Source organism: Nicotiana tomentosiformis, chromosome 3 (genome assembly GCF_000390325.3).
Source record: "Nicotiana tomentosiformis chromosome 3, ASM39032v3, whole genome shotgun sequence".
NCBI lineage: Eukaryota > Viridiplantae > Streptophyta > Magnoliopsida > Solanales > Solanaceae > Nicotiana > Nicotiana tomentosiformis.
Window position 1 is genome coordinate 41,682,288 of NC_090814.1, and position 72,089 is coordinate 41,754,376.

Below are 72,089 nucleotides of genomic sequence, written 5' to 3' on the forward strand. Positions count from 1 at the left end.
AAATACCGGGGGGATTGCTTCAGAGGCTTGAGGTTCCGGAGTGGAAATGGGAGCGTATCACTATGGATTTTGTAGTTGGGCTCCCACGGACTTCGAGGAAGTTTGTTACTCTTTGGGTGATTGTGGATCACTTGACCAAGTCCGCGCATTTCATTCTAGTTGAGGCTACTTATTCTTTGGAACGGTTGGCTGAGATCTACATCCGCGAGATTGTTCGCTTTCATTGTGTGCTGGTGTCCATCATTTCAGATCGGGGCACACGGTTTACATCGTCATTTTGGAGAGCAGTGCAGCGAGAGTTTGGCACACGGGTTGAGTTGAGAATAGCATTTCACCCTCAAATGGACGGACAGTCCAAGTGCACTATTCAGATATTAGAGGATATGCTACGCACTTGTGTCATAGATTTCAGGGGTTCTTGGGATCTGTTTCTGCCGCTCGCAGAGTTTGCCTACAACAACAACTACCAATCGAGCATTCAGATTTCAGATGGCTCTATATAAGGCTTTGTATGGGAGATAGTGTCGGTCTCTGGTAGGGTGGTTTGAGCCGGGGGAGGCTAGGCTATTGGGTACTGACTTGGTTCAGGATGCTTTTGACAAGGTTAAATTGATTTAGGACCGGCTTCACACGGCACAATCTAGACAGAAGAGTTATGCTGATCGGAAAGGTTCGCGATGTTTCTTTCATGGTGGGGGAGAAGGTATTACTCAAGGTTTCACCCGTGAAGGGTGTTATGATGTTCGTGAAGAAGGGAAAGTTGAGCCCTCGGTACATTGGTCTGTTTGAGGTGATTCATAGGATTGGAGAGGTGGCTTACAAGCTTGCCTTGCCGCCTAGTGTGTCGAGTGTTCATCCAATGTTTCATGTTTCTATGCTCTGGAAGTATGTCGGCGATCCGTCTCTTGTTTTAGACTTCAGCATGGTTAAGTTGGATGGTTATTTGACTTATTGTCACGATCCAAAATCCAACTAGTCATAATGGAACCTAACTTCACCCGCTAGGTAAGCCAAATAACAATAATCCAATTCAATTAATATTTAACTGACTCTAATATACTCCCCAAGGACCGGTAGTATAAATCATGAGCTTCTAAGTTTAGAATTTACAAAGCTGGTGTGAAATAAAAATACGTCATCAATTTGAAATATACATGAACAGATTTAAAAAAACTTCTAAAGTTACATAGAACAAGAGGCAGTTGTGAATGGATCGCATGTACATCTTGAATGCTAGCACCCGCCATGTACAGCAGCATCAACATCCAAAATTTGCACGCAAGGTGCAGAAGTATAGTATGAGTACAACCGACCCCATGTACTCAATAAGTAACAAGACTAACCTTTGGGCTGAAAGTAGTGACGAACTCAACAGGTGCAGTCCAATATAGAAATAACAGTACAGAATTGTAGGCATGCTTTCAAGTTCAACAAGTAAATTCAATACAAGTAAAATAGATCAACTCAGAATGATATGAGGAATGTGACATCTCTATAACTACATGCCAATGTGATGCACTACAATGGAGTCTCGTGAACTCAAACTCTCAAAGTACTCAATCATTGAGTATTGTATATGGCCAATCCAGCCCAAGGAAGATCCATCCCTCAGTATGAAGAATAACTGACAGTTGGCCACTCAGTATTGTATAGGGCCAATCCAGCCCAGGGAAAATCCATCCCTCAATATAAATAATTAGGCAAGATCCATGCCCAGGTGTAAATACTTAGGGAAGATCCATCCCTAATGTAAATGCTTAGGCAAGATCCATGCCCAAATGTGAATGCTTAGGAAAGATCCATCCCAAATGTGAATGCTTAGGCAAGATCCATGCCCAAATGTAAGTGCTTAGGGAAGATCCATCCCAAATGTGAATGCTTAGGAAAGATCCATGCCCAAATGTAAATGCTTAGGGAAGATCCATCCCATATATAAATGTTTAGGCAAGATCCATGCCCAAATGTGAATGCTTAGGCAAGATCCATGCCCAAATGTAAATGGTTAGGGAAGATCCATCCCAAATGTAAATGCTTAGGCAAGATCCATGCACAAAGGTAAATGCTTAGGGAAGATCCATCCCAAATGTAAATGCTTAGCAAGATCCATTCCCAAATGTAAATGCTTAGGCAAGATCCAATCCCAAATGTAAATGCAACTGCGCTCACTGTGGGGAGGGGGGGCAGACTCCGGAGGGGCTCCTTCAGCCCAAGCAATATAATAAGCCAGATCCAGGAATAAATAAATAAAAGAAACATACTGCAACGTGCAGCCCGATTCCATAAATATCACTCACAACCTGTCCCTCAGCCCCACGAGTCAATAATCTCTCTAGTCTCTCGGGTTCACAATTTCATAAAAAGCGGCCCGACATGATGATATGAGGTATCAATGAATGGCAACAGAGACTGAGATATGATATGCAAATGATATATGTGACCGAGTACAAAATTATAATTTAAACAAATAATTCAACAGCAATACTACCTCTGTGGGTCCCAAATATATCGGCACGTAGCCTAAACATGATCTTTAACACGAGTCTCAGCTCAATTTCTCAAACACATGGAGGATATGTGGAACATGACATGATTATTTGATTAGAAAACTCCACGGAATCAATTAAGCCACAATTTTTATGGTGCACACCCACATGCCTGTCACCTAGTATGTACGTCACCTTCATACAATTCACATAACACGTAATTCAGGGATTTATACCCTCAGAACCAAGTTTAGAAGCGTTACGTACCTCGAATAAGTCGAATCCAATACCGAGCAAGCTAAACAATGCTCCAGGAATTCTATTCTGCGCGTATCAACCTCCGAACGCCTTCCTATCTCCTCATTTCCTAGCCAAACGATCCGAAACTAGTCAAACAACATGCAAATTAATCAAAATATACTCCAATGCTTACAATTTAACAATTTATAAAAAAAATACAACTCCGCTCGAAAAGTCAATCAAAAGTCAACTATGGGGCCCACGTCTCGGAATTCGACAAAAATTATAAAATTTGAACCCTCATTCAACCACGAGTCCAACCATACCAAAATTACTCAAATTCGACCACAACTCGACCTTCAAATCCTCAATTAAAATCTATGAAATTTCTACCATTTTCAACCCAAAACATTAATTTGTTGATAAAAACAACAATAGATTCGTGTAATTTAACCAAAACTGAGTTAGAATCACTGACCCCAATCCATATGGTGAAAATCGCCTCAAAAATCACTTCAATCTGAGCTTCATAGATCCAAATGTGTTAAAAATGGCCGAAACCCCCGTTTTAGAATCTGTCCAGGCAAGTCGCATTTGACACCTGAGACAAATCGCATTTGATACCTGTGATTTGCCTCTGCCCTAGAAAAATAGCAATTTTTTCCGACACGGAAATGGGAATAACTCTCTCATACGATGTCTGAATTTGACGATTCTTTTTTATATGGCCCCGTAATTTCAATACGGATCTAATGTTTCAATCAAAACTGAATTTGGAGCTCATTTACTTAATGTGGTACCACTTATTCTTGAAGAAACGATGTCGAAATATTCTAGAAATATCCAAATTAAGTTTCGGGCATACGCCCAAGTCCAAAATCACCATCTGGACCTAACGGAATCATCAAAACTCAAATCCGAGGTTGAATACTAAAAAGTCAAATTTGGTCAACTCTTTCAACTTAAGGAGTCCAACATGGAATTCATTCTTCCGAACATATTCCGAAACACCTGAAAACAAAATCGACGATTCATACACGTCATAATACATCATATGAAGCAATTCAAGATTTCAAATAGTTGAAAGGGGAGTAAATGCTCAAAACGATCGGTCGAGTTGTTACACTTATGATGTGGAGCCGGTGGCCATTTTGGATCGGCAGGTTCAAAAGTTGAGGTCAAAGAACATAGCTTCAATGAAGGTGCAGTGGAGAGGTCAGTCAGTCGAGAAAGCTACTTGGGAGACTGAGCGGGAGATGCAGAGCAGATATCCACGCCTATTTGAGACTCCACGTATGTTTCTAGACCCATTCGAGGACGAACGTTTGTTTAAGAGGGGGAGGATGTAATGACCCGGCCGGTCGTTTTGAGTGTTGTATCATGTTCTCCCATTTACTGCTTATTCTATGCTAAATTGTTGTTAGGTGACTTGCCGGGATAATTGGTTCGGTTTCGGGGATGTTTCGGAATGAGTTGAGACACTTAGTCTCAAGGCTGGAAGCTTAAGTTGAAAAGGTTGATTGAATGTTGGCTTATGTATAAATGGCTCCGAAATCGAGTTTTGATGGTTCCGATAGCTCCATTGGGTGATTTTGGACTTCGGAGTGTGTCCGGATAGTGATTTGGAGGTCTGTAGTTGATTTAGGCTTGAAATGGCGAAAGTTGGAAAATTAGAAGTTTTGGAAATTGAGAAGTTTGAGCGAGAGTTGACTTTGTAGTTACCAGGCTAGGATTATGGTTCTGGGAGTTGGAAAAGGTTCGTTGTCTCATTTATGACTTGTGTGCAAAATTTGAGGTTAATCGGACGTGATTTGATAGGTTTCGCCTCGATTGTAGAAGTTGGAATTTCTTAGTTTTTGTTAGGCTTGAATTGAGGTGTGATTCATATTTTTGATGTTGGTTGATGTGATTTGAGGCCTCGACTAAGTTCGTATCATTTTTTAGGACTTGTTGGTATGTTTGGTTGAGGTCCTGGGGGCCTCGGGTAGAGTTCGGATGGTTAACGGATCGAAGTTTGGAATTAAGGATTGTTGAAGTGCACCAGGTCTGGTGCGATCGCACCTGTGAAAAATTTGGTCGAAGGTGCGTGACAGCAGAAGCGAGGAGACATTGCAGGAGCGGATTTGGGTGAGCTGGGGAGTTGCACAGGTACGAAGGGAATTTCCGCACCTGCGAGTTCGCAGATGTGGAGGGAGCTCGCAGAAGAGAAAAGGGGCCTGGTGAGGCAGGTCCGCAAAAGCGGAAGAATTCTCGCAAAAGCGAGGCCGCAGGAGCGGATTAGTGGCCGCAGGTGCGCAAGGCCGGTTTCCAGTGTAACTCCGCAGATGCGGAGCTTTGACCACAAAAGCGAAACCGCATGTGCGGTTAAATGACCCGGAGAAGCGAAAAGGCTGGGCAGTGTTTTAAAACTCGAGGGTTTCGTGATTTTAATCATTTTGCGTATTTCAAGCTCGGACTAAGGCAATATTTTAGAGGATTTTCGAGGGGTTTCTTGAGGTAAGTCACTCTTGATCATTTTTATTCAATAATATTGTTTCCCCATTGAATTTTCCACCAAGATTGTGTGTTTTTGAGGTGGAATTTTGGGAGTTCTAGGCTAGGGATTGGAGAGTTAAATTTGGGGATTTGAGTGACGATTTGGTGTCGGAATTTGGTAAATTTGGTATTGTTGGACTCGTGGTTGAATGGGCTTTCGAATTTTGTAATTTTTATTGGATTCCAAGATGTGGGCCCGAGGGAGTTGACTTTTTGACTTTTGATTAAGAATTTAGCATTTTCATATGGAATTGATTCCAATAGCTTGAGTTGATTGTATCGAATTGTTTGTGGCTAGATTCGAGGCGTTCGGAGGCCGATTCGCGAGGCAGGGGCTTGCTAGCGGAGTGATTCGATTTGCTTGAGGTAAGTATCATATTTAAACTCAGTTGAGGCACTAGTTGCCAGAATTATTGTGATAGCTATGTGATTTTGGGTGCGCACATGCGTGGGGATGAGCCCATGTGCGGGCACCGGGATTATATATTCATGTTTGAGTTGTGCTCGGGCTCTTATAAGCCTAGAAATGACTGTTAAGCTTTAAGCTTCGATATCCCACATGTTGTAATAGTTTATGTGATCTAATTGAGTGATGATGAGACTACTTAGAGGTTTAACACCTAAACGAGCTTAATAAATGCTTTTCATTGATGAAATTGTCGATTTAAGCTACGATAGCACACTTTGCACATGCCTACACTTTAGCATGTCATTTACACAAGTCCAGGGACATGAGAATCTTATTTCATTCATCTTATACTTGTATACTTGCTTTATTGCTTCTATATGATATTTTTGGGCAGGGGCCTGCGGCTATACCGGGCGGATTATGTTATTGGCACGTGAGTTATCCCTGCAGCACGTGAGTTGTCCGTGCGGATCCATGTATTGATATTATTGGCACATGAGTTATTCGTGTAGCACGTGAGTTGTCCGAGCAGATCTATATATTGATAATATTGACGAGTGTGTTGTCCGTGTCGCATGTGAGTTGTACGTGCAGGTTCTATTGTTAGCACGTGAGTGGTCCGTGCAGCACGTGAGTTGTTCGTGCAGTGTGTGGAACTTGTATTTTCTTAATCACTTATCTGATTTACTTGTTTCTTTCCTCTACATGCCATAATACTGTTTGAGCAGGATATTTGAGAAATAGTGCACATGCACACACGGATATTCTTCTCACAAAGTTTTATGAGTTAGTTTTAAATATTGTACTGTGCTGGCCTAAAAAGGTAGAATCACACCGGAATAACTAGTATCCTCAATAATTTAAGCTTCTCTTAGCTTGCCTTGTTTATTTGCGATACTTATTGAGTTGGTTGTACTCACATTACACCCTGCACCTCGTGTGCAGATCCAGGCATTTATGGGCACGGTGGTTGTTGATCGTGGAGTTTTACCTGTCGGAGATTATCGAGGTAGCTGCTTTGGCGTCCACAGACCTTGACTCTCCTCCGCTATCTCTCAATTTTGATTATTCTGTTCTACTTTCTTTGACAATGTATTAGACTGTGTTACTGTATAGATGCTCATGTACTTAGTGACACCCAGGTTTTGGAAAAAATATTTTGTAATGAGTTGAGGTGTTTCCATTCAGTTTTTTGAGATTCTCACTTATTTAAACCTGTTTTAGTATATTTTTAAATTGAAAGTGTTGGTATGTGTGAGTTGTGGGCTTGCCTAGTATCATGATAGGCGTCATCATGACAGGTTGAGCTTTGGGCCGTGATATTTAATCGGCTATAAAGTAAATAAAAATTTCACATGGTGATAATTGAAGGTGCCAAACACGTAGAACTAGAGTTGCAAGTATATGCATAAACTTATACCCATCATACTTGCAAACATAACCAATACTCGATTAATTTTCAGTATGAAATGATATATTTTTAAAAAGTTGAATAGTTCCCACCGGCCATCCTATAAGATACCGATAAGCATATAAAGAAGGCATTAAAAAATTAGTCATCATCGATTCAAGGTGACATGCTAAAAGATTTCTAAAAAGGCAAAGATTCACATTTTAATGTTATATGCACCGTGGAAAACTTTTTGGAGAAAACTTCCGTGCCTTTGTGTTAGATTGTATTCTATAAAAATTGAGATTTTTTTTGGAAAATTTGTTTAACCTGAAGAAAGAAAGATCATTTTCGATTTACAAAACAAAATGTTTTCTAAAATCTTGAGTTGACCAACTTCGATTTTGAAACACATATTTGTGATGTTGCTTTAATTTTAGATAATAGAGTAATTTTCTTAATGTACTTTTGTTTTAGTTTTCTTAGTGTAATTTTATTTTAGTTAAGTTGGAGTAATAATTAATCTTTTTTTTTTAATTATCACCATCTATGATATTTTTTATCATAACTTTATGAGGACGATTTAAGTTTCTTCAGTAAGGTACTATTAAATAATAAATTTGATATTAGAAGTATTGCAAGTTAAAATCTTTTTATTTTTCTTGGTATTGAAATATTATACTATGTATTAATCAAAGTTTAAATTAGTTCTAAATCAAACTAGGTTATATTAAGCACTAATATGTTATAACTCAATTTGACTTCAAGAGAATTATTGCAAAATATAATAAATATTTTTTATTTTGTAAAAAAGATGAAGAGAGTATATTTATTTTGATCAAGCAAATAGTTGTATTCGGATTACAAAAGTCGAACGCTCTAAATCAGCAAGTAACTTTGATTACCTTTGATCAACTATCCCACGGTTCACTTTGATCTTTTATAGATGCTTTAATCCTCAACTGCTCCAACCAACTTTTTTTTAATAAATTATTCCAAGCAAATTTAGAGGAAAAAAGAAAACTTTACAATCTTTGCTATGGCAATGCCCGGGCACACCCTCACGAGTCAGAGGCGGATCCAGAATTTAAATTTTATGGGTTCAACTTTTAAAGTTATGGGTTCATATCTATTATTTTTATAATTTTAATAAATTTTTACATATAAATTTTTACTCACCGTCAAAAGTTATGGGTTCAATTGAACCCGGTAGTAATATACTACATCCGCCCCTGTCACGAGTAGTAGTAGAAACATGAAACATGCAATAATATGACGAAATTTCATTACAAAATTAACTACAGAAATAATAAATCTAATATAATTATTATTGAGTATTATTTCCATAGATTAACAGAAATAGAAAAGGCTCAATACGACAGGAGTCAATTTTTAATATATTGTACTGTTCGAAATTGTAACTCTTGACCACCAGTTGTACCTCTAATAATTGTTAGTGAGTTTAGCGCACCTGGAAGATGAAGAAGCTTCCTATGATTCCCATCAACACATATAAGTAATTTTTCCGTTGGCAAGTGGACCAGAATTTGCAAACAAGATAATAATACAAGAAATTCACATTTCATTTGTTTAAGTGTAAACTGGGAATCAGCAGAGACTTGGACTTGTTTCAGCAGATTTCTCCTCAAGAAGTGGAATTGTGTTTGATCTATCAGCAATACTAACTTGATGCTCATTTTCTTCATTATATCTATCAACACTATGAAGAAAGATACCTGCATAACATACATTCAATATTTAATCGCCCTGCTTAATCCAAAACTTTTATTGAACCACATTAAACGGATGCATTCTGGAGGATAAAATTTTGAAATCATAATAAGAAAACGCAGCATCTTTACCTATAAACCATATTCCAGCGGCTAGAAACAGTACTGATGTCAGGATTAGAGCAGTAGCCCTCCAATTGTTAATGTGATCCTGTAAAAAGATAATGTTAATCAGCAGTTTTATATGTCAAATATTCGGCAGTACCATAGAGTCAACTATATGATTGCCACAATTTAGCAGTGCAAGAACTGCGTACCCATAACAGGTCATTCTCAAAAATAGTTTAGTATACAAATTTACACTGAAAGAGCAAAGAAATTATGGTGAAGTTTAACCGATTATAGGAGTAGTAAATTACTTGACATCTTTTCCAGGTTGCTAATCCACACCGATATGTACAGGTCAGTTGGTTTTTAACAAGTAATACTGTTAGTACATAAAAATTAAATCCAATAATTTAATGCCTCGACAAGTGGTTCATTTGGCCATATGGACATCTTTGATAGACTACATACCACAACTGCACCATTACAAAGCAACTTGATGATTTTGGATACCAAATCCAAAGGCTTGTCATGTCTTAGAACTCATTTTTCTAATAACAAGACATTCATAAGAACATTCTTATCATTTCTAAAGAAGCGCTAGAAAGAGTTCTATTTTTCGGAAAATATTTGAATTTCTCATCATTGTCCCTTGATTTCCACAACTAAACTTTTCAAAATTCCCCTCAAGAATACCCCCCCCCCCCCACCCCACTTTTCTATCCAAGGATACCTAATTGCATAACTAAAGAAACGTGCCCTGATTAAACTAATTGCATGTGAAATCAAGCAAATATCTAAACAGGATTTTTCTGTGTGAGCACATATCCCCTATGGTGACACGAGGAAGCTTGTTCGAACACTTGGTCATCACAGGGGATATGTGTTGACACAGAAAATCCTGTTTATAGACTAAGAGGTTTAAATGTATAATTTGGTAAATGATGATGCCTCATGCCACATTTATCTGTTGGTAGCATAACAAAACTCTAAATCAGTACGGCCGTACTGTACGGCTTAAAACATCAGGTTACAGCTTCCATTGACCACTGTCATAGACTTAATTAGAGAAAAAAAGAATTGCATCAGCAACATACGGCCTTAAATATTTACTGCAAAACAAATAACACAAACCTGGAGAACCCCCACCAGAGGAGAGGAAGGCACATCACCAAATATGTGAATCGAAACAGTGGACATAGCCATAGACAATGGTCTCAAACTTGGTTTGACACAATGCAGACAGACATAATTTACAGGGCCCTGCATTCGTGGTGTATATTGTTAAAGAAGAAAAGAAACTGGCTGATACAGTCATCAAATGATAGATAAATACAACTAAAAAGTATGTTAAATTAAATTGGGGTACGGGAGGTAACTATATAAAAGCCAGTTACTGATTTAGGAAACACCCAAGAGAAAGGAAAAAGCCTGAGTGATACCACCAATCATTGGAAACCAATTCTAATAGTTCTGAATCATTATTTTTGCCTTAAAAAATTAGACTTCTGATCTCATATGCAACATCTACTGACACGAGACAGGAACCAAAGAAAAAGGGGAAGGTATCTTCTTCCAATAAAGCATGCTGCTGAGAAATAACATGATCAAAAAAGCGCTATGATATATAAGTAGGCAATACGAAATGATTCAAAAAAAAAATTACCTGCGTCGCAAATACAAGCAGTTCTCCAATTGCAAAAAGAGCAATGAAGGCATACAAGCTCTTAAAACAAAAGGCAGCAAAGCAAAATATCGCTCCAAAAAATGTTGCCACTGAAAGAAGCTGCAATACGTACACTAACATCATCAGTGGCTGGGATTGGAAGGATATCAAGTACATACACCACAGGAAAATAGGTGAGATTAACATGATAACTGAACTTTATCAATCAGAGAATGTGCTAAACTGAAACAAGAAGAGCTGTATAGCCAGAAGAATCAATCCTTTCCTGGATACTTTTCATCCTAGTGAGAACTGTACACCAATTTTCATTACAGGGTTTGTACAAACACCATAAATTTGAGGTTTATGACTGAACAAGCATTGGATAATAAGGTTTATTGCTACTTTTCTCTTGATTGAGCATATGCTTGTCTTGGCACAAAATTCTAAACCTGGACGACATTATTGCCAAATGAATAAACGGTCTAAGAAGGTATTTGTGGCCTACACTACTGCTGTTATCAGCACCATCAGCATGTCAGAAAAGCTAAACCTGGTACAGCGAGAAGGAACAAAATCAAGCAACAGAATATTCAAAAGGGGGAAGAAATTCTACAGGATGCACTATAGTGTAAAAAATAGACATCCATAAGGCCCCCATCTCAGTAAAAAGCCATCTAATGGGTAAAACAAAAGAAACTGAGAGAACTATAGGAGTGTTTGTAGCAATTCTGATGTCATGATGCCTTGACATTACTTGCAGGACTGGACACAAGAGTGCAGCAATGGAATCTTTTCATCATTTCATTCTCTTCCACAAGATGAGTAATAGACCACACACACGTCAGGGAGGGCTAAGGTCCTATTTCAAAACCTATTTCAAAATGATGTATTACCTTTTACTATGCCTTAGACACCATTTTCAGGAAAGACGAAGATACAAGAAGAATGTAACTGTATGCAAAGAATACCATAAGTACCACGATACAAGACAAGGTTGATCGATTGAGTAATTTCAAATATAACGAGAGGGATCAACTTCCCAAACATTTTCGATAACTGGAGACAATTTGTCCTTTGCTCTAGCTGTTCTTTGCTCCCCCTTTCCAGAAAAATGAGAGAAGAGGTCAAGGCTTTTGGTGCCACCCAGTTTTCCTTTTTGGGCCTTTTACTGATATATATATATATATATATATATATGAGTCTTGCCAACATACTCATGAAGGTAGTATGTTAGCATTGTACCCATTTTCTAATTCTCTTAAGTACCCTTACTAATGCATAACAAAATTTCTAATAAGAGGGACTTTTTCGTCTTTCCAGCAAAAAATCCAAACACCAATACTCCCTCTTCCTCAAAAACAATCACGCCACCCCGTTCTTCCTCTTCATTGGAAAATCCTGTTTCCCCTTTTCTTTTTTACGGCAATGTTCCTGTCTATTTATTTCTCTGGCGAACTTCTCCAATCCATTCTTTCTCCAATAAAGGCAGTCCTTCAGTTTTCTCCTTTTCTTCCATGTTTGTTAATCAAAGGTAAAATTGAGAGGGAAATCAGGGAATTTCAGAAAGAACCAAAAAAAAAAAGGAAAGTGGTGGTTGGCTTTTGAATAGTTTTGGTTGCACTAATTGTTGGCTTTCCGGCATTGTTTCGGGAATTCTTCAAAACAAGTGCTACAATACTTGTGATAATGTGATGACTAAGGAGATTCTCTGATGCATATAAAAACGCATATTCAGCACTGCTTTTCGGATAAGAGTAGATCTTGCTGAACATTCACCCCATTTCGTTCTTATGCCTACATGGTTCTGGGTGTGTGCAGAAAAGAAGGGGAGGGGATCGGACGGAGAGAGAATTAGTGTTGGGTTTAGTTCTTGAAGGGAAAAGACATAACTACACATTTTATAATGTGTTGGTAATGTATTTGTATAAGTGTGAAGCACAAAGTGAAGAGTCGAAAGACTAAAATGCCCATGTAAGATTAATCGACATTTATGCCCTTTAACAACTATGTTATTGCTTAATTTACAAACAAGCAAAATTATAATAGGCTCTCTCCTCTTCGTTCTCTCAAAAGGTGGAGAATTTGAGAAGTTATATTCAATGATTTAGCATAAACCAAATTCATCTTGATAATTGTACAGACACGTAAAATAATAATAATAATAATAATAATAATAATAATAATAATAATCATAATAATAATAATAATAATAATCATAATAATAATAATAATCACTATAATAATATAATTGAGTTTCTTTCATTAGGTACCTGCTATTACTATATTCTTCTTGAAAATCATATATTGAACAATCAAAAATCAAGTTCAACTAATCCAAAGCTGAAAAGACTATTGTTACACTATGTATAATTTACTTTGAATGGGCAGCAGTTACCAGGAGGCGAAGAGCCACAAGTCTATAATATTTAAGACAAATTTGGTTTCACCTTGTACTTGACCAGTTCTTATGGCTGTACGTAGTTCTTGAATTCTTGGTCGTTGAAGAACAATTGATGTCCCTCTATTTCTTCATTCTTGCCACACTTATATGCTAATCGAGATCATTGGAGTTAGATTCAGGAGCTATAATTTTGTTGAAGGAGAAGAAGATCTACATAAATTTGATTTATTTGTTTCCTCTCATATTCTTGTTCATACCGGTAGTATTAGTACGTACTCTCGTATTCTGTTGGTATTAGGTTTCTCTGACTACCTGTCGTTTCTTTCATTTTAGTCATTTTAATATCTTGTTGTTTTTTATGTCGCTTTTACATGGCTTCTCGGTGCTGTCCCTTCTTGTATGTCTTCTCATTACTGTGGTGCTTATGCTTTCCTGAGTCAAGGGTCTATTGGAAACAGCTTCTCTATCTTCACAATGTAGGGGTAAGGTCTGTGTACACACTACCCTCCCCAAACCCCACCATGTGGGATTATACTGGGTATGTTGTTGTTGTTTCCTCTCATATTCAGTCTTATTATGCATAGTTTATTTTGTCTTTTCCACCAGATATATAGCAAAGATGCGTATAAAAGTCTGTTGAAATGCTTTGATTCTTGGAGATGAATTGGCAAGGATAACATTCAAATTTGTCACATACCTCAAATGGATCTTAATCAATATATAATTTCTCTGCTAATTAAACTTAGAATGTCATTGTGTTTGTTATAGGTTAACAGAAAATGCTACTCGTTACACCAAGAAAACAATCATATCAAGGCACTTTTAGTTGGTTGTGACTTGTGAGGAATGAGAAAGAGCTTGGGAGCTCTTAGTCAATGTCATGAACATGAATCGCATATATAATGTTGTTGTCTCCTTAAGACCATAGGTGTAGTTAGGTGTGGTTGCAAACTTTTTACTCCCGCAGTGTACTAGTCTTATTAGAAGCTGTTCATTGTTTTTAGGAATATTTCAGAGGAAAATGTTGAAGTTGTTAGAACTTGTTTGTTTTTTCAGTCTTATCAAATTAATGAAAAAGCTTGTTTCTATATCTCTACTCCTTTCTATTTGCATGCTGTAAGTTTTGCTAAACCTGGTAAATAATGAAGGAATCATACATTATTATTAATATGCAGAAAATTTTGATAACAATTAACAGGGATATACGTGCAACGCACGTAGCCGAGAAACTATATATATATATATATATATATATATATATATATATATATATATAGAAAATACAGAGAACTTCTAGCAGTATTCATTTATTTCTATTTTCTGTATAATATAGATATGAGATGAGCTTAATAGGAGAGACACGGCCAGCGAGGATTCATGTTGCCGACCCCAACTTGCTTGGAATTGAGGCACAATAGTTGTTTTTTTTTTTTTTTTGGGGGGGGTGGGGGGGAGGGGACATAACTTTCCTGAAGGTTCACAACCCTTGTTTGAGAAAGTCCAGTTGATGTCAGATTAAATGGACATGATATTCGAATTAAACACAGGACACAGGATTAAATAAGAAGAGATTTAGATATTTTTATTTGTTTATAAGGATTTAGATATTAAAAAGAAAACCTTCAGAATGCGAAATGTCTACCTTAAACGCATTGGATATTGTGGAAGTCATTCGATCCAGAACAAAGCCTCCTGCTAAGGTTCCAAATATTCCACATACGATAGTAATACCTCCAAACATCAGATCTGCATTGTTCTGCAGAAGGCGCCAATTGCAAATCAGCTAACATGAACTGGTGCTTTTTGTTTAACTTGGTTAAATGCGAGACTGATCCACAATAAGATGAAAACCATAACCAGTTCATGCAACAAAAATAATGTAACAGGATGGAGTATTTACCAACTGGGCTCATTAAACTTGTAAAGAAATGTCGATCTCGGAGACAAAGAAAGAGTTTATCAACAGATTTACACAAAAATACACTTTTCTTTTGAGAATGGTTATGAAGTGAAGTAATGGCTCTAAATGCTTACCATATGGTATATGTAATAGCCAGCCTTTGGTCCCCAGTATGAATAAGCACCTATTACAAAATTATATGCTATGTATCCTGCAAGGAACCATGCAAGTAGAAGAAATCAGAATCTAGTACATAGCAATTGAGTGCTAGCTAGTTTAGTGCATTAGATGATATCATCAAATTTGTAAAAAGTAGTAGGAAGCATAAAAGAGGTTCACCACATGCCAGTAAAAATAAAAAGCATCAAAACGACAGAGTCGCACAAGTGAATACAATACCTAGGACATTCACAACGTAGACCTTGTCAAGCAAAAGCGCCTTCATATCCTTCCAAAATCTTGTCAACTGATTCAAAATTCTGGGTGCACTTTTTGAACTGCAAAAGAAGAGAGAAAAATAAGACACATGGTAAAGTCGTCTACAGTCATCGGTGACTTCCTATCACAATCATGTTTGCAAGAATGATGGTAAATCTTGGCTGTCATAGACCATGGTTTTATAAAGGTTCCTTACTCATCCTTGGAATCATTTCTTATTGGGTACGAACCATCAATACTAGTTGAAGCAACTGCATTAATGACAAGAGATTGAGATCAAATTATGGTGACATCGATATAACCACAAAGAAAGAACCTAGTAAAGAAAACAAATAATAAGGAAAAGACGTAACATTAACCATATTTATCACAGTCGAGAGTTATCTCTTAGTGGCCTATAGTTTCAAATATATTTGAACCAGAGTTTTAATTAAAGAATGTTTATTGAAGCAATCTTCATTTAATGTTTGTATTAAATGTTTGTAGCTGAAGTACCTACCTATTCCTGACCACTTTGAATTACTCGTCACTTTATACTGGTAAATTGATTCTTAAGTTGTACAGGCAATAAAATCAACATGATATGAATGAAAGAGCTGCAAACAATGATTTTGGTTCATCCTAAATCTCGAGTTTCATTATGAAAGTGAGTAAAACCTTTAGACAAAGTCAAAGTAGCCAAATTTATATGAATCGTTCCTCCACTTTAAGCAATAGCAGCAAAAAAGCACACACAAAATTAACTCCCAGCATTCATACCAATAAAGTCTTGAAGAAGAAATCAGTCAAAGGAAGACCTATTTCCAACAAGGCGACCATCATGCGCAAATCAAAATTTATTCCATTAAATCAAAACTTATTTACCGGTGCATAATCTACATAAGATAGGCCAAAATATTTCAAGTGACATTCTCTCATTTTAGTTGTACCTTACAAAAGTGTCCACCTAACTTCTACTCCCTCTGTCCTAATTTATGTGACGCACTCTCCTTTTTAGGTTGTCCCAAAAAGAATGATACAACAACAAGAACAACCCAGTGAGTTCCACAAGTAGGGTCTGGGGAGGGTAGAGTGTACGCAGACCTTACCCCTACCCCGGAGAGTAAAGAGGCTATTTCCGAAAGACCCTCGGCTCAAGAAGACAAAAAGAGACAATATATAGTGCAGGTATCATCGACATCCATAACTAAGATGCCCATAAAGCACCAAATGTTTTCAGAAGCAAAAATCAAACATCACTATTTCTATGAAAAGAACCCTCTTCTACTACCACCAAGGCTTTATAATCTAATGGTACCGGTGGGAGCAATAGGCGTGGATTGAATTCTCACTATCCCCTTCCCCTTCCCCTTCCCCCATGTAAGGGAACAAATTTTAGAAAACCCGCTCCTACTATGATCCTCAGAGTATAATGGGAGGAAATTGAAAAGGAAAAAACAATTATGAATGTAGCTAACAGTTTAATTATAAAGATAGGTTCGATACTTGGCTGATGAAGAATTCTTCTTTTACTTGAACTTCTAGTCCTTTCCCTCTCCAAAAAGAATGATACCTTTCTAAATTTAGAAGAATTTAACTTCAAATTTCCCACTGTACCCTTAATAAGATGATTTATAGCCACACAAATATCTCTGGCTTGTTTTAGACCACAGTTACAAGAGTCTTTCTTTTTTAATTTTGTGCCCAATCAAAGTCTTTCTAGCTGTGTCACATCTGTGCAAAACAAGAACTTCTCCCAACACAACTTGCTATCTAGATGTGTGATCCTCCTAGTTTTTGGCAACCATTTGCTTATATAACATTTCTCTTCACAGAGTAACATCTTCGGAGGATGCACCTCGCAAGCACATTATCCAGATATGGGAACCTTGTGAGTGAAATGCTGAAAGTTAGGCCACGAATCATGAACCCTGTTGAACTAGGTAGAGGAAGTGAAATGAAACCCATATGAGTGATTGTGTGCACATACCTGCTTCTGGGCAAGAAGTTTGCGCAGAAGTCACTGGATTTTGTGAACCGGTGTGCGAGAACCCTGTAGAAACATGTTCAGAAATCAAAGTGCATATAGGATAGGACTCAAAGATCAATATTACGTCACCTTTCAATTGCAATGGTTTCATCACAAAACCTAAAATTGCAAAAGGAAGCATCAGCAATGCCTCTATCCGGAATGCCCAGCGCCAATCAAGATGACTTCCAACCTACCATAGAGTGGAGCTTTAGTAAAACTTGACATGCTCCGCAAGAAAAATATTACACAAGAAAACATTAAGTCATAGCAACTAAAGCGAGCTCACCAATCCGCCATATACATAGCCAACAGCAATCCCAGTTGGGATGCACATGTAAAATATTCCCAGCCATGCTGTTTTCTGACAAGAAGGGCAATTAGCATGCAGAAATTACATTAAAGACATAACATGAGAAGCAGATACGTTTAGCAGGTACACATGGAGCAGCTATAAACTTGAAGAACCATGTTAAAACTAGTGATCACATCAGACTGTATATAATTGGATGTATTTGTAGACATGACAAAATAGGAATATACAAGAAGGTTGAATTAGAAAGAGTGTTCACTTCCATTATGAAATATTGTTGTCCATATCAAAGCATCTTCTCCATGTTTTTAAGGAATAACAATAAAAACATGGTACCATACAGTTTAGTAAAAGCGGAAAACGATAATTCTAGGAAACAACTTGCATAAAGCCTGGTTGTGCTCATTTTCTGTCAGATACCATCATGAACAGAATTGAATATGACATCTAGATATGTTCGACAGATCCACCAATTAAAAAGGAATAACTGCCTCACAACTTGCTTTAAGCACGCCAACAAGAGAGTTCAATTGAGCCTAACCTACAATATCTTAAGTGTGAGAAGGCACGGGAGAAAATATGTTATTGATATTGGATGATAAATACAATACAAGAGGTCCCTATTTATAGCTATACACTACAAGGAGATATTACTGCTCTTTCAATGTGGGACAAGACTACACTATTAAACTAACACTCCCCCTCAAGCCGGTGCATACACATCATATGTACCGAGCTTGTTACACATGTAACTAATACGAGAACCAGAAAGAGACTTAGTGAAAATATCTGCTAGTTGATCATTCGACTTTACAAACTTTGTAACAATATCCCCTGAAAGTATTTTTTTCTCTAACAAAGTGACAGTCGATCTCAATGTGTTTAGTCTTCTCATGGAACACCGGATTTGACGCAATATGAAGAGCAGCTTGGTTATCACACTAGTTCCATCTTGTTGATTTCTCCGAACTTTAACTCCTTGAGCAACTGTTTGACCCAAACTAACTCACACGTCGCCATAGCCATGGCCCGATATTCGGCTTCGGCGCTAGATCGAGCAACTACATTCTGTTTCTTGCTTTTCCACGAGACCAAATTACCTCTTACTAGAACACAATATCCAGACGTAGAACGTTTATCAAAAGGTGATCCTGCCCAATCAGCATCTGTGTACCCAACAATCTGCTCGTGGCATCGATCCTCGAATAGTAATCATTTGCCTGGAGCTGGTTTTATATACCGAAGAATGCGAACAACTGCATCCCAATGACTATCACAGGGAGAATCCATAAACTGACTTACAACACTCACCGAAAAAGAAATGTCACGTCTAGTCACTGTGAGGTAATTCAATTTGCCAACCAATCTCCTATATCTCGTAGGGTCTCTAAGAGGCTCCCCTGTTCAGGCAGAAGCTTAGCATTCGGATCCATAGGAGAGTCAATAGGTCTGCAACCCATCATTCCAGTCTCCTCAAGAATGTCTAAGACATACTTCCGCTGTGAAATAACAATACCTGAGCTAGACCGAGCGACCTCAATACCTAGAAAATACTTCAATTTGCCCAGATCCTTAGTCTGGAAGTGCTGAAAGAGATGTTGCTTCAGATTAGTAATACCATCCTGATCATTACCAGTAATAACAATATCATCAACATAAACCACTAGATAAATACACAGATTAGGAGCAGAATGCCGATAAAACACAGAGTGATCAGCCTCACTATGAGTCATGCCGAACTCCTGAATAATTGTGCTGAACTTACCAAACCAAGTTCGAGGGGACTGTTTCAAACCATATAGTTACCTGCGCAATCTGCACACACAACCATTAAACTCCCCCTGAGCAACAAAACCAAGTGGTTGCTCTATATAAACTTCTTCCTCAAGATCACCGTGGAGAAAAGCATTCTTAATGTCTAACTGATAAAGAGACCAATGACGTACAGCAGCCATGGACAAAAAGAGACGAACAGATGCTACTTTAGCCACGGGAGAGAAAGTATCACTATAATCAAGCCCAAAAATCTGAGCATATCCTTTTGCAACAAGACGAGCCTTAAGCCGATAAACCTGGCCATCCGGGCCGACTTTGATTGCATAAAGCCAACGACAACCAACAGTAGACTTACCTGCAGGAAGAGGAACAAGCTCCCAAGTGTCACTGACATGTAAAGCAGACATCTCGTCAATCATAGCATGTCGCCATCCTGGATGAGATAGTGTCTCACCTGTAGACTTAGGGATAGAAACAGTGGACAAAGAAAATATAAAAGCATAATGAGGTGACGACAGACGATGATAACTTAAACCGACATAGTGGGGATTAGGGTTAAGTGTGGATCGTACACCTTTGCAGAGTGCTATAGGTGGTGGAGCTACAACTGGAGCTATAGGTGGTGAAACTACAACTGGAGTTGTAGGTGGTGGAGCTGGAGTGACTGAATCTCCAAAAGATGAAACTGGTAGTACCTCAAAAATATCTAAGTAATGACCTGAACCTGTGAAGTATGATTGAGTTTCAAAGAAGGCAACATAAGCGGACATAAGGTACCGCTGGAGGTCAGGAGAGTAGCATCGATACCCCTTTTGTGTTCTCGAGAAACCCATAAATACGCACTTAAGAGCACGAGGAGCTAACTTATCTGTTCCTGGAGTAAGGTTATGGACAAAACAAGTGCTTCCAAAGATACGGGGTGGAAGAGAGAACAAAGGTAAGTGGGGAAACATGACAGAGAATGGAACTTGGTTCTGGATAGCTGAAGATGGCATACGATTAATAAGATAGCAAGATGTAAGAAATGCATCCCCCAAAAACGCAATGGAGCATGAGATTGTATGAGTAGGGTACGAGCAGTTTCAATAAGATGTCTATTCTTTCTTTCAGCTACCCCATTTTATTGAGATGTGTACGGACAAGATGTTTGATGAATAATCCCATGAGATTTCATAAACTACTGAAATGGGGAAGAAAAATACTCTCGGGCATTATCACTACGAAATGTGCGAATAGAAACCCCAAATTGATTTTGAATTTCAGCGTGAAAGGTTTGGAAAATAGAAAACAGCTCAGATCGATTTTTTATCAAAAATATCCAAGTGCACCTGGAATAATCATCAATGAAACTGACAAAGTAGCGGAATCCTAAGGTGGAACTGACCCGACTAGGACCCCAAACATCTGAATGGACTAAAGTAAAAGGTGACTCTGCTCGATTATCAAGACGCCGAGGGAAATGGGAGCGGGTATGCTTACCGAGCTGACATGACTCACACTCTAGAGCTGACAAGTGAGATAAACCAGATACCATTTTCTGAAGTTTTGACAAACTGGGATGTCCCAACCGTTTATGTAATAAATCTGGTGAATCAATAACAGAACAAGTTGTAGAAGGAAGACAAGATGTGAGTCCGTATGATTTAGCAAGGATAAGGTAATAAAGTCCGTTTGATTCACGCCCGGTACCAATGATCCGCCTCGTACTGCGTTCCTATATAAAAACATGGTCATCAAAAAATAAAACAACGCATTTAAGTGATTTGGCTAAGCGACTAATAGCTATAAGATTAAAAGGACTATTGGGAACATAAATGACTGAATCTAAAGGTAAGAAAGGAAGTGGGCTTGCTTGACCTATTGCAGTTGCCATGGTTTGAGACCCATTGGCCATTGTGACTTTTGGAAGAGATTGAGAATATGAAATAGTAGTGAAAAGAGATTTGTTACCAGAAATATGATCTGATGCACCTGAATCAATGACCCAAGACTCAGAGGATGAAGATTGGGAGAAACAAGTCACGCTATTACCTGTTTGAACAACAGAAACTATCTCAGAAGATGTCTGCTTACATGCTTTATACTGAAGGAACTCAATATACTCTGCTAAAGAAACCATCCGACTATTCAAAGCATCGGTTCCCATGTCGCTACAATTTGTAGCAGTAGGGTTAACTTGAAATAGTGGAAATAAATAACTCCTGTGAGAAAACTGAAGAAATAGCTTGAAAAACACTGTTTACAGCAGGAAAACAGAACATTGTTTTGTGCCGACTGTTCACGCCGGAAACACTGTAGCTCGCCGGAAAATTCCAAAGTTGTCAGAATTTGTCGTAACCAGGATGGATAGACTTGGAATTCCTTTGCGAGCAAGCTGTCCTGAAGAAATGTTTTCAAAAAAAGGCCGGAGAGGTCACTGTTCACGCCGGAAAAACATAAAAGTGGTCGGAATTTGATTTGAATTAGATGGGTAGGCTCAGAATTTTGAGGAGAGCACACTGTCCTGAAGAAGCTTAGCGAAAAAATGGCCAGAAAGTGGCAAGTGACTTTCACTTAGACAAGCCTTAGGTCACCGGAAAAATTGCACGATGACTAAGTTCTTTCTTCCCGGTTAACGCTGGAATGACGCACAACGATCTTTTCTCACTAATGCTCTGATACCATCTGAGAAGGCACGGGAGAAAATATGTTATTGATATTGGATGATAAATACAATACAAGAGGTCCCTATTTATAGTTATACACTATAAGGAAATATTACTCCTCTTCCAATGTGGGACAAAACTACACTATACATATCTGTAAACTAATATTAAGTATTTGACTATAGGAATTGTGATTGCACTTCTTTATCAAGAAACATGGTAATCCATGGACTAGGTAACATGTCAATGCAGAGAATCCTTCAAATGTACAGCAAAGGTAATCGCTGCCCCAATTAATACGTGTATACCTTATTGGACACCTCACAAAGTTAAATAGACATAACATCTATATTATTATAAAAGCACGAATGTTCTACGCTAAATGTTGAACGACAAAAATATCCTTAAAATATTAGCTGCCTATTATGCCCTTCCATAATTAAATTATATCTTAAACATTAATGTCTAAAAACGGAAAAGCAATTCAAATATTGTAGAGTCCAAGTCAAAATATCATTCTTAGAGTCCACTTCGTAAAGAAAACGTATTCGTCCATTCATTATTTTAATGGAAATCAAATTCTATATTCATTATCTATAATTCTTACTATAAATATTAGACAATCAAGTGTGAAGAAAATATTATCTATAGTTCGGGAAGTTAATTATGTGTTGGAACCAAAACAAGTCAAATATTAGATATATTTCATACTTATTCAGCATCGCTTCACAAACAATAGTGAATAATATCGTATTTTAAAGTGAGTTTACAATTTTAATGATATAACATTGTGATTCTAAAATATTTAATTAGTTCCATTTTTTCCTCCTATATTATGTCAAAAATGTTGTTGATAACTTGATTTGAATTATATATTTTTTATTTTTTATTTTAAAGAATTGATTATTAAACTTCCTACTTTGTGCATATTCAACAGTATAAGCGATTGAAAGCTTATTATTTTCAATACGCATTTCTCGTGCAACGCACGAACATAGAGACTAGTTTTTTTAAAATGAAAGGATGCAAAAGCTTACACATTGTCTCATAAGCGTAAAGAATGTTGCACATTAATGAACCAGAACTACAAGCAAAGGAACAACCCATCGCATTAGCAACAGATATTAGCATGCAGAACTAATCAAAATCTTTTTTAGCCTCAAAACAGAAACAAAAGAACAGCAGTACAAGCATGCATCAGGTACTCAGAGTCAGCACCGCTGCATAACTGAATCACACTGCAAATCAAACCTGATCAACTGGGGCATTGTCATCAATGAATGGAGCAGCAAGGCTGATAAAAGATGCCTCACCAACACCGACCAGCCTGGTAGAGGAAATAAATTTAGAAAAAAAATAGGATCAACATCCCACCAAAAGAAAAAAACTAAAAGAAGTACAAAAAACAAGTAATAGAAGACAGCTATTGAAAGAACCAGCATAATCTACTCACATTCTGCATATGGTAATGGACCAGAAATCAATTGACAGGCCACAACCAGCAGTAGCAAAGGTCCAGACTGTCAGTCCAACTCCAATAAGTCTAAATGGATTAACACTGCCAAGTCACAAGAACAAAAGTAAGAAGTATGTGAAATTGTTTAAATAAAAGGCACGCCACAGGGTATAGGCATACAACTGAAACAATATCTTTGGGTATGTCAATTCTAAAGTAGATAAGGATTCCCTGTGAGGATGGGGTGTTGTATACTTTTAATTAAACTTGGTCTGGCTATCTGGAATGATTAAAAAGATGTGCTCCAACTAGGTTCATATATGAAAGAGCTGGAGTCAGAAAAGTTGGAATGACAAGAACTGTACATACATTTGGTGGATTTGGTGAGAAGCATGTGGATGTCTTGAATGTAATATTTGATGGCTTTAGTGGATTGGATGAGAAGTATGTGGATGTCTTGGATGTTACATTTGCTGAGACAAAATACTTATGTGTAGTAGGTTCATGGCATTTGTAAGTTGTAACCCTTAGATGAGAGTACCCCGAGAAAATGCTTTGATGGACTTTGGTTGAAGCTTGTTATTTCTGGTTGAAGTTTTTGTTCATGCTAAGTACAAAAAGTCCACATGGTGACTCATTGCCTTCTTTAACGACATTCTCTGCTTCAGTCAAGCAATCATCGGATGAAGCTGTTTGAAAAGGTAATCAAACTACTCACTTATAGTTTCTTAAGTTATCACTATCTCTCACCTACATAATATGCTTTTGTTACAAACTTATCCACTGTCAAAATAGCTATGATTGTGGCAGGGATAATGGATCCTCCAGATTGGTATCAGGATAAATTGAGAAAATGATTGTTTTATATGATAATGATACTTGGCAGATAGTTCCTTTACCTCAAGGGGAAAAATAGTTTGATCTAAGTTGCTCGGACTCGGGTGCGGGTATCCGATATGGGTACGGATCTGAGAGTCGGATTCGGCAAAATCTTAATTTTAAGATTCGGAGATGCAGATCTAGGTATGGATACGGGTGCTGGGATTCGGCTAAGAAAATTCAACATTATAAAAATAGAGCTATAAAGATATCCTAAATTTCGAGAGATATTCTGTGAAAAACTTACATGTATATTGTAGCAGCAAATATGAAACAAAAAGATGAACGTATGTCATTTCCCATATCTTAAATTTGTTTTATCTTTTATTTTTATGAAATCAAAATCTCAATTTTTCACCAAATTTGTCCATGGACTCCGATCAAAGTATCCGAAGTTGGTTGACCGAATCCCAAACGTATCCCGCACCCACACCCGTCTCAGCATCGTGTCGAAACGAGTTCGGCATCAAAAATGAAGAGTCATCGCAACTTAGGATGTCGCTAGGTGTTTACTGTCGAGGTAAGTGTGCTGAAGTTAAGGTTGATCATCTCAAGATTAGATTGGTGGTTATCACTGCATGTTTTATGAACATTCTTAACAATATACTAACCCCATAGAAGGAAGGGCAAATAAATTATGAAGTTTGCTGTGGTGAAAGCACTAATCCAGATTATAGCGCGCTTAATATAAGTGGTAAGTTAAACACAAAGTTTAGTTACTGGTTAGAAATATTATGCAAGTTTTCAAATCCACCCGTTGACAAATTATATCACTAATATCATGTGCATTGGAAGGAAGAGACATGCTTAAAATAATAGTTAAACTATAAAAAATGAGCACTTAGTTCCCATTCAATTTGATTGTCATTGTTTGACTTTGAATGATTTGTAAGAAAGACCGTTAACCTACAACAAATTGGAGTTTGAAATATGGATTATTTCGTTCAAGTGGGTCCAAGTGTAAAATGAAGGATCCTTTTCTTCTCTTTACTTTTTTATATGGTAAACTGATCACCCCAACCGCCCTACCTAACAATGGCCATTCTCCACTTTGCTCCTGTGGTGACACGAACCCTCAAACTCAAGATTGGAGGTGGAGAGGTCCTTTTCACATGGTTATCCCTCTAAGATGAAGGATACTTTTTGATTTCTTCAAATGCTAGGAAGAGTAAAAGTGGGAGAATAAGTGGCGAGTTAATTGTTTCGAATACGGATCCGAGAGTCGGATTCGGCAAAATCTTAACTTTAAGATTCGGAGATGCAGATCTAGGTATGGATACGGGTGCTGGGATTCGGCTAAGAAAATTCAACATTATAAAAATAGAGCTGTAAAGAAATCCTAATTTTGAGAGATATTCTGTGAAAAACTTACATGTATATTGTAGCAACAAATATGAGACAAAAAGATGAACGTATGACATTTCCCATGTCTTAAATTTGTTTTATCTTTTATTTTTATGAAATCAAAATCTCAATTTTCCCCCAAATTTGTCCATGGACTCCAATCAAAGTATCCAAAGTTGGTTGACCGAATCCCAAACGTATCCCGCACCCACACCCGTCTCAGTGTCGTGTCGAGACGAGTTCGACATCAAAAATGAAGAGTCCTCGCAACTTAGGATGTCGTTAGGTGTTTACTTTTTTTTGAAATGGTAACATATTTCATTAAAAATTGAACTTAGCACAAAGATAGTGCTAATGGAAACAGACCCTAGTTACAAGACTTCCAAAAAGACAAAAACAAGGCAAGACTTGTGTCAGTTACAAGGACCCAATGAGATCAACTAGGGACTCTACATCTTGCACTAAAGCTTCTTTACACCAAAAGTGAAACAAAAATATGCATTTCATTTTGATCTTCTATTCAGAGTTGGCTAAATCTTCAAAACACCTGGAGTTCCTTTCCAACCAAACTGTCCACCAAATACATGCAGGAATGATGCTCCACCACTTCTCCTGACTTGTTCCAGCTGCTAAGTTGTCCCACACAAACAAAAGCTCCATGGTATCTCTTGGCATTGCCCAACTTAGACCTTTCATACTCATGAACAGCTGCCATAATCTACTGGTGACCTGACAATGAAGGAAGAGATGACTGTTTGTTTCATTGGTGGCCTTACCACATAGGAAACATTTGGAACACAGGAGCATTCCTCTCTTCATTAAACTCTCGTGAGTCAAGACAGCCTGTTTGACCACTAGCCAACAAAATACTGCAACTTTAAAAGGAACCTTCAAACTCCAGATATGCTTCCATAACCAAGGCCCTTGCTGCTGGACTGATCTGTTAAGGCCCTCATATGCAGATTTAACAGTGAAAACTCCTCTGCAATTGCTATCCCATGTCAGTCTATCCACTTACTCAACTGGTCCCTTGAAAGTTTCCACGACCTTAAGGAACTCAATCACTCTGGTTACCTCCCAATCATTGAGAAATCTTCTGAAACTGAAATTCCAACCCTGCTGGCTCCAGGTTTCAGCAATAGTAGCATCAGGTTGAAGTGCTAAGCAGTACAAATCAGGGAAACTGTCTTTAAATGGACAATTTCCTATCCAAACATCCTTCCAGAAAGAAGTTTTTGCTCCATTCCCCACCTTTATGCTGGTGTTGCTCATAAAAGTTGGTCATAGAGCTCTAATAGATCTCCAACACACTCACTCCATAGGGACTGGCCGCTGCACCTGAGCTCCACTGACCTTCACCTTCAATCCCATATTTTGTGCATATCACCTTCCTCCATAAAGCTTGTTCCTCTAGTGAAAATCTCCAAAGCCATTTCATGAGTAGGCTTTTATTGTGTTGCTTCAAATTACCACCTTCTCTTCTGCTAGTTGTAAGGGTTTTCCATTTAACTAAATGGTAACCCTGTTTCTCTCTATTGCCTTGCCATGTGAAATTCCTCCTCAGAGCATCAATCTTCTTCTCAATGCTTGCTGGTAATGGGAACAGTGACATCATGTAGGTGGGAAGAGAGTCTAACACACTGTTGACTAGTACAACCCTCCCTCCCATAGACAAATAATTATTCTTCCATCTAAACAACTTCTTTTCACACCTTTCAAGGACAACATTTCATATCTGACGAGACTTGCTCTTTGCACCCAGTGGTAACCCCAAATAAGTGGTAGGCAAGGATCCTACCTCACATCCCAAGGAGCCAGTTAATCTTTGAGTATCTGTGACATCATTAACAGTGTAGATCAGGGATTTCCTCCGGTTCACATGAAGGCCAGAGATGGCCTCAAAAACAGTCAAAATCAACGTCAGATGTGTCACTTGCTCCACTTTAGCATCACAAAAAATTAAAGAATCATCAGCATACAGAAGATGGGTGATTTCCATATTGCTACTAGCATTGTTAGGCACCTTGAACCCCCTTATCCACCCCTCCATATTAGCCTTCTTGATCATGCAATTCAGACCTTCCATAACAATAATAAAAAGGAAGGGTGAGAGAGGATCACCCTGCCTTAAGCCTCTCTGAGATGGAAACAATCCTTCAGGATATCCATTGATAAGGATGGAGAATCTGACATTTGTAATACAAAATTGGATCCACCTGATCCACTTGATTCCGAAGCCCAAATCTTTGAGCAGCATCAGAAGAAAACTCCAATTGATGTGATCAAAAGCCTTTTCAATGTCTAGTTTGCACAGTATGCCAGGGATCTTCTCTTTGATTCTGGAGTCAACACATTCATTAGCTATTAGAGATGCATCCATAATTTGTCAGCCTTTAATAAAAGTCATTTGTTGCTCATCCACCAGCTTATGAATCACTTTCTTCAATCTCTCTGTCAGGACCTTAGAGATAATCTTATAAACACTCCCTGTTAAGCTTATTGGCCTGTAATCCTTCAAGTCTCCTGCCCCCACTTTCTTGGGGATTAAAGCTAAATAAGTAGCATTGAAACTCTTTTCAAATTATTCTTGAGAATGAAAATTATGAAAAGTGTTCAAGAGATTCACCTTGATCACCTCCCAACAATGGAGGAAGAAACCCATAGTGTATCCATCTGGACCAGGGGCCTTATCTGCTGCACATGCTCTAAGGCCCTCCAAAATTTCTTGTTCGTCCAACTCTCTTTGTAACCACTGCACCTCAGAGATCTTAGAGGCATGTGGATAGTTGAAATCTGGCCTCCATTCCTCTGGCTCTTTGTATAGCTGCTGATAAAAGGATAGGATCTCGACCTTGATAGTATTCAAATCCTCCACCTGTATACCATTGATGTTGAGTCTGTCAATGGTGTTAAACCTCCTGTTTGCATTGGCCACCCTATGGAAGAATTTGGTGTTTCTGTCCCCTTGTTTCAGCCATTGTACCCTTGATTTCTGTCTCCATGAAATCTCTTCAGTTTTTGCAATCTCTTCTAGATCCATGGCCAAACTTGCCTTTTGTATAAGTTCATCTTCAGTGAGGTCCCTAATCTCCTGTGCAGCATCAAGATTAAGTAGTTTATTCAGACAATCTGTTTTCCTGACTTCCAGATTCTCACCTTGTGATGATCCCCATTCTCTGAGTTTGCCTTTTAAGAGTTTTAATTTCTGTGCCAAGATAAAATCGGGTCTGCCTTGAATGGTGAAAGAGAACCACCACTGAGCCACCTTGTCTCTAAACCCTTCAACACCCAGCCACCAGTTTTCAAATTTAAAATATGACTTAGCATTCTCCCAATCTCCACAATCAAGAACAATAGGGGTGTGATCAGATGATACTTTAGGAAGTACTGATTGTCTCATGCTTCTGAAGCTTTCATCCCATTCTGAAGAGAACAAAATTCTGTCAATTCTAGATGCTATATGAGAGTTGTTGCTCTTTGTCCAAGTATAAATCCCTCCAAGTAGTGGAGGATCAATAAGTTTCATATCTTCAATAAAGCTAGTAAAATCAGTCATGGCTCTGGTGATGGAATTGCCATTTCTCTTTTCATCCATGAATCTTGTTATATTGAAATCGCCACAAACAACCCAAGGGCCTGCACAGAGTCTCCTAGAAGCAGCAGCTTCCCACCAAACACTCCTTCTTTCCAATCTTTTATGCGGCCCACATACTCCAGTCAAGTGCCATGAGAAGTTATTCATTTGCGACTCAAATGTGCAAGTGATAGTGTAACTCCCTATATTAATCACCTCTCCTTTCCAAACCCTACTGTCCCATAATACAAGGATGCCACCCCTATTTCCACTGGCTTCTAAACAACCAAACTTGACCCACTCATTCCCCCAAATTTGTTTCACATACCACTTAATATCCCCCTCCAATTTGGTTTCCTGTAAACAATAAACGTCCGCCTTCCATTTCTCTATTAACATTTTGACTACAGATCTCTTGACTCTTCGATTCAATCCCCTAACATTCCAGGATAAGATTTTTACCTTCATTGATAACCATTGCTGATGGATTTCCCCTTGTTCCTTGAGCTTGATTCTGGAAAGTTCATGTTGAAAACTAAATTTTGGACCTCCATACTCCCCTTCTTCCTAATTGGAGTAGATACTGTTTTCACAGCAGTCTCCAATCTTTTCTCTTGCCTTCGCCTATCAATTTTCATGAAGAGTGATAGTGCTTCTTCTTCACACCCCTGAAAATTTACCCCATAAGACTTGCTCATCTTTAAAATATTTTTACGAACCCATAGTGAAGCATCTGACTCTGCTGCGAGAAAGTGAGTGTCCAAAGGATCAGCTTCGTCCACCAACCAATTTTCCCGTTCATTAAAATCAAATATCTGCAGAGGATTCATTGCACTAGGAGAGAAAGGAGTGAAATCCCCCGCCATAATTGTTTCCCTGTCATCTTTTCTTGAAACTCGCATGCATAATCCCTCAGTACTAGGAAATTCATAAGCGACTTGGTCACCTTCAGAAATAAGAAGAGGGAGAGAGTTGAGTTCAGAATCCCTTAGCAGCTGGTTTGAAGTAATCTCATCCATCAATGGATCTCCACTTATATCTGTATCGAGAATATCAAATTTGTTTGAAAGTTGGACCTTATTCCCCATTTCTGGGCTTTTTGAAATACCAAGATTGAACTTTGTAAGTTGAACTCCTTGGCCCAGTTCAACAGGCCCATTAGTAGGCGGGGCCTTTAATTACAGGCCCCATGATAATATCTTCCCTTATTTTCAAATTTGAGTCTGAACCAGCTGTCCCTTGAACCTTGTGCACCAACCCCTCATTTGTAGACCCAGTTATAAGTCTACTTTCCCTGAACCCTCCTTCTAGCTTTTCATCTTTGCTAGTAAAATTCCAGCTCGCCGGTGCCTCACACGGTCACACCACACCGGAATAGTGTAGACAACACCATTTTTTTCAAGCTCGATAGATTTAGGGATCTGCTCAAAAGGACCCTTGACTTTAATGCGGGCCTACTTCAGATGATTTCTCAAGGTGGTTTCTTCTTCAGTTTCAATCCAACCCCCACATTTGTCCCCAATTTGTTTAAAGATGTCTTGATACCAGAGATGAAGAGGAACTCCCAGAAGTCTCACCCATACCCAATCGAGAGTAGCGCCTGCAGGAAGACATCCAGTCGTTGGCGTCCACCAGTCAAAATTCATCAGCAGATTTCTCCATTTCCATTCTCCTACTCTGATGTGTTCTGCCAATTTCCTTGAGGGAAATTCGAAAAGAAATTTGGAGCCATGCATTTCATACATTTGTACCTCTGGGATTGAGCTCCATTTACTGCTAGCCCATCTTCGAATGTCCGATAGAGTTGGAAGTTCTTTAGAAGATTTGAAGCTTCCAACCAGGCATCTGGAGAGAACGTCGTGATCCGAGATTTCAGGCCCTACTACTGTGATACGATTAGTGCTGGAAGCACTAGCAGATGTTGAGGATCCTTTCGCTTTCCATTTGTCAGCTCTGAAAGCCTCCAAATAAGCATGATTTTCATCTGACTTGGGAGGAATTTGCTTCACTGGGATGGGCATTCTTTGAATGACTGGGACCTCCCTATTTATGAACCTTTCAATCTTAAGAGCAAAATCTCTCCACCCTCCATTAAATGTTATTTCTGGCAAAATGATTACTGCCTTGCGCTCCTGAACTGCTACAACACTAATGAACCTGCCATAATCATTGTACTTTTTAGCGCAGAAAAAGGTTTACATGTGATCTCTGATCTTCCATCTCCTAAGGTCATTTCCCCTTCCTTCAGATGCAATGTGCAGAATTCCACAAATCCACAGCATGACTTTCCTGCTTAAAGTCATTTTCCTCATGTTGTTTGACTTACGCTCCACCCACTCAAACCAAACCTCATCTAGACCTTTGATTTCTGTGATATCAAAGGATTTCCCACCACTGCTGAAATAAATTCTGTTAACCATAAATGAAAATAGGATATAAAAACGAACAAAGTTTCAAAAGCAATCACTGATGAATGATTGATGAAAAAACTAAGCTGAAAACAACAAGAAGAGCCATCGGAAAAAGGAGAGGTAAGTGCTGAAGGTAAGGTTGATCATCTCAAGATTAGATTGGTGGTTATCACTGCATGTTTTATGAACATTCTTAACAATATACTAATCCCATAGAAGGAAGGGCAAGCAAATTATGAAGTTTGCTGTGGTGAAAGCACTGATCCAGATTATAGTGCGCTTAATATAAGTGGTAAGTTAAACACAAAGTTTAGTTACTGGTTAGAAATATTATGTAAGTTTTCAAATCCACTCGTTGACAAATTATATCACTAATATCATGTGCATTGGAAGGAAGAGACATGCTTAAAATAATAGTTAAACTGTAAAAAATGAGCACTTAGTTCCCATTCAATTTGATTGTCATTGTTTGACTTTGAATGATTTGTAGAAAAGACCGTTAACCTACAACAAATTGGAGTTTGAAATATGGATTATTTCGTTCAACGGTTCAAGTGGGTCCAAGTGTAAAATGAAGGATCCTTTTCTTCTTTTTACTTTTTTATATGGTAAACTGACCACCCCAACCGCCCTGCCTAACAATGGTCGTTCTCCACTTTGCTCCCGTGGTGACACGAACCCTCAACCTCAAGATTGGAGGTGGAGAGGTCATTTTCACCTGGTTATCCCTCTAAGATGAAGGATACTTTTTGATTTCTTCAAATGCTAGGAAGAGTAAAAGTGGGAGAATAAGTGGCGAGTTAATTGTTTCAGAAAGTGATCAATGATTTGGCATGGCCTAGAAAGGAAAGTGCGATGTTTGACATTAAACAAAAGAATCTTAAGTAATTAAATCTTATATTAGATTGAAACTTCAAGAAAGCGTACCAAGTAAATTGGGACAAACTAAAAAAAATGGGGTAAAAAGAATGAGTACAATGAGAATAAAGTAGTTCATTATATTCACTGGCTAGATAAAAATGATCTCCATAGTGAAATGCAATGCTTATTTCTGTAGGGTGCTTTCAAATATACTTTTTACCTAAGTTGCTCGGACTCTTCACTTTCGGTGCAGCAGTCGACACAACGTGCGGTTGTGTGGGTGTAGGTGTGGGATCCGCATCGGATCTGGTCAACCAATTTTGGGTACTTTGACCAAAATCAATGAAGAAATTCGGGACAGATACAATGATACTGAAATTAAAAAAAATAGGGTGAAATTGAAGAAAATGGCATATCTTGAATATAGAAATTTCTATGTTGATCAATGTTTTCTCCTTCTTAAAGACCTTGTAAGTTTTTCACAAAATGTCTCATAACTCATAAATTAAACATATTTTTATAACTCTATTTTTAGATATGTGAATTATTTTTAGCCGAATCCTTGCAGTTGTATCTGTACCTGGATCCGTACCCCCGAATCATAAAATTTAGATTATGAAGGATCTAACCTCTGGATCTGCACCCGTATCGGACATCCGCACCCGAGTCCGAGCAACTTAGCTTTTTACAGTAATAGCACTTAAATATGAAATACGCCTCAACCTCAACACATCAAATCTCAACATCAAACCTGTGATGCATTAATATTTATCACCTCTTGGCTAAGGAGGCAAATATTGGAGATGCCACGAGAAGCCCAACCATGAAAGCAGATGATATAACACCATCCTGAAAATTGTTCAGGTTAAAATCACCCCTGCAGAAATAGACAAAAGATTAACATTAAGTCTGAGCAACAGCATACAGATTTGCAACTTAATGGCTGTTCCAATCATTAAATTTAGCAAGGAATAGTTATTATCCAATAGCTGATCATCCAAGGGAAAGTATAATAAGTACATCATTGGACTCTTGGATACAATAACTAGTCAATCATCAAGAAAATAAAGAATATTAGAAAGCAAAACACTAAATATCTTCCAGGAAGAAACTTAGACAGTGAACATCAAATACACATCTTCCCCTTTTGATCAATCACTTGGGAACCAAGCAAACTTGTAATGAAATTTCACAAACATTTTAAAAAAAAAAAAAAATCTTACTGGATTCCACTGCCAGAAGAGCATGTACCGCTCTTAGTACACTCACTACGTTTCCCATTAACACCGTTGCTCGCAATAGCTCCACGATCCACATAATTTAACAAGTTGATCACACAGAATATGGCTAGTAACCTGACAATGGGCAGCAGAAATGTCATAAGCTAATATAACTTGGTACTAGATAACAATAAGACCTATAAAATGGATAGTGATAGACACTCCAGTTCTAAGAGCCATATGTTTTTTTTTCAGATCAAATACATTAGCCGCTGCTTTAATTAAATCCTCTGTCAACCCTACAAGTATCATTAGAATAAAGTTATATACACTAGCAGTGACTTACTATATTTCCCAGGTCATCAATTTACATTACTCACTAAGATCATATACCTATAATTGAGGTTTTAAGTAACCTACCAGCTAAAAGTTTTTCACAGTTAGTGAATAAAACCCTTACAAAATTAATCCATTCATTTCTCTATTACCCGCAGACATAGATCATGAACTTCTAGTATCTAATAATGACAACAAAAAACCCTCTAAAAATTACAATCCTCTAGCCAAGATAAAAAATAAAAAATAAAAAAAATTACAACCCAAAGTGATAATGAGCATTACATCACCATATTAATACCTCTAAAGTCAAATCTTTCTTCAGAAACTGTTCATCAGACAAATTTAAGGGAAAAAAAGGCTCTTGCTTCTTAAGTATCGAAACAATGAAGAAATCCCAGGAACCTTGGTTTCTTCCATTTAACGTACATAAATTCAAAAAATTGCGAAATGATACCTTTTGGCAGTGAACCAAGAAGGTTGAGGAGCTAATGCTGATGAAATTGAAGCTTTGGCCATGTCTGTTTTTGCAGGCGCAGCCACTGATGACGGGCTTTTAGGCATTGAATCATCCAAAGACTTTAGATTTGGCTCTTTCTCTCCCATTTAAAGGCTATTTAAGATATGTCCTTTTGTCAGCAAGTTTGGTTGGAAGAGTAGCTGAGCCCTTCCTCAAGCCTTATGGGAATTCCTCAGCGTTTTCTTGCTTTTACTTTTCACCTTTTTGTTAATGGATTATTTTTTATTCTTTCTTGATTTGGGATGTAGTGCATTTGTGAATAAGTAATAATGAAATTATAATATCGAGATTATAACATGAATATTATTTACCCTAAAAATTGAGTAACAATTAAACTTATATTGTGGTTTTAAGGATATGTGATTTAAACTAGTACCAATTGATAAACAACGAATTAAATAGATAAATTAGATAATAAAATAAATCAAACCGGTCTACAAACAATGCCTCGACCTCGAGTCGAGATAGTCTCGAGATTAGTTAATAAGAACAGTAGAGGATGGAACAAGCAGTGATGAACAGTAAGTAAGACAAAGAAAGCAGCGTATATGTATATTCTTATGAGTGAATAAAATCCTGCCCTACAAATGATTGGAACTCCTTTTTATATAGTAGAGGAAACCTAATTATGGTATGTCTCTAATTACAGAAGAAAATCATATAAACAGCTAGTTAACCGCTTCTGATTTGGTCTGTTCCGAGATTCACGCCGTGATTTTCGACCGGTTACTGATATCTCATCATTCTATTATTATGTTCCCCTCGAAGTCGGTCATACTTAGTCTCGATTGTTGCTGGCCTCGGTCTCAACGTACACTTCGATCTCTAGGCTCGATGTCTCATCTTCGAGCTCGGGTCTGATTTATTGCGAGGCCACCCTCGAGGCAAGTCCCATGCCAACGAAATCGGGTATGCTCGATTTCGACCGTATATAGATGGTCCCCTCGTTTTTTGGAGTGTAACGAGAAGAAACGAATTTGAGACTTCGATTTAATACCTCAATCAATTATGACGTCAACATCGTGACGTAAGCGACATAAGTGATTGAAGCGTCGCGCCTGCGCAGTTCCCAAGGTCATTAATTAACGCCAGTTGATGGTCAGCCACTAGTGCTTTCAAACCGTCAAAGTGGTTATTATAAATAGACCACCTTTTTAATCTTTTCAAACTTTACTTTCAAACTTCTTCTAATCTTCAAAAGCTCTTTTATTCTCTTCAAGTTCATCAACTTTGTCGATTTCCGTTTGCCAATCTCTTATTAAAACGCAAATTCCGCCTTTTCCTTCCTTAAACCTCATATAGCAATGGAAAAAACATCAAAGACCGTTCCTCAAGAAGAAAAGGCCTCCTCATCGCGGCCGGCCGGTGACAAAACACCGGTGGAACCATGTATCAAAGAGTGCATCCCCTGGGCCATGTGAACTTACTTCTGACTTTAAAGTTGAAAAACCCTCTTCGGTTCCTGGCCGATGCGAGCCCATGTCTAGATACATCTGTTCGATATCCGAAGGCGATCTCGAACAGGTAAAAAAGGACTGCCACTAGGAGAATAAAGAGGTGGTGATTCCTACCCCCGGGGAGGACATCACCACTCATGTGAAAGGGTTCTTAAGTGTGTATACTTACCCTTTCACACTAGGTTCCGTCGATCCTGTCATAATCAACTTCTGCTGCCAATACCGAGTAACCCTAGGCCAAATCTACCCCTCTTTTTGGCGTATTGTCATTTTGCTCATATTTTTCTCGAGCAAGGTCGAGGGGATGTCTTTCACCCTCGATCATCTCATTAGGCTATACAGCCCCCGTCTTTATCGGGGGGAACTGATAAGGCTTCAGCGCCGGGCCACGAAGATGTTGTTCTCGAGCATAGACGAGGACAAGGACCGAGGATGGATGTGTCGATTTGTCCGAGTCAGGACCTCCGATTTAATCCCCGCCGAGAAGATACCATTCCCCGAAGAATGGAACATGAAGCGTAAGTAGAACCTCACCGATAACGTTTGATTACTTATTATGTTTCCTTTTCCTCTTCTCATCTATATTCTTATTTATGGTGCAGCTTCCCCCTGGTTTCCTGGTGCAGTCCCGGACCTTGCAGGTTGGGTTCGACAGCTAGTTTCAACCTCTTCGTATGCTGAGCGCTCGTGGCGTGATTTGGCCAAGGGTCGATGGGAGGCCAAAAATCATGGTAAGTTCCCCTGTCCGTGTTTGATGCTTTCCTGTAAAATACTTCCTTTTAACTTGATTTCTTCTCATACAGGTCTTGGAGATAATGTCGTCATGAGGCCGCCTCCCCCCGGGGAAGAGGAGGTCCCGAAGCCGATCAAAGACAAGAAAAGGAGAAGGGCCTCGCCACCAGATACCCTAAAGCCTAGGAAAAGCGAGGCTCGAAAGTCGAAGACTGATCCCGTCGTTATGTCTGCCAATGTAGCCCAAACGCTACGAGATGAAGACGAGGAGGGAAAAGATGCCGACTGCCTGCTGGTGTCTCGGAAGAGGGTAGGCATTGAAGTTTCGAGAACTACTGAACCGATGACGGTCGAGGAGGTTCAGCCGCAGATCGAAGTGATCTCACAGGAAGGTCTGAGCAGAATCCCTGAGTCATCGAGTGTTGAGGATGCCTCATGCCGTGATGAGCAACCGGCGGGTGTGCTCGAAGGGTCTAGTTCTGAGGCCCTTCAAAGAGAAGAGAATTCCCCAAGTGACTCGCTTGGGGCAATTAACATTGATGATTTGCCACCGGCCCCACATTCTCTAAGGGGCAGTTTCGGGATGCCTGGTTCATGGGGACACTCGATTTGGGGACGGCCCCCGAAGGGGATGATATATTTTGCGGCTGCTTCGCGAGGGTCGATGATGTTTCCGACCTGGATGCATCACTTATTTTTGATGAGGCTCAGCGGCTTCTGAACCAAGTGAGTTTTACATGCGCTCGATGATGTTACCATGCTTGCGTTTGTTCTTATTTCTCTAAGTCTGATTTCCTTTCTTTCTGCACAGGCTACGACGCTCCATCAAGAAGCGTCCTCTAAATACCGAGCTGAGCTGGCCCGATGTGAGGCTGATCTCAAAAACTTATGGAGGAAAGAGACGCCCTCAAACTCCTCTATGTGTAAAATGAAGAGGAGATCATGAGTATTCGAGCCGAGCTGACAAGAGCTCATCAAAGATCAGACCGAGCTCATTGAACAGGTAATGTAAATTTTTGGGAGCTTGTTATGTATTAACTTGATATTGGCGACTAACACTTTGATTCTGCAGGTTCAGCAGAAGGCCGAATTGCTTGAGCAGCTTCGTGAGGATGCCAAGATAAAAGAGGCAGAGACTTTGGGGTGGAAGTAGAACATGGACCGTCTCGCCTTGGAGAAAGATGCAGTTCGGGCCCAATTGTCTTCGGTTGAGCGTCACCTCCAAAGTGTAAAGGAGGAGAACTTGGCCCGATCCCAGAAGGTTGAAAAGCTCGAGACTCGGTTGGCTGCTGAGCTTGCAAGGGACACCTCCGAGGCAAAGGCGCTCGTGGCCTCCTACCGAGCCGATGCTGAAGCCGCTAACACTCGGGCAAAGGAAATTTCTGACACTGCTGAGGTTAGATTGTCCCGTGTTGCCGAGCATTCTAGGCATCACTCTCGGAGAGAGACTCTTGAGGAGGTACATGCTCGTGACTTCGACCTCACGGCCCATATCGAGAGTGCGAAGGTTTTGGAGGACGAGGCCGGAGCGTTGCTTTCCGATGATGAAGACTCTGCGAGTGGATCCGATAATGGAGGAGATGAAGATGAAGCTCCCGAAGATGCAGCTCCCGAGGCGGACTAGGCACTTAGGAAATAATTTGTGTAAGACCATGTGTGGTCTTTGTAAATACTTTGCATATATGAAAGACTCCTTCTCTTTTCGTTTCGTCTCCGATTTCTGATTTATGATAAATTCTGTTTTGCCTTTGCCTTGTGAAAACTTTGTTGCAATCGGGTTGTTGTAGCCTCTATAATTGAGTGAACAATAGCTCGAGCTCAGAGTAGAAAAAACCTTAGGTTTTTTAGTCAAGCGAGGGCGAGTCCCCGAGCTCAACAATATGTTCTGGATTTTGATTTTGGATGGTTTGATTGAAGCCGTAATCGTACTATTTTTATAGCCGAGTTTGAGTAAGTTTCGAACTCACAGTAACAGACCCCTTAAGGTTTTATATCAAATAATCATGAATCCTCGAGCTATATTCAAGTCAGTTTTATTTGAGCTCGGAATAGTGGAACCTTTAGGTCTGAATTGAGTGAGAACAAAATCTCAAACTCCAAGTGTATTGGCCCTTAGGCGCTTTAGATTGGGCCGATATGGCCTCTAAAAGATGGCTATTTTTTCCCTTTTTCGGCTTAGAAGACTTAGTAAAAAATTTCTTTATGCCTTAACACATATTCTTTACCCATTGGGTTTTTTGAGGGTTCGATGTCGATTAAAACCCCTTTGCTTTTTGTGCCTTAGCACGTTTGTGTTAAGATAATTTGATACCTCTTAAGATTTTTCGAGGGCTGATTTCATCTAAGCCCTTTTGATTACTTGCCGAGGGTAGCCTTTTCTAACCGGTTTTCAAAGAATTCAAAGGCCTATTTTTATTGCGGGATTCGGACGTCTCCGAGCCGCCTTAATTTGGTCGTAGCCTTTGGGTATGCCTCTTGGGCTTATTTGCCAATAAAACTTCGAACTTGTTCGAAGTGTTAGTCCTCGAGAGTAATGTCCTTGGCCTATAGATCGAGGGGTGCCTCTTTGAGGTCTTATGAATTTGAGTTTAGACTACTCGAATATATCGATCGTCGACGGTAGCCCTCGAGTGTACGAGGTATATTTGCACTTGGCCCTTGAGCCATTTCTCACAAAATCATAAGTATGGAGCTTGTATAGTAGAAAACTTTCTTTGAGACACAAGATGTTCAATATAGAAAGAATGCTTCTTTGTATAATTTATACATGCGTACATGTTTTGCCATCGGGGCTCGACTAATCTATACAGACACAGTTCATTCGACCGTTTGGCCCATTATAAAGTTTCTCTATCGAGGCCCTTTGACACGAAGTATTTTCCTTGAAAGTGTAACATCTGAGGGTGATGCCCCCCAGTATTCGAGGTTGATTGTAAAGAAACCTTGGATACTATTGAATTGTCCTCAGGTAGCACTTAATTGTTGCCTCGTTAAAAACCTCACAGGAAAAACCCACTTGGGACAAAAATCGATCTAAGGGAAAAATAGTGCAACACGTGCTTTAAAATCTTAGGTCTCGATGTCTTCGATCGAACACCTGTAGTGAGTCAGTGTCGAATATACAAATAAAAAACAAAAAAGGGAATAAGGTCATACCTTAGGAATAATACCGTTTAAGAAGCAATATGTTCCAATTATTTGGCAGTTGTTCGCCCTCCATTGTGTCGAGCTTGTAAGATCCCTTTCCGACGATGTCGAGGACTTGGTAGGGTCCCTCCCAATTTGGGTCGAGCTTCCCTTCATTAGGATCTCGAGTGTTGATGGTGACTTTCCTCAGTACTAAGTCCCTGACTCTGAAGTGGCGAAGGTTGGTTCTCCTACTGTAGTATCTTTCAATTCGTTGCTTTTGTGCAGCCATTCGAACGAGTGCGACTTCTCATTTTCATCCAATAATTCGAGGCTAGTATTCATAGCCTCGTGATTCGACTCTTCTATTATATGTCGAAACCTAGCACTGGGTTCCCCGACTTCGACTGGAATCAAGGCTCCGGAGCCATATACTAAGGAGAACGGGCCTTCCCCCGTATTGGACTTTAATGTTGTTCGATATGCCCAAAGGACTTCGGGTAGAATTTCTCTCCATTTCCCCTTAGCGTCGTTCAACCTTTTATTTAGGTTTTGAATGATAGTCTTGTTCGTCGATTCGGCCTATCCGTTCCCACTAGGGTGATACGGAGTTGATAATATCCTTTTTATTTTGTGGTTCTCGAGGAATTTCGTCACTTTGCTGCCGATAAATTGTTTTCCCTTGTCACACACTATTTCGGCGGGTATCCCAAATCGACATACGATGTGATCCCAGATGAAGTCTATAACCTCTTTCTCTCTCACTTTCTCGAACGCCTGTGCTTTAACCCATTTAGAGAAATAGTCAGTCATAAAAAAAATGAACTTAGCTTTACCTGGGGCCGATGGCAGAGGGCCAACGATATCCATCCCCCATTTCATGAATGGCCATGGGGATAGGATTGAATGAAGTTGTTCTCTAGGCTAATGGATCATCGGTGCAAACCTTTGACATTTATCACATTTTCGAACAAACTCCTTAGTGTCTTTTTCCATGCTATCCCAGTAGTATCTTGCTCTTATGATTTTGTGAATTAGTGATTCGGCGCCGGAGTGGTTGCCACAAGTGCCTTCATGGACCTCTCAACATAATCGGTGTCTCCTGGTCCTAAGCATACTGCCAATGGTCCATCGAATGTCCTTCTGTATAATGTTCCATCTTCAGCCAATGTGAATCGAGCAGCTTTGGTTCGTAGGGCCCTCGACTTATTCTTCCAATCCCAGGTTAAGCTTATAGAGTTTATCTCGGCATGACCTTCCTCGATCACGGATCTCGAGAGTTGAACGACAGTCCCCGAGCTGATCTCATCTTCCTCGACTTATGACCCTAAATTTGCAAGTGCATCAGCCTCACTGTTTTGTTCTCGAGGTACATGCTGTAAAGTCCATTCCTTGAAATGGTGCAAAGTTACCTGCAGTTTGTCCAAATACCTTTGCATTCTATCCTCTCGAACTTCGAAACTTTTGTTTACTCGGTTCACCACCAGTAAAGAGTCACACTTAGCTTCAATGACTTCTGCTCCCAAGCTTTTAGCTAGCTCGAGACATGCAATCATGGCCTCGTACTCGGTCTCATTGTTAGTCAACCTAGAAGTTTTGATAGGTTGACTAATAGTGCTACCCGTGGGCGGCTTCAAAATGATGCCTAGCTCGGACCCCTTTACATTCGAAGCACCGTCTGTGAAAAGGGTCCATACCCCCGATGATGTATCTGATTTTAACAAGAGTTCCTTTTCAACTTCGGGTACGAGGGTTGACGTGAAATCGGCCACGAAGTCCGCTAAAATTTGAGACTTGATGGTCGTCCAGGGTTGATATTCGATATCGTACCCATTGAGTTCGACGGCCCATTTGGCCAATCGGCCCGATAGTTCAGGCTTGGGCAAAATATTACGAAGTGGGTAAGTGGTTAATACGCATATGGGATGACATTGGAAGTATGGTCTTAACTTTCTAGAGGCGCTTATCAGTGCAAGTGCCAATTTCTCCAAGTGCGGATATCTAGTTTCTGCTTCTCCTAAGGTTCGACTTACATAATAAACGGGAAATTGCGTACCTTGCTCTTCTCGAACTAGGACAACACTTATCGCGATTTTCGATACTGCCAAGTACAAGTAAAGTTTCTCATATGCCTTTGGAGTGTGAAGCAGTGGTGTGCTCGATAGGTATCGCTTCAATTCCTCTAATGCCTGTTGGCATTCCGGGGTCCAGGCGAAATCGTTCTTCTTTTTTAGTAGAGAGAAAAATCTGTGGCTTCGATCCGACAACCTCGAAATGAATCGGCCTAAGACAGTTATCCGTCCAGTTAGCCTATGCACGGCTTTTACACTATCCACGACGGTAATGTCTTCGATGGCCTTAATTTATTGGGATTGATCTTGATCCCCCGATTCGTTACCATGAAGCCAAGGAACTTGCCCGAACTGACTCCGAAAGCACATTTCTCGGGGTTGATCTTCATGTTGTATTTCCTTAAAATCTCGAATGTTTCCTGCAATGAGCCAAATGGTCCTATGCGCGCAGGGACTTAACTAGCATGTCATCAATATGAACTTTCATTGATTTACCTATTTGTTCTTCGAATATTTTATTTACTAGGCATTGGTAAGTAGTTCATGCATTTTTTAGCCCGAATGGCATTACATTATAACAATATGTTCCATACTTGGTGATAAATGAAGTCTTTTCTCGGTTCTCCGAGTTCATTTGGATTTGATTGTACCCGGAATAGGCATCGAGAAAAGTAAGGATCTCGTGGCCGGCTGTGGCATCGATCATGCGATTGTTGTTAGGCAGTGGAAAAGAATCTTTGGGGCACGCCTTGTTTAAATTCTTATAATCTACACACATTCTAAGTTTGTTCCCTTTTTTAGGGACTACAACTACATTGGTTAACCATTCGGGATATTTCACCTCCTGAATGGACCCTATTTTGAGAAGCTTAGTTACCTCGTCCTTTATGAATGCGTGTTTTACCTTGGACTGGGGTCTTCTCTTTTGCTTTACCGATTTGAACCTAGGGTCCAGGCATAGCCGATGCATCGTTATCTCCGATGGGATCCCTGTCATGTCTAAATAGGACCAAGCAAAACAATCTATGTTATCAATAAGAAATTGAATAAGCTTTTTCCTGAGTTCGGGGGTTAATCCCGTTCCTATGTATACCTTTCGCTCGGCAGGTACTCGATTAATATAACTTGTTCCAGCTCTTCGACCGTTGATTTGGTGGCGTCGGAATCTTCGAGAACAATAAAAGTTCGAGGGTTCAGAAAATCCTCCTCTTCTTCTTCTATCTTCTGCTTCCCCGATTTGGTCGAGGTTGGTGGCTGTGATTGCTATTTAACTTCCTATTTACCTTTGATGCTCGACCTTTTCGAGGTTGATAGTGTCGATATCGGTGTTACCTCATCGACCACAAACATTTCCTTTGTAGCATGCTGCTCCCCGTATACTGTTTTTACACCGTCCGACATCGGGAATTTCATCATTTGGTGGAGAGTCGAAGGGACTACCCTCATATTGTGGATCCAAGGTCTTCCGAGCAGGGCATTGTACCTCATGTAGCCCTCGATTACGTGGAACTTGGTATCTTGAATGGTTCCAGCCACGTTCACCGGTAGAATAATCTCCCATTTAGTTGTTTCACTTACCATATTGAAGCCATTTAAGACCCGAGTTGCAGGCACGATTCGATTTTGTAGGCCGAGCTACTCCACGACCCTCGATCGGATAATATTCGCTGAGCTACCTGGATCCACTAAAACACGCTTAACTTGAACTTTATTTAATAAGATAGAAATTACCAGAGCGTCATTGTGGGGCTGAGAAATGCCTTCTGCTTCTTCGTTGTTGAATGATAAAGTGCCTTCGGTCTGACACATAATCTCGGGTTCATTTTTCCCTAGTGATTGATACCTTAGTGCATTTGAATATGGGTCCCTATGGAATGTCAACCCCACCGACGATCATATTAATGACATGTTGGTGTTCCTCATGTTCATTTTTCCTGTTGGCGTCCCTTTCTCTGAAATGATTCTTGGCTCGATCGCTGAGGAACTCTCGTAGGTGGACCTCATTAAATAGACGGGCTACTTCCTCCCTTAATTGCCTGCAATCCTCGGTCTTGTGACCATGCGTGCCATGATACTTGCACATCAAATTTGGGTTTCTTTGGGAAGGATCGGTTTGTATGGGTTTGGGCCACCTAGTATATTCGTTCCTTCCGATTGCTGATACAATGCCCGATGCATCGATGCTAAAGTTATATTTCGATAACCGAGGTGCTTCTGTGGGATTGGCATACTTGTCAAAACCACTTTTGCTCATAAGTCCCCGAGAATTCTATCCTCGATCACTTCTTCGGTCGTTCCGGGTGGAATTGCATCCTGAACCATTGTTCCTTCGATCTGCAGTATATGGTTGATATCGGTCTCTATTCGACCTTGGCTCCCTGTTGACGTCCCTCTAGTTTTTAACTGCCGACCTATTTGGATGTACTGAACCGGAAGGGGCTCCTAATTGGTCATCCTCGACCCTGATCTTCGACTGATATCGATTGTGCACATCTACCCAAGTTACAGCTGGATACTCGATAAAATTTTGTTTCAACTGACGTGATGCTATCGAACTCCACTCGTTCAACCCATGGGTGAAAGCTTGAACGGCCCAATCATCTGTGACCGGTGGAAACTCCATGCGTTCCATTTAAAATCGGGACACGAACTCCCTCAGCATTTCATTATCCCTTTGTCTTACCTTGAAAAGGTCCGATTTCCTCGTTGCGACCTTTATGGCCCCGGCATGTGCCTTTACGAAAGAATCTGCTAACATGGCAAATGAGTCGATGGAATTTGGTGGCAGGTTGTGATACCAAATCATTGCTCCCTTCGAAAGGGTCTCTCCAATTTTTTTCAACAACACAGATTCGATTTCATCATCCTCTAAATCATTACCCTTGATGGCGCATGTATATGAAGTAACATGCTCGTTGGGATCGATGGTCCCATTATATTTGGGTATGTCTGGCATACGAAACTTCTTTGGAATAGGCTTCAGAGTCGCACTTGTAGGAAACGATTTTTGTACAAATTTCTTCGAATCCATCCCTCTCAAGATTGGCGGTGCCCCCGGTATCTGATCAACTCGAGAGTTGTATGTCTCCACTTTTTTATCGTTGGCTTCGATTCTCTTATCCCCTGATTCAATTCTTTTGGTGAGCTCCTCGAGCATTTTCATTACCGCAGGATTAGTCCCCGATTCGTTACCATTCGACCTTTCCGGTACTGGCTCGGTACGGCGAGTAATTTCCAGCTCGACCCTATTCGAAGCTCTATGTTGATTTTGTAACTAAGCAATAGCGGCTTGCTGAGCCTGAAGCATCTCGAATATCACTTGGAGGCTGACTCCTTCGTCTCCTCTGCCCTGTGTTCCTTGGCCACTAGATCAGCCTTCTCTGCATATACTCCTATCGAGATCTGCGCCTAGGTCCGCGTTTAGAGCAACGTGCGAACTTACATCGACTGGGTTGGCAACCCGTGCTCCCCCGAGATTAGCCTGTGGCACTTCGACTCCTGGAGCAATCATATTTTCGTTTTCACCATGGAATCCGAGGCCATTTTCACCGTGTGTGGATGCGTTTTGTGAGTTTTACATGTTTTAACCTGAAAGCAAAGATACTTGACAAGAACAAGCGTAAAATAGTGTGTTTTACCAGAATTAGTATTGAACAATCACTATTATTCTTAGCCCCACGGTGGGTGCCAAAATGTTTACCCTAAAAGTTGAGTAACAACAACAACAACAACAACAACAACAACAACCCAGTATAATCCCACTAGTGGGGTCTGGGGAGGGTAGTGTGTACGCAGACCTTACCCCTACCCTGGGGTAGAGAGGCTGTTTCCAATAGACCTTTTGCATCCTTTCCTCCAAGAACTCCCACCTTGCTGTTGGGGTGACTCGAACTCACAACCTCTTGGTTGGAAGTGGAGGTCGCTTACCATCAGAGCAACCCACCTTGTCAAAAAAGTTGAGTAATAATTAAACTTATATTGTGGTTTTAAGGATATATGATTTAAACCAGTACCAATTGATAAACAACGAATTAAATAGATAAATTGAACAATAAAATAAATCAAATCGGTCTACAAACAATGCCTTGACCTCGATTTGAGATAGTCTCGAGGTTAGTTAATAAGAACAGTAGAGGATGGAACAAGCAGTGATGAACAGTAAGTAAGACAAAGAAAGCAGCGTATGTGTATATTCTTATCAGTGCATAAAATCCTGCCTTACAAATGATTGGAACTCCTCTTTATATAGTAGAGGAAACCTAATTATGGTATGTCTCTAATTACATAAGGAAATTGTATAAACAACTAGTTAACCACTTCTGATTTGGTCCGTTCCGAGATTCATGTCGTAATCTTCAACCGGTTACTGATATCTCGCCATTCCGTTATTATGCTCCCCTCGAAGTCGGTCATACTTAGTCTTGATTGTTGCTGGCCTCGGTCTCAACGTACACTTCGATCTCTAGGCTCGATGTCTCATCTTCGAGCTCGAGTCTGATTTATTACGAGGCCACCCTCGAGGCAACTCCCCTGCCAACAAAATCGGGTATGCCCTATTTCGACCGTATACAAATATTAAATAATAAGAGTAATAATAATAATAATATTATTTAGTAAATATAAAGATCATATTTGCTCCTCTATTTTCAAGTATTATTCATATCTATCGTCTCTTATACTATTCGACTATATATAACCATATGGTTATACTTTTGATCAAATCCGCCACTCATCCGTTAAAAGACCTAAGATAAAAACATCAACGGCCAATATACATTTTAAGATACTTGTTTAATTTGCTCAAACTCATTACTCGATACATCATAAAATCTTATTTTTGAACCTCCTCTTCTATGATACTTGTTTTCCTTGCTGCAACTACATAATGTCTTTTAATTTTTTTTCTCCCTTCTGGATAGAATGTTTCTTTTTGTAATATGATCTTGGTATTGTTTACCCTTAAAAACGGATAACAATTAAATTTATTTGTGGTTTTAAGGATATGAGGATTAATTCAATACAAGTGATTAATGACGTTAGATTAAGCAAATGAAAGATGTAATAAAGTACCAAACCAACAATAAGGATAATTTCGAGCTCGGTTGGTGGCTTGATTAGGAACCTGCCTTCGATTCCAAGCTTGCACTTATGAAGAACTTAAGAACAAAAATAAGAACTTTGAACAACCAAAAGGATTGAAATAAATTGCCTTGATATGCGTGTTACAATGTGTCCCATGAATAATAAGCTTTCCCCTTTATATAGTAGGGGAGTTTTACCCTAACTATAATTCTAAGAAAGGTAAAAATCTTATGTTTTGCTAATCACTAATTTTCTGCCAATATGGGCCGAGATTCACGCCATGATATCCGGTTGGGCATAGACGTCGCGGCTCTTTGTTAGTCGTGTGGAGCTATTTGGTAATGCTCTCTAAAGTCTCAATCCTCGAACCGGATCCGGAGGATATGGACCCGATATCCCGAGGGTAGGTGTTTTGCCCGAGCCCCGATACGAGGGGCTCATCGCTCTGACTACGATTTATTATGGTCACGTTCTATCTCTGTTTGACTCACCAGGAAATCGAGTCATTCAGTGAGCTCGGTTTTACCCGTATACATTTAGTCCCCTCATTTCTCAGAGAGTAGGCTTGCCAAAACGATGGGAAATGACAGATGACTCCGGTTCCTTCCTTCGTACGTTACGACGAGGGAGCCAAAACATCCCATCAATCACGTCATTCTGACTTTGAACACGTGTCGCTCACTGGCAGGTTGCCTCCGAATGCGAAGCGTTGGTTGTTTTCCTATAAAAGCCTCATTCCTTTGTGTTTTTTTTACTTTCCGACCAAACCGCTATCTTTGAGCTTTCCAGCCATTATCAAAACCTTCTTCAAACCTTCATATCTTCATCCTTGTTCTTCAATCTCCATAGCAATCTACAAATCTCTGCACAAATTTTCTTCAAATCTTCATACTCTGTTCTTCATCTTCAAAATTCGTTTTTCCAAAACTTTGCGTTATTTTCTCAAATTTTTAAACACTCCCCCAGATGATAATGACCAAAACATCAAAAACCGCTCCTCAACAAGTTGCCTCTTCATCTTCTCAACCGGTTGTTGGTACTGAAGCGGTCGCCTATGAGGTGGTTGCCCTTGAAGCGGCTTCCCCGGTTGTGGCTGCTAACGAACTGGCCCCCGAGCTTCCCTTGTCGGCGTTCATTATTGGGGGCTGCTCAATTGCAGATAACTTTAAAGTCGAGAAGCCCTCGCACAAACAGGACCGGGGTGAAGGAGTCTCGAGGTACATATGTTCCGTGACTGAGGATGTTCTTCCCATAGTTCGTAAGGACTGCAATTGGGAAGGCAAGAATGTAGTAGTCCCCGGGCTCAAGGACGCTGTCACTTTCCACGTGGAGGGGTACTTAAGCGTTTACACTTATCCCTTCACACTGGGCCCAATAGACGCGATCGTCCTAGACTTTTACAAAAGGTATGAGATGTGCCAAGGGCAAATCCACCCATCGTTGTGGAGGATCGTGACCCTCATCCGCTACTTCGTGAACAAGACCGAATCTCGTCGGTTCACGATCGACCACCTGCTTCGATTATATAGTCCCCGGATGTTTCGAGGGGGACTGATCAAGCTTACTCACCGGGCCAGCAAGGCCCCCTTCTCCAGTATCGATAAAGACCGAGACCGGGGCTACTAGGGGTGCTTTGTCCGAGGATTTGATCCCCCACGGAATACATTCCATTCCCTGAGAAGTAGAATGCGTCTCGTAAGTGCAACTCCCTCTTTCAACATAAAAAATTCTTCTTCTTTCATTTCTATCTCATTAATGTTTGTGGTTGTGCAGTTGTAGCTTGGGTTCCAAATTCGGTCCCCCGATTAAAGGAGTGGATTGAGGGCATCTATACTCAGATGTCGTACTTCGAGCGCACATGGCACGGACTTTCAAAGGACCGATGGGAGTCCCGTTCTCATGGTAATGTGTCTTTCCGAGTAGCCAACACTATGACTTCGCCTTTTATTTTACTAACTTTTCTTCCCTCTTTGTTGTTGCAGGTTTGCCTAAGACCACTGAACTTAGGCCTTCGGAAGGGGATGAAGATGTGCCCCCTTTTGTTGATCCCTCTGTTGCTACCACGGAGGGAAAAAAGAAGAGGAAAATAAAACCCTCGGGTTCCCCGGGCCCTGAGGTGAAGAAACCGAAGAAGCGGGTTCTCCACAAGCCTTGGAGGGGCTCCAGTTCCCGGGTGCCTAACTCCGACTCCCTCCTCCGGCTTAAGGATGAGACGGAGGATGAATCTATTTTTACAACCCATGGGACAACCTATCCTGGGGACTGGGATGATTTCGAGGGCGAGACTCGCAAGATCGACCCCCCTCAAATTCAAAAGACCGATGCGGATATCCGGGGTGAAACTTCCCATGATGCCGGCTCTGCTCCAAAGGAAGCGCCCGGCGTAATCGAGATCTCGGGGATGCCCTTCTATACTGAGTCTATACTAGAGGAGACCCAAGCGAGAAAGGAGAAATCCAACGAAGGGGGCCAGGGTGCAGAAGATCCCTTTCACTCCTTTTTCGGCGGAGTGGACTCGTCCGCTTTGGAAGACTTATCCGGTCTGGGTGACCTAGAAGTTTCAAAGAAAGACACTTCCTTGGAAGCTGGCAGGCCGAGCTCAAGCCCAAAATTGGTTAATCAGTTCCTCGCTCCGAGCGTGGACCCTGGCCGCAATAGGTCGATTATACTGACCATCCCGGAGGATGCCCGAGTTTTGTCCGCTCATGTGGGGGTAGCTAGCTACCTCCTATGCCTTGTGACCGAGGAGGACCAGACAGAAATAAATGCGGTGAACATGCCATGCCTTTTCAATGAGGCGCAACAGGCGCTGAATCGGGTAAGGCATCATTTCCTTCCATCTATCTATAATTATCTGTGTTTGACATTTCTCATGTTTTCTTTGCCTTTTTGCAAGACTCGGTACTTCACCGCGAGAGCTTCTTTCGGTACCGGGTTGAGGTCAATCAACTCGAGCTCGAGATAAAGGAGCTTGCCTAGAAAAGGGACATGTACAAGCTTCTTAGCGAGCAACAAGAGGGGGTCGCGAAGAACCTCCAAGTCGAGCTGGATGTAGCTCAGAAAGAGGCATCAACTTTAAGGCAGGAGCATGCCGACTTGCTGGAAAAGGTAAAGGTTTTCGAAGTTAGAAATGAGGGTCCAGTCGCAGAGGCTAACAACAATACTTCGGAGGTCCAACAGAAGATCGACCAACTCCATAAGGAGATGGATAAGATCCAAGTGATGGCTGACGGGTGGAAAAACAAGATGGACTTGTTGGCCTCGGAGAAGGAGACCGCCCAGGCCAAGCTATCTTCGGTGGAAGTTCAGCTTTGGGTGGCGAAGGAGAAGTCCGATACATGGGTTCAACAAAACGAGGACCTCCAAGCACTATTGGGCTCAGCCATCGCTGAACGGGATTCCCTTGGTAAGGAGCTCGAAACAATGAGGTCCAGGTTGGAAGCAACCTCGACTAATGCTGACAAGATGGTGGCCCAATATAAGGCTGATGTTGAAGCAACCAAGGTCCGCCTGAAGACTACTGCTGAGTATGTGAGGCGGCTATCCCGAAGGGAGACCCTCAAAGAAATACATGCCCGAGGCTTCGACATTTATGCCGAGATCGAAGAGGCAAAAAGACTCGAGGTCGATGCCAAGAGGCTAGCTGACCCCTGAGGTGAAGAGGGCTCTGAAGAATCTGAAGGCCCCGATGGTTCTAATGACGAGTCGGGTTCCAGTGAAGACCAGGCGGAGATGCCTTAGGATTTTTTTTATTTTTGTATCTTGTACATATATTTTGTTGAGGCCATTTTTTATCGGGCCTTTGTAAAGATATTCCGGAATGTATATAAAATTTTTCCCTTTTGGCAATTTTCAAGTCTATTATATTTAGCATCCTTTTACAATTGCAGAGATTTCTAATGCCTTAGCACAAAATCAAGCGTAGTAATAGGTCATTTTTCAAAGGTCTGAACAAGACTTGTCCTCGATGCAATTTTTGCTCGAAACTTATGGAAGCTCAGGATGACCAGAAATTCCCCAAGATGCTTGCTTAAATGTTATTAAACTATATCATTTTGGAGGGTAACCTTTGAACATGTTTAGAATTTTGTTGAAGGCCTTATGTTTTGATTACGGGCTTCAGACATCTCCGAAACATTTTTAGGGTGGCTGTAGTCTTTTAGGTTTGGGCATTGCCTAATAGGTTTTGTGCCTCTGGGTTTCGATAACCTGAGCCTCTCGAACTTATCTCGGAGGGCAGTCCCCCAGTGGGGATAGCCCTTTGGGCTCGGATAAGGATGGCCCTTGGGCTCGATAGTTCCTAGGTAGGAATAACCCTTAGGCAGTTAGGCTCGATACTTTTAAGAAGCAAAAAATGTTTGTTAGCAAGGTAGAAACTTTTTTTTCATTTCTATGTGTAACGTACACGATTGTAAATGTGTAAAAGCTCGTATTATGGTTGAGGTGGCCTACGCGGGCATGGTTCATTTGACCATTTGGCCCTTACAATAAGTCCTATCCACCGAGCCTAGACAGTTCAACCATAAAGTTTCCTTCCTTGCTAAGAATCTTGACCCAAGGGTGATGGCCCCCAATATTCAAGGTCGATCTTCAAGAGGGCTCGGATACTATTGATATGACCATTAGATACAATTTAAAACCGATCTTCTATCTAAGTTAGCACGATTTACTGTTGCCTCGTTAAAAACCTTACCGAAAAACCCATTTGGGACAAAACCGGTTCAAGGGGAAAAGAGTACAACGCGTGTTTTCAGACCTAACAACTACATTCTTCTTTGGTTGTTGCCTGCAAGTGTTATCCCAATTCGTAATATAAAAAAAGAAGTGAATGAGGTCATACCTTAGCAATGGTACCGTTTTAAGTGGGTCACATTCCAGTTGTTTGGTAGCTGTGTCCCGTTTCCTGCTTCGAGTTTATATGAACCTTTACCGGTAATACCGATGACTCGATATGGTCCTTCCCAATTCGGTCCCAGCTTCCCTTTATTCGGGTTCCGAGTGTTTAGTGTTACTATTTTTAACACCAAGTCCCCAATATTGAAGTGTCAGAGATTGACTCTTCGGTTATAATATCTTTCTATCTGCTGCTTCTGGGCGGCCAGCCGGACGGCCTCGCGTCTCTCATCCAGTAGTTCCAGGCTCGTCCTCATGGCCTCACCGTTTGATTCTTCGGTTGTATATCGAAACCTGAGGCTCGGTTCTCCTACCTCAACCGGTATTAGTGCTTCGGTGCCGTAGACCAACGAGAATGGAGTGGCCCCGGTACTAGATTTTGAGGTCGTGCGGTATGCCCACAAGGCTTCGGGTAGAATTTCCTTCCATTTTCCTCTGGCAACGGTCAACCTTTTCTTAAGGTTTTGAAGGATGGTTTTGTTCGTCGAATCTGCCTGTCCGTTCCCACTAGGGTGATAGGGTGTTGACAAGATCTTTTTGATCTTATGGTCCTCAAAATATTTGCTTACCTTACTGCCGATGAACTATTTTCCGTTATGACACACTATCTTGGCCGGTATACCGAACTGGCATATTATGTGGTCCCAAATGAAGTCGATGACTTCTTTTTCCCGGACCTTCTCGAACGCTTAATCTTTGAACCATTTAGAGAAATAGTCTATCATAAATAAAATAAATTGAGCCTTACCGGGTGCCCATGGTAGGGGACCGGCGATGTCCATTCCCCATTTCATGAACGAAGAACGCTCGATGGCCTATTGAGCCTTACCGGGTGCCCATGGTAGGGGACCGAATGGATAACAATTGAATTTATTTGTGGTTTTAAGGATATGTGGATTAATTCAATACAAGTGATTAATGACGTTAAATTAAGCAAATAAAAGACGTAATAAAGGACCAAACCAACGATAAGGGTAATTCCGAGCTCGGTTGGTGGCTTGATGAGGAACCTGCATTCGATTCCAAGCTTGCACTTATGAAGAACTTAAGAACAAAATTAAGAACTTTGAACAACCAAAAGGATTGAAATAAATTACCTTGATATGCATGTTACAATGTGTCCCATGAATAATAAGCTTTCTCCTTTATATAGTAAGGGAGTTTTACCCTAAGTACAATTCTAAGAAAGGTAAAAATCTTCTGTTTTGCTAGTCACTGATTTTCTGCCGATACGGGCCGAGATTCACGCCGTGATATCCGGTTGTACACAGACATCGCGACCATTTGTTAGTCATGTGCAACTGTTTGATAATGCTCTATGAAGTCTCAATCCTCGAACCGGACCCGGAGGATATGGCTCCGATATCTCCGAGGGCAGGTGTTTTGCCCGAGCTTAGATACGAGGGACTTCTCGCTCTGACTCTGATTCATTATGGTCACATTCCAGCTCCGTTTGACTCACCGGAAAATCGAGTCATTCAGTGGACTCGGTTTTACCCGTATACAGGTATACTGAAAATCTCATTAGATCCTTCTTGAAAGCAGTAGAATCATCAGCTTATTTTTTCTTCAAATTTTAATTTTTATCACCCTATATCTCTGATTTATATCCTATATTTACTCAATTTTAAACTTTTCCTTAATTATTGCCACTTCAAGTTAAATGGTGCAGTAGATATTACTCTATTCATTGTTAAAATCAATGCCCATATCTAATAAACTCAAGAATTGTAGAGTTTACAACTTTATTACCAAATTTCTCTAACTTTCTTGGCAATCAGAAAATAGAAAAGGAAACTTTTGGGTTTCTAACCTTTCTTTTTAATAGAATCTTGATATTTTTTAAATAAAATTTGCCCTTGAGCTTGCCTGCTCAGCTTGTAAAGATAATCCTTGAAAGAAAAAGAGTTTTAAAAAAATATAATTTATTTTAAAGGTGGCTATCTGTAACGACCCGACTTGTTGTTTTAAAAATTTTCCGTTCAGTGACTTAAGATCTCGAGCAGCTTCATAATATGTATTATGACCCGCGGGTGTGGTCGAGTTTGATTTTCGGAAGATTCGGAAATAAATTGAATGAACAATTCTCATTTTTGAAGCTTAAATAAAAAGAGTTGACTAGAGTTGGACTTTTGAGTAAACGACCCTGGAATAGAGTTTTGATTATTCCAATAGTTTCGTATGGTGATTTTGAACTTAGGAGTGTGTCTGAAAAATTATTTGGAAGCCAGTATTTAAATTAGGCTTGAAATGTCGAAAATATGAAGTTTAAGTTGGAAGTTTGATCGGGGAGTTGACTTTTTGATATCGGGGTTGGAATCCAGTTCTGAAAATTTTCATAGGTCCGTTATATTATTTATGACCTGTGTGTAAAATTTGAGATCAATCGCACTTGGTTTGATAGGTTTCGGCGTCGAATGTAAACGTTAAAATTTCTTAGTTTCATTAAACTTGAATTGGGGTATGATTTGTGATTTTAGCGTTGTTTGATGCAATTTGAGGTTTCGACTAAGTCCGTAATAAGTTTTGAAACTTGTTGGTATGTTCGGACAGGGTCCCGAGTGACTCGGGTGAGTTTCGGGGTGGTTTCGAACCTTTCTAGGCCATTTTTAGTTGCTGGTTTTTGGCCACAGAGGTATGCATCGCGATCGCGAAGAGTAATTTTGCTGTTTGGACACTGTGAATCGCGATCGCGGAAGCCTTTTCGCGATCGCGTAGAGGAAAATCCTGCTGCACTGACCTAATTTTGGAAGCTTATATCTCGCAATCTATAAGAAATTTGGAGATGATCTAAAAATAAAAGTTGTAGCTCTTTGTGTCTAGTTTTAAAAAAATCAAACCATTTGGTATTTGGAGTTGTGTACAAAATGTTATGGTTGATATACTACAAGCTATCTGGGAAGAGTTTAGAAATCGCTAAGAAGAAATTTGTGTTGCATAGGGCTAACTTTGGCAGCTTATCTCTCGCAATCTATAAGGAACTAAGAGATGAACAAAACACTAAAGTTGTAGATCTTCGTGTCTAATTTTCAGAAAGTTAAACCATTTGTAATTTAGAATTTTGTACAAAATGTTATGACCATTATACCAGAGGTTGTCTGGAAGAGCTGGGCACTTGTTCTTCGCGATCGCGAAAGGCAAATTTTGGGCTGAGAAAAGTTGTGCTTCACGATCATGAAGCATTTCCCACGATTGCGAAGAGTAAATACCTGGGCAGTAGCTATATTTCGAGGTTTCAACCATTTTTAACATATTTGGAGCTATGGAGCTCGGATTGGAGCGATTTTTGAGGCGATTTTCACCATATGGATTGGGGTAAGTGTTCTATATTCTAAAGTATTTATATTTCATGAATCTATAATTATATTCATCGTTTAATTCGAATTTTAATGGAAGAACCAAAAACGAAAATTTAAGATTTGGAGGTCGAGTTGTTATCGGAATTTGATAAAATTGGTATGGTTGAACTCATATCGGAATGGGTGTTCGGATTCCGTGAAAATATTGTCGGGTTCCAAGAGGCGGGCCCTACGTTGACTTTTAATCACTTGAATTCCTGCTTTATATACTACATGCCTTAATGGTTAATTAATGCTCATAAATTGTGCCTTGGTTTATAGATTGTCTTTTCCTTGCTATTTGATTTCGTGAGCCATTGTGTATCCTTTTCATTAGTTGTGACTTCTTTGTGTAGCCTTGTTATTTCTTTTGATATTTGTGGTATACCGTAGTCGGTTGTAAATTAGTTACATAATTTGTGTTGTTTGAGAGGGATCAGGTTGCACGCCGCAACATATGTGAATTATTATTTAGAGGGATCGGGTTGCACGTCGTAACAGATATGGATTATTATTGAGAGGTATTTGGTTGCACGACGCAACATATATGGATTATTAATGAGAGGGATCGGGTTGCACGCCGAAACAGATATGTATTATTATTGAGAGGGATTGGGTTGCACGCCGCAACATATATAGATTATTATTGAGAGGGATCGAGTTGCATGCCGCAACAGATATGAATTATTAAAGAAAGGGATCGGGTTGCACGCCGCAACATGTATGATTTATTATTGAGAGGGATCGGGTTGCACGCCGCAACATATATGACTTAATATTGAGAGGGATCGGGTTGCACGCCGCAACAGATATGAATTATCTTTGAGAGGGATATATTAAATAATTATGAAATTAAGGTCAATTCCCATTGTGATTCTCATAATGTATTTCATGTTAGGACGGTTACTGTGGTTTCTTAAATCACTTCATTGTATTTTGATCATAATTAATTAACCGTCAATATATTAAAAATAGAATAATATGAACTTCTTGTGTGAGTCATGCACCCTATGTGATATGTTAAGTTGATCCCAAATTTAGCGAAGGTATATGAAAGAATTTTCAAGTTGTTTCACTAGTGTGTCTTTCAAAAATAAAACTTATATCTTATTCAGAGATTTACTAATTAATTGGTGATTATATTTTACTGTAATTGATACTTCACCTTTCTCATTATCTTATTATCGCGTAATTTGTGTGAAAAATTGTTATTTTGTTCTACTCTAATAAACTCCATATTTATCTCGTTATAACTTGATTGAATATCTTATTTTGCATAAATACAATATTTTACCAGGTCTCATATATTTCTAAACTAAATTAAATTGATATTCTATTTGCACAAACTCTCCACTATTTTACCTTATTTGAATCCTAAACTGGCTTAATAACTCATTTGATGCTTCATTGTATTAAATTTGGAAATTTTATTTAATTTTGTTTTAAATTATTCATTGGTCATTTTGGTTGATATTGATACGGGAACTATACCCATGGTAGCAAGAGGAATTTGTCATGCAAAAGTGATTCGGAAAGATGTGGCCACAAGATGCCACATGTATAAGAATTGAAAGTTGTGAATCAAGATTTGAGATTTTCGAGGAATTATACCTCGGGCAATTTATGTTGAAATACATGCATTTTAAATGATTTAATTGATTGATTTATCATATAATTCCTTACTTGAATTCATTTATATGTCAATTGTACTCTGATTATGTTATTGCGTAATTACTTGATTGTTTTCTCGTTGCCATCCGTGTTCTCATTGTTGATTTGAATTGAAATTTTTTCGGTTATTGGCCTTACATTGATACTCCTCCCTTGTTAGCTTTATGTATCATTTTGTACAGGTTATATGTCCGGTAGGTGTCTTGACCTGGCCTCGTCACTACTCTACTGAGGTTAGGCTTGATACTTATTGGGTACCGCTGTGGTGTACTCATGCTATTCTTCTGCACATTTTTGTGCAGAGCCAGGTATTAGAGATATCGGACTCAGATAGAGTTAGAGTGTGATCGCAAGGATTCAAGATAGAGCTACTTGGTCGTCGCAGTCCCTTGGAGTCTTTCCATTTTATCGTACTGTAAATTATTATTCGAACAGTATTGTATATTCGATTTCCTTGAGATCAATTCATATATTTAGTTAGAGTTCGTGACTTAGTATTACCAGTCTTGGGAGGTTGTATTATTATTTACACTGTTGGTTTCGATTATCAAATAAAAAATGGCTTGAATTATTATTATGATCGGCTTACTTAGTCTTAGAGACTAAGTGCCATCACGATGCATGTGGTGGGATTTTGGGTCGTGACACTATCCTGATGGGTTGTGGGTTATTTTAGGAGGTTGAGTTTGTCAATGAATCGGATTGAGTCATTGTATATTTGGTTTCACGTGTCCCTTCTAAAGGATGAGAGGCATATTTAATCAAAAATATAACAACATAGTTGTATGTAGTCCAATAATATAACAAAAGGGAGATATGAATAATATTTGAAAGTAGAGAGGCACATATAATCTTTTTAATATTTTTATTAATAGTTTGGTTCATTGAACTAAAAATAAATAAACGGGTATAATATATATCACGAGTTTGCTATTACACTAGACAAACTTATTTTTATTTTTAATCTTGGCTTTCTTAAAGGACTTAGGAGAACAATTTTGGAGATGGGCAACTTTTCTGTTTTGGTGTTATTCGATATTATAAATTCCGGAATTGTTATCCCATATTGAATGTGATATAAGAATAATAACACAATTATAATATATTTTATTTCATGATTCTAGAATCAAAAGGTCAACTAAACACGAGATAAAATAATAACATATTTTATCCAGGGATTATTATCCCTTATTCCTTCAAGAAAATGAGCTTAAAATGTATTTTTTGTCAAAATTTTAATTATTCATGTCTCAGTTATTAAATGTGAATATTTTTGGTTTAGAATCTTAATCATTTAAATTTCATTTTTTCTTTAACAACTACTTAATAGGTCTAAATAGAGCTGAATGATACATACCTACACCAAAGTCTTAGTATTATTAAAATGCTACCTATTCAAATATTTCCACTGAGAAAGTATTTTTTTACTACTCCATCAACTTTGTACTGCTGCCCAGCTCCACCGTCGTCGTCGGCTACCACTATCAACTACCATCATCCACAACAACAATAATGTCACAATCCGATCGGTCATTTTGTGTACTTGAGCCCTATTTTCCCTTTTGAAGATTTTCGTATGTGTATTTGTGGTTTTATGACTTGCGGAAATGGTTAGTTTTATTTCGGGGAAGTTTTGGAATGATTTAGATCCCTTAGTTCTTGGTTTAGAAGCTTAATTCGCAAATATTAACCGAAGTTTGACTTTTGTGAAAACGAACCCGAAACGGTATTTTGAAGGTTCCAATAGGTTTGTATTGTGATTTCGGACTTTGACGTATGCCCGAAATTAAATTCGGAGGTCCCTAGGTTGATTTGACTTTGATTTACCAAAAGTTGGCAATATGAAGGTTTAGAAATTTCTTAAGTTTGACAGTAGGTTGACTTTATGGCTATCGGGTTTGGATTTTAGTTTTGAGACTTAGAATAGTTCCATTTTGCTATTTGGAACTTGTCTGCAAAATTTGATATAATTCCGAGTTGGTTTGATCGGAATCAGACTCTTGGTTGTGTTTCTAGTTATTCTTGAGTTTCCTTTTGAATTTCATATGTTTTTATATCCGATCCGTGGTTTCGGATGTTATTTTGGTATTTTGATCACGCGACCGAGTTCGTATGATATTTTTAGAGTTGTGTGGATGTTTGGTGTGGGGCCCCGAAAGCTTGATTGAGTTTCAGACGTGTTTCAGATTGGTATGACCTCATTCCAGGTTGATAGTGTGTTGCGCAATTGCGAAGTTGGCAGGGGATCTCAGGTATCGCAATTGCTACACCTTGATCGCAATTACGAAGGGTGGCCTTTGGCTGGGTAGCTCACATTTGCGACCATCTGGCTGCATTTGCGAAAGGGACTGACTTTGCAAATGCAAAGTCAGTGTGGCATTTGCAACTTTCCCTGGGCTTGTCAGGTGCCACATTTGTGATGGAATGTCTGCATTTGCGAGAGTTCGCATTGCAAACCCCAGGTCGCATTTGCAATTTCTGCACCTCAACAAAAGGGCTGGAAAACGGGACTTAGCTTCATTTATCATGCTTTAGAACTCCTAGACTCGGTAGGAGGCGATTTTGAGGAGGGATTTTCACATACAACTATTGAGTAAGCGATTTTGATCAATTTTTAATTATATTACATGATTAATTATGAGATTTAACCTCTAATCCATGGAATTTGAAGAGAAATTTTGGGGAATTTTGTCTATGTTTTGAAAAATAAAAATTCGAGATTTGAGAGTCAGATTGGATTCAGATTTACAAATAAAACACATATATAGAATCGTAGGGTTATGGGTAGTCGAGATCTGCCCTTGGACTCGAGTTTTGACCAGGCGGTCCCGGGGTTGACTTTTGTTGTGTTTTCGAGAATTGTGTAAAGATCTTAGTTTTATTAATTAAAATTGGTTTCTCTTGCATTGTTTGATGATATTAAGTCATTTTTGGTTAGATTTGAGTCGCGCAGAGGTGAATTTTAAGGGAAAAGATATTTTTGAGTGTTGATTTGGCCTAGTTGAGGTAAGTGTCTTGCCTAACTTTGTGTGGGGGAACTATCCCGTAGGATTGAGCTCAATTGCACTATTTGAATTATGTGAAAGACGTGTACATGAGGTGACGAGTGTGTACAGGGACTTATATGTGGAAATTGACCGGTTTATACTCTTAGGGGTCGTTTGGTACACGAGATAAGGTGGGATAAAGTGTGGTACTAAAATTATATTATATTTGGTTGACAATATAAATTTATCCCGTGATAAATTTATACCGTCAATCAAACATAATATAAACTTTGTCCCAAACTTAATCCTGGATGTCCCATCCTATCCTACCTTATCCCATCAAACTTGGTATTATTTTATCCCACCTCCAAGGTGAGATAAATTAGTCTGGGGATTATAATCCCCGAATAATTTAGTTCGCGTACCAAATGACTCCTTAGGTTACTTACAAGCATTTAGTTGTAGTTGTTATTACATGTTATTATGGTTGAGTTTACTCTTAAACATTTTATTGTAGTTGTTATTACATGCTATCTCTTTTATTGTTGATTTTACTCTCATGCATTTACTTGTAGTTGTTATTACATGTTACCTCTTTCATTGTTGAGTTATTCTTATGCATTTAGTCGTAGATGTTATTACATGCTATATCTTTTATTGTTGAGTTTATTTTATGCATTTAATTGAAGTTGTTAATCTTTTATTGTTTAGTTAATCTCTCGTTTCATTGTGTTGTTGTTGAGACTCTTGTATACATTGTTATTGAGCCGTGAGCGATACATTGTTATGATATTGGTATTGTTGTTTTGGCAATGTTGTGGCATATGGCCACGTGTGGTGCGAGTTGATTATTGTGTTGCGATGAGATGCGCATGCAACAATATAAGGGTGGTGATATTGATGCACATGTGGCAAGATAAGGAAAATTTATGTGCAATGTTGCTAGTAAGGGAAATTACTTCATTTGAAGCACACACAGCGAGATAAGGGGGCTGAAGCGCGTGAAACCATTTCGAGAAAAATATTTTAAAAATAAATGCAAGGATCACGTGGCGATATAAAGAAGATTGTGATTGTGACTTGTGAAATGTGAATATGAGGTGTGGTACCTCGGGGTGATTCTTGTTGTACATTCTATGTTGGAACGATTTGTTGATTTGAACGACTATTGTCTTTCCTTAATTCATTTCACTTGAATTTTTTTACTGTATTTTGATTAATTGTTTTTTTTTATCATATGTTCACTAATTGTTGTCATTTAATGCTTTTACTTCCCGTTGTTAGATTATATTAATATTCTACACAGGTTTCTATGTCTAGTAAGTGTCTTGACTTGACCTCATCACTACTCTACCGAGGTTAGTCTTGATACTTACTGGGTACCATTATGGTGTACTCATACTATACTTCTGCAAAAAAATTATCTCTACCCGTGTCGGATGCTAGTGAGTTGATTCAGACATTGCAGAGATTTCAAGGTATACCTGCTTGACGCCCGCATATCTCGGAGTCACCTTCTAGTGATCATATGCTACTACTTCTTTTGTTTTTGAACATTATTGTAATTGAGATTTCTAGTGTATTTTAGTAGAGCTTATGACTATGTACTACCGGTTTTGCAGTTGTGTGACTATTGTTCGGTTTTAGCTACGCTATTTTATTTATAAGTTTAATGTTTATTAGTTGAGTTGGTTATTTTTGTTATTGCTCAGCATGTGCTAGGTTTACCTAGTCTTAGAGACTAGGTGTCATCACGATTCCTAAGGTGAGAATTTGGGGCCATGAAAAATAACCACACAACCAATCATCATAGTCAATGTCATCACCACTAGCCACCATTTATAATCATCACTACCAACCACCATTACCACAACCACCACCAATCACAACTGACAATCATCACCTATCAACCACTACCATGTATCATTAATCATGTAACGGCCCAACCGATCATTTTATGTATTTGATTCTTGTTCCCCTATTTGATGCTTTCCATATATGTGTTTGTAATTTTGTGACTCGGGGGTGGTTGGTTTGGATTCGGGAAGGTTTGAGAGTGAACTTAAACACTTAGTCTCATTTTGGAAGCTTAAGTTGTAAGAGTTGACCAATGTTTGACTTTTGAGTAGACGACCTCGAATTGGTATTTTAATGGTTTCAAAAGGTTCGTATGATGATTTTGAACTTAGGAATATGTTCGAAATTAGATTTGGAGGTTCCTAGGGTATTTTGGCTCTATTTACCGAATGTTGGAAATTTATAGGATTAGAGAGTTTTTAAGTTTGACCGGGTGTTGACTTTGATGATATCAGAGTCAGGTTGTTGTTTCGAAACTTAGTATAGGTTAGTTATGGAATTTGGGACTTGTGTACAAAGTTTGGTTGGAATCCAGATTCATTAGGCTTGAATCGGATGCTTGGTTTCAAGTTAGAAGTTCTTAATCTTAAGAGAGTGATTTTGGTCATCTATTCTTGGTTTTATGTGATTCGTGGTGTTTTGAGCCCTTGGACAAGTTTGAATAAGGTGTTGGGGCTTGTTGGCATGAGTGGACAGGGCCCCGAGAGGCCCGAGTGTGATTCGAGGTGGTTTCAGATCATTCTCCTTATTTTTGGACTGTTGGTTTTTGGTGCAAGGAGGATTCTTCGCTATCGCAGAGAGAGGCACGCGATCACAGAGTAGAAGGATTGGCAGGAGAAGTTTTACCCTTCATATTCGCGGGACTGGGATCGTGTTCGTGGAGGGCTGGGGTCTGTTGCTTCGCGTTTAGCAGCCACATTTGTAGAAGTTTGTGGCCAAGCAGGAGGATTGCCTTTGCGTTCGCGGGTGAGGGACTGTATTTGCGTAAGTTTAGCTGGGTAGTGGTAGCATTCTCAAGTGTACTTCGCGTTCACGAAGGGGAGTTCTTAGCTGGGCGGGTTTTGGCCTTCGCGATCACGATGTAGGTCCTGAGCAGAATACTTAAGTTGGGATTTTAGGACTTTTACCCACTGTATCATATTTCGAGCCCTAGACTTTGAGAGTGGGAGATCTGAAGAAAACATTCACTACATCATTGGAGGTAAGCAATTTGCACCTGGATTTGACTTTATATCATATTTTTTCATGGATTTCTACACCTAAAAGCTTGAATTTTAAAGTAAAATTTGGGGGGGTTCCGACAAAACTTTTGAAAAGTGAATAATTGAGATTTGAATCCCAATTTGGAGTTGGTTTTGGATGAAACTTGTATATTTGGACTCGTATTAGAATGAGTGTTCGGGATTTGTGAGTTTTTTGGGTTCTGGAAAGTGGGTCGGGTTAACCTTTTGGTTGAATTTGTGTATTTTATTAAAGATTCAATCATTATCATTTGGGTTCCATTTTTATGGCTTAGTTTGACGTTATTGGATTGTATTTGACTAGATTCGAGCAGTTTGGACTTAAATTTTTGAGGATTTGACATCTTTGGTTTTAGCTTACCGGACGGAGGTAAGTCTCTTAGCTAACCTTGTTAAGAGGCAAACCCCTAGGATTTGACTTGATTACTATGTGTTTAAGGTATTGGGGGTGGTGTATATACATTGTGGAAAACGTATATGCACTTACCGAGTTTATATCATGACCGGGGTAGAATTGAAATATTATATGCCTTGTTTTGACTATGTGCTCATTTGATTCATGATTTGTTTGGCTTATTTGACTACATTTGCTCTCTTATTCATGTTAGAAATAATGCCTAGATTTAATATTATTTACGAAGTCATGGAAACTTATCATTGATATGTTGAATTGCTTAAATTGTTCGTAGTCACATAGAGATTCCATGAGCACATATATATATGATTTTTATTAAGTCCTTGTGCACCTTTTATCTGAAATTCTTGAACATATGCATACATTTTGAATAAGGTCACTTGATTTGGACTGAGAATTTTAGCACGAAAGGTAAAGAATGCAGATGTAGTACAATTATGGCACACATGGCATGATGATAGGATATTTGATTACGAGTGATGCTATTAAGCTCCTCTTTGAGCTTGGATTTGGATCTATCCCTCCGAAGTCATGTGATTACCCATGTTACTTTGGACTCTGTGAGCGTGGTCAGTACACTGATTTTGTATCGGGCGGATAAATAGATTTTGTATTGGGTTATGGTGATACATGGGTTGTGTATCGTGGTACATGGATCTTGTGCCAGTTTTGGCATGCATTTATATTCTTTACTCATTTAGGAGTATTTATTTAACTGCTAATTATTTCATGATATCTTTATATTCTAGTTGGGAGCCCCGACTTTGATATTTGAGCATGCTATGTTTTAATACTATATCTAGGCAATATTATGATTATTTCTTGTACTAGAAAAGCATGCTTAATATCTTTTAACTGTTGTATCGTTGTTTCTTGTTATGCATGAGGTTATCTACTATTTTAGTTCTGAGTTCTATTATATATATCTGCTGTTGTGGGTATTCGGATGCCTCTAGTCTCGCCACTTCTTCTTCGAGGTTAGACTTGATACTTAATAGGTACTGATTGTGGTGTACTCATAATACGCATCTGCACATCTTTTTGTGCAAATTCTCAGGTGGGTCCTAGAAGGGCTTTTTGACTGAGTTTAGGTGACTGCACAGAGACTTAGGGTGAGTTGCACTCCATGGATCCATTTGTAGTTCCCGAATCCCTGTTCCTTTACTATTTTCTGTCTATCTGTGTTTCAGATAGTTTTGTTATATATACAAACTTGTTTTATTTTCTGTAGTTGCTCGTGTACGTGTACCACCCAGTCTTGAGGGTTGTACCATAATGTCCGTGTTTAGGCCGTGTTATGAATATATCAGATATTGTGACTATTTCAGACTATTTATGTCTTTATTTATAATATGTCATTATTAATTAAAGGAAATGGACTTTATTTTGTGGATTGTGGTTAGGTGCCATCACTGTCTTGAGGTGGAATTTGGGTCGTGACAAGTTGGAATCGAAGCCCTAGGTTGTGTAGGTCTCACGAGTCACGAGCAGGTCTAGTAGAGTCTTGGGGATCAATATGGAGATGTCTGTACTTATATCTAAGAGGCTACATGATGTTAAGAAACTTCCCTTTTTCATTCATTTTCATGCGGCTTTATTGATACGAAGTTTAAATCCTTATTTTTATATTCTCTCAAAGCTGGTGAGAGCACGTTCATCGGGAGCAGTTCGACAGGCACTAGCACATCAGGCTAGGGTCGTGAGAGGCCGTGGACGAGGCAAAAATAGGGGTAGATCTCGCACTGCAATTAGAGCCCCTACTAGGGCAGCCACTATAGAGCCACCAGTAGCTCCGGTGGAGGAGCAAGTTTCTGATCTGGGTGAGCCAGTTGGACCAGCTCAGGCCCCGAACGGGTTTACCACTACCCTAGTATTTCAGGATGCTCTTGTTTGTTTGGTTGGACTTGTGGAGGGATTGGCATAGACCAGGATGCTTTCTGCAGCGCCGACTACTTCTAAGACCGGGGGAGGGGCATAGACTCCCGCTACTCACACCCCTAAGCGGGTTGCTGTTGTTTATCAGACACAAGGAATAGTACCGATTGAGGGACATCTTCCCATTGTTTATGTTAGGACACTAGTGGAGGCTGCTATGTCTGAGAAAGAGTAGAAAAGGTTTGATCGGTTCAGGAATATGGGTACTCCATATTATGATGGTGATCCTTTGGCAGATGCACATGATTTCTTAGATGGTGGTCAGGAGATTTTACGGAATCTTGGTTTGGTTGAGTCGAATGGGGTCGATTTCACTACTTTCCAACTCCAAGAGCCAGCCAAGAGGTGGTGGCAGTCATATGAGTGTAGCAGGCCAGCAAGGTCACTTTCACTCACATGGAGTTAGTTTTCACATCTCTTCTTAGAGAATTTTATTCCCCTCACAAAAAGGGAGGAGATGCATAGCCTGTTCGAGTAGGGTCGTATGTCTGTGATCGATTATGAGATAAGATTTACTTAGCTATCCGGTCATGCAACTTTTCTGATCCCCACCGAGGTTGAGAAGGTGAGGAGGTTCATTGAGAGGTTGAATTTTAGTATCAAGATTGCTATGGCTAAGGAGGCGAAGACTGGTACTACATTTCTTTAGGCTATGGACAAAGCACATAGGATTGAGTGCATTCGAGGTCAGAGCAAGGAGGCCATGGTGATGTAGGGAAAGAAGTCCCGATATTCTAGTAGTTTCTATGGTACCTCGTCTAGAGGTGAGGATCATTCTAGGAGAGACCATCCTAGCAGGCTTGTCCCTTCAGCTTATCAGCCCGCTCATGAAGCTCCAATTCAGTCTTCATTCAGTGCATTACCAGAGCAGAGTTCCTACCACACTTCTTCACCCTAGGGTTCTTCCAATGGGTACTCAGGTTATTAGAGGCAACCTTAGATTTAGCAGCCATTCTTAGCTCGAGGTTGCTTTGAGTGTGGGGATATAGGGCATATCAAGAGTGATTTCCCAAGTGTGGTAGAGGCGTATCATAGCAAGGTTCTCAGGCGGTGACTCCAGTTCCAATTTCTACAGTCCCGCTATAATGCATTTCTAAGTAAACCTGAGGCGGTGGCTTCTGATGTAGTTATTACGGGTATTAATTTGGCCTATCACAGAGATGCATCAGTTTTATTTGATCTTGGTTCTTCATATTTCTTTGTGTCATCGTACTTTGAATCGCATTTAGATTTGCCCCGTAATTCTCTTGATATTCTTTTTCATGTATCTATTCCTGTTGGTGAATCTAATGTGGTAGACCGTGTGTATCAGTTTTGTTTGGTTACCATGGGGTTTTTGAGATTGGTGTCAATCTCAAGTTTCTTAGTAAGGTAGATTTTGATATGATTTTGGGTATGGATTGATTATCTCTGTATCATCCTATTATTGATTGTCACGCTAAGACAATGACATTGGCTATGCAGGGGTTTCCAAGGTTAGAATGGAGAGGTTCTCTTGGGCATACTTCTAGTAGGGTGGTTTCATTTCAAAAGGCTCAGCAAATATTTGAGAATTGGTGTTTTGCGTACTTAGCCTTTGTGAGAGATGTTAGTACTGATACTCCTATTGTTGAGTCAGTTTTGGTAGTGTGAGAGTTTCCAGATATGTTTCCAGCAGACCTACCTGACATGCCACATGATATGGATATTGACTTTGGTATTTATTTGGTGCCAAACACTCAACCCATATCTATCCATCGTATCACATGGCTCCAACAGAGTTGAAGGAAATGAATTAACAGTTGCAAGATTTGCTGGATAAAAGATTCATCAGGCCTAGTGTATCACCGTGGGGTGCGTCGGTGTTGTTTGTAAAGAAGAAGGATGGGTCCATGACAATGTGTATTGACTACAGGCAATTGAAGGTTACCATCAAGAACATGTATCCATTGCCTCGCATTAATGATTTGTTTGATTAGCTCCAAGGTGCTAGGGTATTCTAGAAGATTGTCTTGAGATCTGGGTATCACCAGTTGAAGATCAAGGCTTCGGACATTCCTAAGACGACTTTTAAGATTCGTTATGGGCATTATAAGTTTTTGGTGATGTCTTTTGGTTTGACTAATGACCCAGAAACCTTCATGCATTTGATGAACAATGTGTTCCAACCTTATTTGGATTTTTTTGTTATTATGTTCATTGATGATAACTTGGTATATTCCTGTAGTGTTGAGGAGCATGAGCAACATTTGAGGATAATGCTTCAGATTTGAGGGAGAAGAAGTGGTACGCTAAGTTTTCCAAGTGCAAGTTTTGGTTGGATTCAAAGGTGTTCTTAGGCCACGTGGTGTCCAATGATGGGATCAAGGTAGATGCGAAGAAGATTGAAGTAGTCCCCAGACCCTCTACTGCTACTAAGATCAGGAGTTTCTTAGGTTTGGATGGGTAATAACGCCGCTTTGTGGAGGGGTTTTCATCCATTGCAGCCCCATTAACTCAGTTGACCCAGAAGGACGCTCCGTTCAGATGGTCTGATGAGTGTGAGAAGATCTTTCAGAAGCTCAAGAAGGCATTGACTACAACTCCAGTTTTGGTGTTACCTTCAAGATCGAGGTTGTGCACATTATATTGTGATGTTTCGAAGGTTGGTCTTGGATGTATGTTGATGCAGGACGGTAAGTGATTGCCTATGCGCCACGCCAGTTGAAGCCTCATGAGAAGAACTATCCGGTGCATGATTTAGAGTTAGAAGATATTGTACACGCGCTCAAGATTTGGAGGCATTACTTATATGGTGTGTCTTGTGAGGTATATACGGATCATCAGAGTCTCCTGCATGTGTTTAAACACAAAGACTTGAATTTTAGGTAGCGGAGATGGTTGGATCTGTTGAAGGATTATGATATCATTATTCTTTATTATTCGGAGAAGGCCAATATGGTAGAAGACACCTTGATTAGAAAGGCAGAGAGCATAGGGAGTTTGGAATTCATTCCAGCTATGGAGATAGTATTAGCTATCTATTCAGGCTTTGGCTAACATATTCGTGAGGTTGGATATTTCGAAGCCTAGCAGGTTCTTGTTTGTATTTTATCACAATCATCCTTGTTTGAGTGCATTAGGACTCACCAGTATGATGATCCCCACTTGCTTGTCCTTAAGGACACGGTGCAATGAGGTAGTGCTAAGGAGGTGACTATTGGAAATGATGGGGTATTAACACTTCAGGGTTAGATCTATGTTCCTAATGTGGATGATTTGAGGGAGTTGATTCTTGAGGAGGCTTAAAGTTCACGTTACTCTATTCACCTAGGTGCTACGAAGATGTATAATGATCTGAAGAAACATTATTGGTGGAGAAGGATGAAGAAGGACATTGTTGGGCATGTTGCGCGGTGTCTGAATTGTCAGTAGGTCAAGTATGATCATCAGAGACCTGGCAGTTTGCTTCAGAGGTTAGACATACTGGAATGGAAGTGAGAGCGTATCATTATGGATTTTGTGGTGGGGTTGCCACAGACCTTGAGGAGATTTGATGTTGTGGGGGTTATAATGGGCAGACTGACCAAGTCTGCGCATTTCATTCCGATCATGACTTCCTACACTTCTAAGCTGTTGGATTAGATTTATCTTAGAGAGATTTTTCGCATGCATGGTGTTCCTGTGTCTATCATCTCGGATCGAGGAACTCAGTTACATCGCATTTTTAGAGAGCGGTGCAATATGGGTTGGGCTCGTAGGTTGAGTTGAGTACTGCATTCCACCCTCAGATGGACATGCAGTCCAAACGGACCATTCAGATCTTGGAGGATATGTTGAAAGCCTAGACCATTCAGTAGAGTTAGCGTATAATAACAGCTACCAGTCTAGTATCCAGATGGGTCCGTATGAGGCCTTTTATGGGAGGCGATGTCATTTTCTTATTGGTTGGTTTGAGCCTGGGAAGGCTAAGTTGTTGGTCACCGGTTTGGTTCATGATGCTTTGGAGAAAGTGAAGTTGATCCAGGAGCGGCTTCATATAGCGCAGTCCAGGAAGAAGAGTTATGCTGATAGGAAGGTTCACGTTGTAGCTTTCATGGTGGGTGAGAGGGTTCTTATTAGAGTTTGCCTGTGAAGGGCGTGATAAGGTTTGGGAAGAAGTGCAAGTTGAGCCCTCGGTACATTGGTCCCTTTGAGGTTTTGGAGAGAGTAGGTGAGATGGCTTACCGACTTTCTTTTCCACCTAGCGTATCACGACCCAAACCAATGGGCCATGACGAGTGCCCGAGCCCTACCTGTCAAACACCCCTAAGCATACGTCTAAGATATAAACATGAAATAAAGGTAGGTCATGCATAACATCTGTCAATAAACAGCTTAATTATGTGAATAACATACATGAGGAAACATGCCCAAAAGACGTATATATATATATATATATATATACATGCGGAATACGGTAGTGCAAGCCGATAAGGCTGCTATGGACAACTATATATCAAAAGTAGAAGCTGACAAGGCCACATACTATCCAACTCTACATGACTGTCTACAAACCTCTAATAGAGTGTACAACTATATAAAGCACGGGACAGGACCCCACCGTACTCATATATGTATACAAAAATATTGTACCAAAACCCAATAGAAACTCCGGATCAAATGGAACACACCTACTCTCGCTGAGTAAGGATCCTAAGAAGGGGGACTGTCAGCCTGTCTACCTGTACCTACGAGCATGAAACATAGGCCCCCAGGAAATAAGGGCGTCAGTACGAATAATGTACCGCATAAAAAGCAGTATATAAAAGACATGAAAGAAACAAGGAGTAAAGGACTCAACTTGTAAGTTTGAATAGCTCTGTGAATCATGAAACATTTATAATGTCATACATATACGTATAAATGTCATATCATGCATAGGTATATGCGTACATAAAATCATCAAGCCTCTGAGGGCATCCCATCATATTATCTCGGCCTCTATGGGCAAAATCATCAACATATACCAGCTGATCAGGTGGTGGTGCGTATATAACACTATAACCTTTCCCCATGCCCCATATATATATAATATATGTGTATATAACGCTATCTAGTTATGGGTCAATGTACATGTATAAATTAATGCAATGCATAATGAAGTAAGTCAATAAGATCTCTCGAAATGTCATAAGACCAATATGCCTTCGATTAATATCATGAAATAAACTTTATCAACATAGGTATTTTCTGAGACTCACGAATAGACAATATAATAATAGGACACATGGGAAATTAAGAACATAGGCACCCGTAGTACTTCTAAGAATAGAGTCATTTGAGAAAGTTATGCATTTGCTCGTTTCGTTTGTATCGTATGGATCATACCAAAAAGAAAAAAGGGATAGCCTTAACATACCTCAAGTCATCAATGCAACTCAACAACGAGCTTATGACAACTAGCGTGCCAATCATGTACAACTTAGATGGCGCTAGTACATCACATATATCAAATGATAACTCGATTCTAAAATGAAATGGGCAGCACTCCCTTTACTTTATCCTTAAATATCCCACAATCAACAACCAAAACAACAAGAAGGACTTCAATTAATTCCTTTCTAAACTCAATCCATCAATATACATGAGTATACACCAAAATAGTCCGATCTACGCTTGTATACGATATTCTTATACTCTTCCTTAATTCATATTCATGTAATACAGCCACAACAATATCAAGTAGCTAGATATATACAACAAAACTCCTTCAATAACACATCAATACGCTCCCATAAACCAGAAAGTTTTAATCATGACTTTCAACCTATACTTCACAAGTTCTTCATCAATAACCAAACTATGATCCAAATGACCTTAAATACATGGAGAAAAGTATGATATCACCTTGAACAACAAGAAAAAAAAATTACATATTTATAACTATATTTCCATCCCTTCAACACAACCAGATCCTCCTCAAATACACTACAAGAACCTTTATTTTTACATCAAGAAGAAGTTAAAGTAAAGTTCCCCAAGTTGAAGAGAACTGATCTAGAAGGATCGTTGAATTATTACTTTAATGTTTTGAAGAAAAGGAATAGGATGAACTGGAGAGAAGCCTTCTCAACACTTTTACAAACAGAACCTCCAAACCAAGATGAAAATTGCAAGATAATTGCCTTAAAGAGGGGATGACTGTATGGTGCAATTTGTAAAGAACTTATAATTGATTAAGAGGGTTCTTATATGTATTGTATACGTACAGAAACTCCTAAATGACTTCCTTCATTTTGAAGATTTGATATATATCAATTTGTAATGGCCAAAATGCCTTGGATGGTGGAAGAGGCAACATTTGTCTTTACTTTCCAATAGATAGTTTACAAAGAATACATATATATAAATAAGCACCTGAATATATCTTTACTAATTATAAGACCTATATTATGCTAGTCTTTATGCATAATTACATGTTAGTGTATGTCATATTAACATCATAACAAATTCTCATTAAATTTCTAAATTACTCGTCTTATAATCTCTTCCAACATGTACTTGCACTTGTTAAGCATGGTATAAATACTTATAACCTCAAGGATAATCTTGCTCTTCAAGCTTACGTTGAGTACTTATCACACAACTCAACGTGCAAAGGTACAAGATGTAACATATCGTGTCGGGAGTTCATTCGGTA

At 39.5% G+C, this 72,089-nt stretch overlaps 2 protein-coding genes across 2 annotated transcripts; one reads left to right on the forward strand and one right to left on the reverse strand.

Moving 5' to 3' along the window:
* Positions 1 to 8,356: 8,356 nt before the first annotated feature.
* LOC104121700 (probable sphingolipid transporter spinster homolog 2) lies at positions 8,357 to 34,831 on the reverse strand. The gene is made up of 16 exons (XM_070196882.1): positions 34,581 to 34,831; positions 33,791 to 33,922; positions 33,343 to 33,444; positions 23,496 to 23,600; positions 23,294 to 23,369; positions 17,598 to 17,672; positions 17,399 to 17,501; positions 17,270 to 17,332; positions 15,497 to 15,551; positions 15,262 to 15,359; positions 14,997 to 15,073; positions 14,605 to 14,718; positions 10,559 to 10,678; positions 10,027 to 10,155; positions 8,920 to 8,998; positions 8,357 to 8,793 (listed from the first exon to the last, which is right to left on the reverse strand). Exons 1-16 carry the CDS (start codon positions 34,727 to 34,729, stop codon positions 8,666 to 8,668), a joined length of 1,605 nt encoding a protein of 534 aa, XP_070052983.1. The 5' UTR covers positions 34,730 to 34,831; the 3' UTR covers positions 8,357 to 8,665.
* Positions 34,832 to 50,100: 15,269 nt separating this feature from the next.
* Positions 50,101 to 50,766, forward strand: LOC138907685 (uncharacterized). The gene has a single exon (XM_070198290.1). It carries the CDS (start codon positions 50,101 to 50,103, stop codon positions 50,764 to 50,766), a length of 666 nt encoding a protein of 221 aa, XP_070054391.1.
* Positions 50,767 to 72,089: the final 21,323 nt, after the last annotated feature.

Coding starts and splice junctions, on each gene's coding strand:
- LOC104121700 (XM_070196882.1), bottom strand. CDS start 34,729: ATGGGAGAGAAAGAGCCAAATCTAAAGTCTTTGGATGATTCAATGCCT. Junction 33,923..34,580: donor TCTTGGTTCACTGCCAAAAG/GTATCATTTCGC, acceptor GCCCATTGTCAG/GTTACTAGCCATATTCTGTG. Junction 14,719..14,996: donor GCTATTACATATACCATATG/GTAAGCATTTAG, acceptor CGCCTTCTGCAG/AACAATGCAGATCTGATGTT.
- LOC138907685 (XM_070198290.1), top strand. CDS start 50,101: ATGTACAAGCTTCTTAGCGAGCAACAAGAGGGGGTCGCGAAGAACCTC.